This window comes from Acartia tonsa, chromosome 15 (assembly GCF_053477335.1).
Source record: "Acartia tonsa isolate MP-2025a chromosome 15, ASM5347733v1, whole genome shotgun sequence".
Lineage (NCBI taxonomy): Eukaryota > Metazoa > Arthropoda > Copepoda > Calanoida > Acartiidae > Acartia > Acartia tonsa.
Window position 1 is genome coordinate 5,263,449 of NC_137274.1, and position 72,089 is coordinate 5,335,537.

The 72,089-nt window shown below is 33.6% G+C and overlaps 2 protein-coding genes and 2 long non-coding RNA genes across 4 annotated transcripts; all 4 read right to left on the reverse strand.

The window, feature by feature from the left end:
- Positions 1-15,825: 15,825 nt before the first annotated feature.
- LOC145307339 (uncharacterized) lies at positions 15,826-17,841 on the reverse strand. The gene is made up of 3 exons (XR_013875402.1): positions 17,760-17,841; positions 16,321-16,365; positions 15,826-15,916 (listed from the first exon to the last, which is right to left on the reverse strand). It is a non-coding gene; the product is annotated as an uncharacterized LOC145307339 (long non-coding RNA).
- A 592-nt stretch (positions 17,842-18,433) lies between these two features.
- LOC145307566 (uncharacterized) lies at positions 18,434-18,789 on the reverse strand. The gene is made up of 2 exons (XR_013875510.1): positions 18,673-18,789; positions 18,434-18,537 (listed from the first exon to the last, which is right to left on the reverse strand). It is a non-coding gene; the product is annotated as an uncharacterized LOC145307566 (long non-coding RNA).
- A 923-nt stretch (positions 18,790-19,712) lies between these two features.
- LOC145307567 (uncharacterized) lies at positions 19,713-44,907 on the reverse strand. The gene is made up of 22 exons (XM_080150023.1): positions 44,898-44,907; positions 43,983-44,072; positions 43,818-43,910; positions 43,686-43,712; positions 43,245-43,337; positions 42,664-42,762; positions 25,805-25,903; positions 24,164-24,241; positions 23,917-24,015; positions 23,192-23,257; positions 23,014-23,079; positions 22,614-22,712; positions 22,382-22,480; positions 22,115-22,213; positions 21,703-21,801; positions 21,493-21,591; positions 21,226-21,324; positions 20,814-20,912; positions 20,604-20,702; positions 20,329-20,427; positions 19,970-20,068; positions 19,713-19,816 (listed from the first exon to the last, which is right to left on the reverse strand). Exons 1-22 carry the CDS (start codon positions 44,905-44,907, stop codon positions 19,713-19,715), a joined length of 1,914 nt encoding a protein of 637 aa, XP_080006149.1.
- Positions 44,908-47,407: 2,500 nt separating this feature from the next.
- On the reverse strand, positions 47,408-54,556 carry LOC145307568 (uncharacterized). The gene is made up of 15 exons (XM_080150024.1): positions 54,455-54,556; positions 53,467-54,228; positions 53,356-53,390; positions 52,181-52,316; positions 52,018-52,048; positions 51,440-51,514; positions 51,235-51,350; positions 50,790-50,852; positions 50,197-50,459; positions 49,225-49,566; positions 48,779-48,966; positions 48,653-48,695; positions 48,278-48,309; positions 47,940-48,087; positions 47,408-47,537 (listed from the first exon to the last, which is right to left on the reverse strand). The coding sequence occupies exons 1-15, from the start codon at positions 54,530-54,532 to the stop codon at positions 47,408-47,410; spliced, it is 2,442 nt and encodes an 813-aa protein (XP_080006150.1). The 5' UTR covers positions 54,533-54,556.
- Positions 54,557-72,089: the final 17,533 nt, after the last annotated feature.

The following is a 72,089-nucleotide window of genomic DNA, read 5'->3' on the forward strand; positions in this document are numbered from 1 at the left end:
CAACTATCTACACCTACCAGCCTACTCTACAACTCAGGAGTTAGTGACAAGTACTCTAGGTCCACCTAAATTAAATCTTTGTAGTTAAACTACCAACCTAGTGATAAACAGTGTTGGCTGCTAGGCTAGAAAGCCTCAAGTGTAAACCACTTATAGTATTGACTTAAAACTTTGTGTCCCGCCGCTGAACCTTTGACCCGATGGAGCAGCCACAAGCGCAAGGAGGCGACCAGCTCCAAGGATGGCTCCAGCCGAGTACCGCAAGCTGATGCTGAGTAACCTGCCGGAGTACCGAGGACCGCCCAAGCAATCCTGGAATTCCCACATTCGGAGATTAGAAATGTCATGGGCGGCTTACCGTGTGCCCCCCCATGACACACTAAATCGCTGCAACACCCTTTTACTATCCCTGGCGGTGCAAGCGGCGGAGATGGCCTCTCATCTGTTTGGCGAGGCAGGCCAAGCCTTGACATACGAACAAGTCAAGGCCGAGTGTGAAATGTTATTTCGTCCAACTTATGAATCTCAGACCCTGAAGCAAGCCTTCAGAGATTATAGGCAGCACTCGACAGAACCTATACAAGCATACATATCCACAAAGTGTGCATTGTATAGGGAGGCCTATAGCCATGAGGACCTTGAATTATTGATAGAAATCGTGGCATTCGTAACGCTAATGTGAAACGTGAAATGATGGGTCATGAGATCGCCTCGGTACCTGAGTATACGAGGCGAGCCATGTTTACCGTGACCATGATCACCAAGCAGCTGAAGGAGGGTGTGTGCCTAGTGGACGCCACCGACGGGCTCACGGGATCGGCCAGCGTCCAGTTGCCCCAATATGATGAGTTGGAGCCAATGGAGATTGGCGCCTTGGCTCCGGGTCTCCACCAGATGGGGAAGGTCGCCCCAGATGACAAGATTCCAGGCCGCTGCTATCGCTGCCATGGGAAGGGCCACCGAGTCAGAGACTGTCCTACGCCTATGGAGGTCAGCCTAGAAGAGAGACGCACCCAGCCACGCTGTGACCGTCCTGCCAAATGTGAACGTTGCCATTACGCAGGCCATATGGCAGCCGAGTGCAAGGCTGACTGGGACCAGGTAGCCGGCCGGAGACGCGTCGCTGACAAGGGTGCTCCCTCAGGAAAGCCCAGCAGAGTAGCCAACATGGAAGGGAGCGCGCCCCCAGCAACACTCCAGCAAGCAGCCGCCCCCAACGCAACGGGCCGAGCCGAAGGAATGCCGCAGTTTGGAACCATCCCAGCTAGGATCAACGTGCTGGGAGGAGCGGCTGAACCCAATCGGGTTGGCCTGGGCTTCAGCCTCAACCACTTGGGACCGGAGTTCGTGCAGCCCACCAACATTGTAGAGCCAGAAGTCCTGAGGCCTCAACCCTTCAGCCTCAACATGATGGGGCCTGCCAGACCGAGTCTACCCAGCAAGAGTGGAGGGGCGCTACCCAGCGCCACCGAGACAGTGTACGGGGAGGCCCTGGCGGCCGCTGAACGAGAGAGGCAAGAGGCGCTAGCCAGCGCATCGGAGTCGATGTATGGGGCGCCATCCGGCGCCGCCACCTGGGAAGGACAAGAGGTGCGCCCCCGCACCCCCAAGCTGATGTCTGGGGCGGCAACCGCCGCCGCCGCCACCTGCGATGACTGGGGGGTGCTATCCAGCGCCCCCACCCTGGTGCCTGGGGCGACAACCGTCGCCGCCACCGAGATACCTGGATCCTGGAACGAGCCAGCAGCCCCAGAGGGAGGGGTGACATCCGTAACCCTCAGTCAGCCAGCACCACCAGCCAGCAGGGAGGGTCCAGCTATCCATCAGCCAGCGCCACCAGCCAGCAGGGAGAGCCCAGCCATACACCATCCAGCGCCCCCTGCCAGCAGAGGGAACCCAGCTGTCCACCATTCTCAACTGAGCCAGGATAAGTTAAATTTGACAAATGTATTGTATCCAAAGTATTGTAACCCTCCAGCCTTGCCTGTGCCTCCCGCACCAGAGGCTGGGGAGATTGAGATTTGGAATTATAAGGACTTGCCTGTGCCACATGCACCTGAGTTCCTAGGGCAGGGGAGGGATGTAATACAGGGCGAGCCTGTGCCACACGCACTCCAGCCCCATGCCACTGGGCATGCCATGGACAAGGGAAGGGACACCTTGGGGCTAGGGGAGCCGACACCCAGGCAGGCGCCAGTCGCCTGTCAGTCTGTCATTGGGGAGGGTATCGGGATGCCCCGGGCACCCAAAGATAACGCTCAATGGAAATTTATATCTAGCCAGGAGCAGCCTAACAGTGTCCAGCCCCAAGAAGCAGCCGTGGCCCGAGCCGAGGATCCCCAGATGTGTGCACGAGGTCGATGGCTGTCTGGTAGATTCTCACACTGGTGGATGGTCCTGTGGGGCCTACTGCTCGCAGCTGTGTGGCCTACAACTAGCTATGTCCTGGTGGGATGGGACTGTGCCAACCCCACCCATGTCACCGCCTACAACAAGGAGCAGATTTGTAGCAAGGAGCCGCTACACCAGGAGGTGCCCTTGGGCCATGAGATACATGTCCTGCAGCAAGTCAAGATTAGGGAAACCACGGGATATAGCTGTCAGCTCACAGTGTCCCAGTGGACATTTAGGTGTGGAGTCTGGGGCCACCTCAAGGTGACCTCGGTCCCCACCCTCATGCGGCCAACCAAGATTGACCCAGAAACGTGCCGAGACCTGGCCAGGAACCGAGTCTACACTCTGCCAGGCAAGACCCAGCCATTGACGTTTAGCTGAACCATCCCCTGTTCTTCACCCTCGATATGGTGGGCGCCTTGGTCAACAGCCCCGAGGGGGTGGGTTGTGAAGGGGAGGACGTCCATTTCGAGGGCCAGCTGTACCGCAATGAATTAGTGCTCCAGGAGCGACGGCTGCTGGTCAAGGAAGAGACCTATGTAGTCGAGAATGGACGGGTGGAGTCCCAGTCTGACCACCTGACCCTAGAGTGTCCCCATTCCGAGCTGTCCTGCATCACTGGAGAGGCCACCTACGTGTGGGACCACCTGGGGAGAGATTGCCCCTTGAGGCTAATCCGCAGCCTCCAGCCTAGCCTGGTGATGGATGCGTTTCTGGTTGACCATCAAGCCCAATTCTTCATCAACATGACTACCCCCACCTCAATAGTGAACTGCGACTTTGAGGCCCATGCCACCAACCACCCAGCATTGTTCGTGGCAGCCGCCCCCGGCCGCGGCAGCGCTGCCCAGAGTATCGGCCAGGGATGTGGATGTCCCCCTGCAGGCCCAGATACATGCAGGTTACATCGGATTTACCCTGGAAACTCGAATGAGAAGCACCGCAGCAGAGGAAGTAGCGGCCAATTGCTGGAAGCTCCAGCAGCTAGACCCGGCCCATCCGGTGCGTGTCCAGGGGAGCACGTTTTCTGTGTTGAGGGGAGATGTATTGCTCCAGCTTACCTGCCAACGCAATAAATATGTTGTCAGGGAGAGCAATGAATGTTGGGACAAGGTGCCGGTGGAGCCCACAGGATTTGTAGATGCCGTGACAAAGGTGTATAGCGGCCACGCCACCAAAATTCCCTGCTCCTCCACCTACCCCCTAACTGTACACGCTGAGGAAGGATGGATAGAGCAAACCCCCGCACCTAAGAAGAGGCCGCCCCCGCTGGATACACCCAAGCAGCTGCTGACAGAGCCCTTGGATGACTTCAGTTCGGGAGGCTTGTATTCGCAGGCTGAGCTGAACGACTGGCAGCAGCTGCTAGCGTTCCCAGCGTATAAGGCCGCCATGCTGACCGGCCTGTCGTATGGCTCATGCGTCCAGCAAGGTAGCTGTTCAGCCACCGGAGACCATGGGATCGTGTCCTACAATATTGACCGACTGGCAGAGGAAGGAGAAGCAACCCTGGATGTCTGGGCTGGGTTCAGACAGGCTATTCACGAGTGGGGAGATGGCGCAGCCATACTGTGTCTGCTGTTGTTGATCCTCAAGCTGCTGGGAGACTTAACCATCATTTCCCTGGCAGCCGCACAAGGAGGTGTACGAGCCGCCATGAACGCGATGTCACAAGTATTCCTGTACCACCCAACCTTGTATCGCAAGGCCTTGGCCAGAGCCAGGCTCACCCATGCCAAGTCCCGGGACTTTTCAGTAGACTGGGATGCCATTCCTATCGGCCGGGAAGCAGCCGAGGAAATGGTATCCATGCAATCAGCCGATAGTGGGAATGACCGCCCAGGCAGGCCTGGGCCACACTCTGGAAAGCCCCGCGGCCCCTCGGGAGGCCAGGCTGTCGCCCAGACGGTCAACCTGGTAGCCAGTGCCCCAGCCGCTGCCAACAACAACCAGAATGCCCTGTTACTGACCGGCCCCGCAGCGGCTGTGCCCCACGCCAACCTGACACCTGCTGGCGCCGAGCTACGTGTCCAACAAAAGCCAGCCTCTACCTTCTATCCCACGTTAGGAGCCCATCAGCCCTGAAAATCACCACTAGAATTCCATTGAATCGCTATCACTTGTATATAAATTAGCCCTACGGAGCGGGCCGAAGGCCTCAACCACTGTCGGAAGTCTGGCAGGGAAACCCCCTCCCAGCCTTCCGAGGGGAGAGTTGTGGTATTCGGCAACCGTGAGCCATGCCTATGGCAACCCTGACCTGGGTTCGGGGAAGGGCCGAGGGCCCTCCCCCGAGTCCTGGGGAAGGGGTCTGCCGACCCCCTCCCTATACCTAAAATTAATGATAGATTTTGACAGCCTTATTATGGTTAAGCTGTATTGTTAATTCCCCCCACCCTTTCCAGGGATGGGGGATCATTATTGCCCAAACTGACTATTGTAGATGTATTATATTGATTCTGTTTATGATTACTTATTCCTATCTGTGTATTTATTGTTTGTTGTATATAACTTTAGTAAACCTTAGACCCTGAATAAAGGAACAACTGAATAGACTCTGTTTATTATTTAGTGATTGCTAGAGAAGCGTAGCTTCTCTATAGTATAGGTGTCCACGTCTGTTCGCACTGCCGTAGTCATTTGAACTCTGGTGTCTGCCATTTAACCTAGGCGGATACCACACATAAATGGATTGATCCCTCAAAGTCCTGAGTTTTTAAAAAATTGAATTTAAGCTAATTAAAACTCTTGATGATGCTTTTTAAAATTTGCAACTTTCATTTCATTTCAGTAAAGGTTAATTAAGACAGAAGAACCCTACATCGGGAGGTTGCGGGTTCGAATCATTCTAAAGACGTTAATTTTTTTAAAGACTGCTGGTATATCTGGCAAGTGACACTATAATAAGATTAAATTAGTGGAAAGTATTGTCTCGTAGACAGGCACAACTTATTACCATGCACAGAACACAGTAATAGTGTCTGACTGATTATGACGTAACAAAAAAAATTAGCCAATGAGAGGCCGTTATTGACCAATGGTAAAATTTATAGTGGCATCTCATTGGCTAATTTGTTTTGTTACGTCATAATTAGTCAGACACTATTACTGTGTTCCCATGCACAGCTAGCGCTTCAGGACAAAGCCCATGCAATTAAAGGGTTGGGTGTCTGTTGGATGTTACTTAACCTTACTAATACATATCATATCCTATTACAAGTTAATGATGTTATTGGGTTCTCTAGATGATGTCCCAGTACATGTACATTGGTTAATAATAGTTATTTCTCGCATCGTATTATAAACGGCTTTCCGCGGATATAGAATGTACAATTATAAGATTAAAACCATTTTTTTTTGCCCCGAGGTGCCGAAGGCACCGGCTAAAAAACTGGTTTTAATCTTATGATTGTACATTTTTATATTCGTAGAAAGCTGGATATAATACGATGCTAGACATAGTTTTTTCGTATGGATGAGAACCGGTTCCTATCCACCGGATTCGAATGAATACGAGAAACTAATTATATTATCTTGAATACCACATTTCTCTTGATGTCCTCTAGAGCATTCCAGACAGGGTGACGGACATAGTGAGTTACACAGTTTTTGCCAATAGATTTACCCACCGTCTATGAAAACCGGTCCCTAAATCTTTATAACAGACAGAAAGACATCTTAACCAAAGATTAGCTTTGCTACTAACATTGATGACAACATACAAAAAAAGCTTAACAGACAAACGTACATTAACAAATTTTTTTTTTAAATTTAACATTTAAAAAACAAGGATGACAACATCCATAAAAGCGAAGCACTGAAGCGTATAGGACAAACTGACATTAACACTTATATAGTGTCAGAACTGAATAATCAGAATATAAATTTATAAGAATCGGAGCAAAATTGTAAGTAAATTTGTTGAAAAACTGCTTGATACAGGATAATGTTTATGGACATACTTACATTTTCCGGACTTGATTATAGAGTTGCTTCGCTTATACTATTGTTCTTTGTTGTACCTGGAATCAGCATACCAAAAATCAGATCAAACAGATAATTAGATCACGTAAAAATTTGTTGTTAAAAAAGTAGAAAAATCAACATGTTTAAAATGGACGCACGGACATTCTGGTAATGATTATAGAGTTGCTACGCTTTCTAAATCGTACTTAACTAATACAGGAATCATCATGCAAAGTTTGATATCGATAGGACAATTCTAACATGCCTAAATTAACGAATAAAAGCTATCTATCTCGGACGGACCCTAATTATAGAAAAGCTTCGCTTTTAAAAATCATTATACACTTGCTACTTTACTGTACACTTTACTATACACTTTGCCTTTAGAAATGGAGAGAATATTTTACTGTCTGTCTGTGGCTGTTAAGATCTAGCAAATAGTTTAATTTAAACAACTTTTTGTCCAATCCATATGGTAACTTTTTAAAATTGAGTGATAAAGTGAGAGAGAAAGATAGATTGTATATAGATAGAAAAATAGAGAGAAAGATAGAGGGATATATAGATAGACAGAGAGATAGATAGATTGTATATAGATAGATAGAGAGAAAGATAGAGGGATATATAGATAGATAGAGAGAAAGATAGAGGGGTATATAGATAGATAGAGAGAAAGATAGAGGGATATATAGATAGATAGATAGAGAGAAAGATAGAGGGATATATATATAGATAGAGAGAAAGATAGATAAATAGATAGATAGATAGATAGAGAGAAAGATAGAGTGATATATAGATAGATAGATTAGTAGAGAGAGAGAGAGATTGAGAGATGAAGAGAGAGAGAGATATGAAGAGAGAAAGATAGATAGATAGAAATAGAGAGAGAGAGAAAGAGAGAGAGAGAGAGAGAGAGAGAGAGAGAGAGAGAAAGAGAGAAAAAGATAGTTAGAGAGAAAGAGAGAGAAAATAACTTGGGTACAAGTGTAATGAAAAGCCCAAGGTCTTCTCCGTTGAAAACAAGTATGCAATTGCTTCGCTACGTTTAGCCATGATTGTTTTACAAGTTATCAAAATTTTCAAAATGAACTTTAAAAGATGTACCAAAATTAAAGCAAGTTTTTAGAGACAAAAGAACGAATTTAACCTTTTTAATAGAATAGTTATTTATTGTATCGTATCATAGACAGCTTTACATGTATTGTATAATTATAATTTTTGGGAAAAAGCAATAGGACAATAAATACATTATTCTAGCCACTTTCAAAAGAAGTGGGTGATAGCTTATCATTTATTTTTAATTACTTTAGGTCAGGCTGGTTTATATTATATTGGGTACAGGTAGTCCAGAAGGTGTAATGCATTGAAAAACAAGGATGACAACATCGATAAAAGCGAAGCTCTGAAATGGAAGGACAAACAAACATTAACACTTCTAGTGTGTCAGAACTGAATAAACTAAATATTAATGTATTTGTCTATTCAAAATTGTAAGTAAATTTGTTGCAAAGCTAATTAAATACATGTTACTGTTTAAGGACATTTTTAGGACTTGATTATAGAGATGCTTCGCTTGTAACATTGTACCTTGTTGTAATAGGAATCAGTATTCCATAAATCAGATAATTTAAACATTAAAAAATTTGTTGTCAAAAAAGTAAAAAAATCAGCATGTTTTAAATGGACTTACGGACTTTCTGGTAACGATTATAGAGTTGCTGCGCTTTCTAAGTCGTACCTAACTGTTATAGGAATCAGCATGTAAAGTTAGAAATTGATAGGATAATTCTAACATGCCTAAATAAACAAAAACAGCTAACCGTGACGGACCGACGGACGGACGGACGGACCTACCCTAAGTATAGAAAAGCTTCGCTTTTAAAAATAAAAATGATAATGGCGCGGAGGGGGGAGTGAGGAGGGGGTATCAGTTCTTAACTGTTCACATGTGGGGAAAACAAATCAGGGAAAAAAGCAAACAACCAAATTTTACCATAGGGATATTTGATGTCTAAACTAAATATTAATAATTTTAATAATTTTTAATCCTTATACTGAACCTAGTAATAGTGTCTAACTTTTTATCTTTATGACGTAACAAAAATCCATCTCTTTTTAGGGGTTTCCTTTCCCACCTCCCCTCTTATCCTTCGATTTTTGTTACGTCACAAAGATAAAAAGTTAGACACTATTACTAGGTTCCTTATACTAAAGTAACAGGATGTTTGTCTGTTTGTATGTGTATCTGTGTGTCTGTACCAAAGGATCTCACTAACCGCTGAACCGATCGGGTTCTCCTTAACAGGGTAGCTTCTCATAAGTCCCGGCAAGGTTTATAACTATTTTGGGGGAGGGTACCACCACCCTTTCAAGAGAAATCACAAAAAATCCAAATTTTTTTATGTCTCGATTTTAGAAAGAGAGTTCAACATTAACATAAACGTCAAACGCAAAAAGACATATTTTAAATATAAAAAAAAACATTTAAAGTGCCATTAGAGGCCTTTAGGGGCGTAGCCGCTAGTTATTCAATATATAATGTTAATCAATATAGACGGAATTTGAGAAAATAGTATTTTATACAGAAACAAGGATGACAACGTCCATATGTAGCAAAAATGTAGAAAAATAAAATATAGTATGGAGCAATGTCATAGAAAAGCTTAAATTTGATGAAATAAATCCCTGAACCTTTTTAAAATCTTTAATGGTGTTTTGAAGGGAAACATGAAAATATAAGAATCAATCTAGCACACCAACCAATAAGCAATCATATTGAAACTTTATGGAAATATGTAGAAGGTTAAATCATTTAATCTTAATATATTAATATATCTTGAATAGAAGTCAAGAAAATCAAAAAACTTGAAAAGCTAGGAATCGATCTAGCACCCCCAACAAATCTTAACGAAACTTGGTTGAAACATAAAGAATATGAATTTATTTAAATCCTAAAAATTTCAGCTGTCTATCTTGAATAGGAGCGAGACTTGCAGACGGACTTACAAAGTGAATAGAGTAGCTTCACTAATAAAAAAGGGGAAGGGAGGAAAAGGAAGGGGGGGAAACAAAAAGCAGGGGTATTTAGGGATAAGGCAATTGACGATACAATGTTATACTTCTACAGATTAATATTATTAATGACAAAGTTTAGAATATGAAACTCTTGCTACTAGTATAATTTACAGTCCAATGTCTCCTCCCTCCATGACTAAGAAGCAACACAGTGACTAAGCGTTTTTTCAAAACTCACACAGACAGGCACCCACCAACTCACACACACACACACACACACAGACCCACACAATAAGGCCCACTAGTGTCCAAACTTAAGGCCTACACAAATACAAACACACACACATACACACACACACACACACACACATACACACACACACACACACACACATACATAGCAAAAGACAACTCTATAAATAAATAAATAAAGTTTAAACCGTTAGATCTTTTAAGGATAGTTGGTAGGTACATAGATAGATAGATAGACAGATAGATAGATAGATAGATAGATAGATAGATAGATAGATAGATAGATAGATAGATAGATAGATAGATAGATAGATAGATAGATAGATAGATAGATATATAGATAGATAGATAGATAGATAGATAGATAGATAGATAGATAGATAGATAGATAGATAGATAGATAGATAGATAGATAGATATATAGATAGATAGATAGATAGATAGATAGATAGATATATAGATAGATAGATAGATAGATAGATAGATAGATAGATAGATAGATAGATAGATAGATAGATAGATAGATAGATAGATAGATAGATAGATAGATAGATAGATAGATAGATAGATAGATAGATATATAGATAGATAGATAGATAGATAGATAGATAGATAGATAGATAGATAGATAGATAGATAGATAGATAGATAGATAGATAGATAGATAGATAGATAGATAGATAGATAGATAGATAGATAGATAGATAGATAGATAGATAGATAGATAGGCGGATAAATAGATAGATAGATACATAAATAAATAGATATATAGATAGATACTTTTACATAAATTGTCATCAAAAAATCTCCTAAAATATTTTGAAAAATGTCCTAAAATCTTTTGAACTTTTGCAATTCGTATCTTTCTGAAGATTACAATAAGCATGAAACTTTAGGATAAATATTTAAGGACATTTAGAGATTCATATATGTTTTAATTGAAAATTATAATGAAAATTGTGGATCGATATCATCCTGGTAAGTTTGAAATGAAAAGACAAAGAGCTTTATCCATCACGCACGAAGGGACAGACGCACGTACAAACCTAATTATAGAAAATCGTTGCTTTTACTAATTATTATCCTACTGTTGTTGACAAAATGAAACATATGTTACAATAAAAATTTAATTGTTTTTAATCGCAAAAATTTACATTCTACAATTAGGGTAGGTCCGTCTGACCGTAACGGATAGCTATGATCGTTTATTTAGGCATGATATAGTTGTCCTTTTAATTTTGGCATTTTAATAGGCTCAGAGAATTATCTTTTAGGCAACCTATGGCTCCTGTGGCCACAAGGAATAATTGATTTAAAAGAATTTTAAAAAAAGTTGCAAAGTTTAAAATAAGAGTCGCAAAAGGTATTTAACACCTCCTATCTCCCATCGGAATATATAAATATATCCAAATAAAGGATTTTCCAGTATGGCTTAGAAACCGATTTATATCCGCTGGATTAGAAACGGTTTTTAGCCACACTACAAAAATCACGTAAAGCAAAGTAATACAGACAATTTTCTACGAATATTGAATTTTAAAAAATCATAAAATCAATACCAGTTTCGGCCCCTCGTGGCTAAAAAAACTGGCTTTAATCTTATAATTTTTTATTTTAATATCCGCGGAAAGATGTTTTTAATACCATGCGATAAATAACTATCAATTAACTTAGAGACAGATTTACATACCTCAAATGTGGCATACTCCATGTTAACTTGGCTTTTGTTAAGCTTTGATTTTGTGGATGTTGTCATTCTTGTCGTTTTATCCCTACGATAGTGATAAAGACTTCTTTTATTTAGATATAAAACAAGGATGACAACATTCATAAAGGGGTTTGAGGGAGGGGACATATTAAACAAGTTCACAAAGTTTTATAATATCGTTGTCTTTATTGAATTTGAATTGGTTCATTAAGTCGAGTGTCCAAACTTTTTAACCAATAATCATAATTTACAGAAGAGGTAATCTTGTATATCATCATTTGGAATGTACATCAATTTAATCAATTATCGGCCATTGTCTTTTTATTAGATTCCATGGGTTGGAGACAGTGCTCGATTAACCCTTTGTGGGAAGGATATAATTTCGTGGATTTTACAAATTAAATTTCGTTTTACAATTTTAGGGTTAGTTTACAGTTGAGGCTATTTGGTACTAGAGGCTATTTTGTTTTAAGCTATTTTGTCTTAAAGGCTTTTTTGTCCTGAGGCTATTTTGTACTGAGACATTTTTGTCCGAGGCTATAATGTCAGAGGCTTTTTTCCAAGTCCATTAATATGGTGTAACTGACCTGGATAGCCTCTAGAGGACAGGTACACTACAAGGTCTTATTTTAGTGTACCTGAACCTGGATAAGCTCTAGAGGACAGGTACACAACAAGGTCGTATATTAGTGTACCTGAACTTGGATAACCTCTAAAAGACAGGTACACCACAAGGTCTTATTCTAGTGTACCTGAACCTGGATAACCTCTAGAGGACAGGTACAATCAAGGTGTTATTTTGATGTACCTGAACCTGGATAATCTCTAGAGGACAGGTACACCACAAGGTCTTATTTTAGTGTACCTGAACCTGGATAACCTCTAGAGGACAGGTACACCACAAGGTCTTATTTTGGTGTACCTGAACCTAGATAACCTCTAGAGGACAGGTACACCACAAGGTCTTATTTTAGTGTACCTGAACCTGGATAATCTTTAGAGGACAGGTACACCACAAGGTCTTATTTTGGTGTACCTGAACCTGGATAACCTCTAGAGGACAGGTACACCATAAGGTCTTATTTTAGTGTACCTGAACCTGGATAATCTCTAGAGGACAGGTACACCACAAGGTCTTATTTTAGTGTACCTGAACCTGGATAATCTCTAGAGGACAGGTACACCACAAGGTCTTATTTTAGTGTACCTAAACCTGGATAACCTCTAGAGGACAGGTACACCACGAGATGGTATATTAGTGTTCCTGAACCTGGATAATCTCTAGAGGACAGGTACACCACAATGTCTTATTTTGGTGTACCTGAACCTGGATAACCTCTAGAGGACAGGTACACCACAAAGTCTTATTTTGGTGTACCTGAACCTGGATAACCTCTAGAGGACAGGTACACCACAAGGTCTTATTTTGGTGTACCTGAACCTGGATACCTCTAAAGGACAGGTACAATTAAGGTGTTATTTTGATGTACCTGAACCTAGATAATCTCTAGAGGACAGGTACACCACAAGATTGTATATTAGTGTACCTGAACCTGTATAACCTTTAGAGGACAGGTACACAACAAGGTCGTATATTAGTGTACCTGAACCTAGAAAACCTCTAGAGGACAGGTACACCACAAGATTGTATATTAGGTCTAATCAAAAATCTTAAGATTATTTTTAAATACATCCAATACTAAAGAACTAGGCCAAATCTGAATTAATAAAAATATTATTTCATTACTAAATATTTACGGATGGTTGAACTTTTAGATAGATATATATATCAGTTAGTTAAATAGATTGGAAGATACGTATAGATAATTAGACAGATAGATAGACTTATAGACAGATTTGTAGATATATACATTTATAAAAGATAGACAGTTTGATAAATTTAAATGAATTGATAAAAAGATAGACAGATAGATAGATAGATAGAAATAGTTCCAGATGGCTGAACCTAGTAACATATTGAGATAGGTAGATAGATAATAAGACTGATAGATAGATAATTATTTAGTTAGATAATGATAAGTTTAGTTAAAAATTGTTTCTATGTCTGGTCATCACACTCTGATAATGGATTTAGAACACATGGAGTTTGTGACAGGGGAATTTTGTCCTCAATATAAATCCTTATAATAAAGTAACAGGATGTGTGTTTGTGTGTCTGTGTGTTTGTGTGTTTGTTTGTACCGAAGGATCTCGCTAACCGCTGAACCGATCGGGTTCTCCTTAACAGGGTAGCTTCTCATAGGTCCCGGGAAGGTTTATAACTATTTTCTTGGGGGGTGGGACACCCCCAACCCCCCCAAAAAATGAAAAATCTCCCCCCCCCCCCTAAAAAAAAAAATTTTTTAACTAAAATTTAAAATGAGGGGGGGGGGGGCCCGGGGGGGCACCCCCCCCCAAAAAAAATTTTTTTTCGCCCCCCCAAAAAATTTTTTTTTACTTTTTCTTTTAAAATCTAAAATGAGAAGTTGAATTATTAAATTCGACTCTCTCCTCCTCAAGTGCCCCTAGAGGCCTCTAGGGGCGTAGCCGCTAGTTGCTAATATAGTCCTTAGGTATTGGTCAATACTTTCCTCCATGGTCAGTGGATGGGGTAGTATTAAGCAGTATTGTTATAATAGCCAGCTGAGAGAAACATACATCAGAGTATGTGAGAATCTCTCACACTTTCATCGTATTTTATATCCATTAATAATATTACTATGGAGAGGTTTGGAGATTATATTATGTCATATATGTGAATATTTCGAGGCAGCTTATACCAACAACGAAATTAATTCGAAATATAATCACCAAACCTATATGTGATATTCAGCTATTGTTTGAGGGCAACACTTTAGCGAACTTTTTTTTTATTCCACTCACATGTTAATTTAGATTTATTTCAATTGTTGGCTATACCTTATTCCCAATTTCGAGGTTTCGTGATTATAATGTGTCAAAAAGTCAGGAAAAAGGTATAACCAACAAGCGAAATAAATCTAAAATAATATTTGGGGAGCAAATGGAGAGGTCGTCAATTTTACTATGTGTTGCCCCCCCCCCAACAACAGCTGAAAAACACGTATAGGTTTCGTGATTTATTTCCGAATTAATTTCGTTATTGGTAGAAACTGTCAAAAAGTAGAAGAATGTCTCTCTCTGTGAAGATATTGATTTTTCTTTTATGTAAAGCTTCTTACAGGTCTTGGAAAGGTTAGCTGTAGAATATCTTTACCCTTCCCAAGATAAATTGGCCTTTGAAATAATATCTCTAACTCCCCCCTAAACTAAAAAGAATTTTAAAAATTTTTCTTTAATCTTAAAACTTGAAAGTGGATTATTTAACACCCCGGCACCTCCTCTCATTCAAAGGCCTCTAAATAAAGTGCTAAGGTCTTTTTTATACGTAGCTTACAATATCGAAAATTACAAGAGCAGGGTCACTGTCGAAACAATGTCCATAAACATTATCCTGTATCAAGCAGTTTTTCAACAAATTCACTTACAATTTTGCTTCGACTCTCATACATTTATATTCTGATTATTCAGTTCTGACACTATACAAGTGTTAATGTTCGTTTGTCCTACTGTTTCAGTGCTTCGCTTTTATGGATGTTTTCATCCTTGTTTCTAATTAGCTACAATTAGTAACCGAATAACTTTATACATCATCATTTTGTAAACTCAAATTATGAGTAGCTGTACATCAGATTAGAAGATTAGATTTATTATTCTTGGGTGTACATACATAGAAAAAAAAACAACAAAATAATAAATGAATTAAATGAATATTATATACATTTATATATACAGTCAAATTTTATTGATATGGTTAATTTATAAAAAAAATTTCTTCCCAAATGGCAGTTTCTAAAAACTAGGAAGTATGCAATAATGTGTATTCACACATTGTTTTCATACAGGCCATATAAATAAGACAAAAAAATAGAAAAAAGATAATAAGCAATAAATAAAATCATATTGGAGAGGAAAGAATGATAATAGGAAGGATTGATTAGGGCATACAAGTCTCACACCATTATTGCAATAATAGAAATTTAAAAAAAAATTTCAACAAATAGATTTTGATTGATTTATCAGATTTCAAACAATATTGAAAAGAAATATAATTTTATCTACATTCTTGACATAATGGGTTGTTACACACTAAAGTTAAGCTTGATAACAAAGATTCTTTTAGATTTTTTATAATTTTTTTTCTTGATTGATTGTGGGTTAATAAATCATTATTACAATGGTTATTCCATAATTCTTGAAAATGATACTTAGGAAATCTTTCAATAGATTTAAACTTCGGTTTTTTAACATCAAACATATTAGAGTTTCTAAGATTTCTGGTATGTAATTGATTACGTGATATAATCAATATAATACAATAACTAATTTCAACAAATATTATTTGTGAATGATTATATTTCAAATCTAATTCAGCACTTTTAGAACATATAAAGTAAAGAAAAATTAGACTAAAAAAGATTTATTAAATATTCATATTTAATTAAAAATGGTAACATAAAATCATTGTAGGTAATCATTCTGTTCACACAAAGCAATTCTGTTCTGAAATAATATATAAATTCTAATAATGTTAGATATAATCTTAGATACAAGATGGTTTAAACAAATAGCTAGGTGATATAAGCAAAGAATTAAGGATAGATAGACGAGAACTTACAAAATAGTAGCAAATAGATAGATAAAAATAAATATTTTTCATATACCTTTGAGTGCTAAATAAATAGAAAAATAATTTTCTATATATTTTTGTCTTAAGTATAAACTTTTAAAAATTTAACTTCAGTAAGTAAGTAAAATATATTTCTGTATCCAATTTAACATAGGTATTCCCTTCTTATATGTAGGTGTTATTATTTTCACTCTTTTAGACTAATCTTTCCTATAGATATAGCTAATGTTTATGAGTTTCAACCTTTTTTATATTGATTTAATAAAAAAGGTTTTACCTGGTTGTAATTAAGACTACTCAATCTCACTTCCTTTCTTAGCACCTGAATAAATAATTTATTCGTAATTGTATTATATGGATGTGTATTACCCTGTCCCATTAAATTTGGTAAAAATCTTTAAAATTGAGATCACACAATAGCTTTACAAACAGATCTTTTTGCAGATTTTAATAACGTTGCATTGCTTGTGTGATCGCAATTTTGACATTACAGAAAGAAATATTTTGCATGGGTCATTTTTTTTTGCATAAATCAACCACATTCTGGCTGGGGCCAAAATTTTAACAAATTCTTTTATATTTTATTAAGCGGGGCATGGAAGTTGAACCCCCTGTTTCAATTTTCGTTAAAATAACAAAAATTTCAGGAGGAATTTTTTTAGTAGCGTAGCTACTCTATAATTCGAAATGTCCTTCTGTCTGTCCGTCCGTCTGAGACAGAATAGGGGAAACGTGATTTTCACGGCTCCTGTTTAAGATGGAGCATAATTAAGTATAAAACATGAATGCCAGTCGGACCCTTTTTTAGCAGGTTTTAGGCTATTTTATATATTTTTCAAATTTTTCTCCATATCTTTGGTGTTTATAGTCCGATTTTTCAAAATTTTTTCAGTTAAAAATATTAAAATTAAATTTCGAATATAGAAAACAACCATGACGGTCAGACTGCCTTTTGGCAGATTTTAGGCTATTTTTATATTTTTCACATTTTTCTCCATATCTTTGGTGTTTATGGTCCGATTTTCAAAATTTTTTCAGTTATAGATATCAAAATTAAATTTCCTGTCGTTTTAAGAAAACAAACAAGGCAGTCAGGCTGTCTTTTAGCAGGTTTTGGGCTATTTTATATGTTTTACATATTTCTCCATATCTTTGTTGTTTTTGGTCCAATTTTCAAACTTTTTTTGGATATCAGTATCAAAATAATTTTTCCCATTGTTATGAGCATCTTTTATGTCATCATCATACAAAATAAATCTATTCTTGATTTTAAAAAATACACTTTAAGTCTATTTGTACACATTCTCATCCACGATTTTTGTGCTTAGCTACTTATGGATGTTGTCATACTTGTTTTTTCTAGAAGCGATTTTTTAGAGTAGGGTGATTGTAATCTTCGACTGAATAGGTTTAATAAAGCTACACTGTTAAGGGGAACTATATCCGTTCAACAGTTAGCAAAATCCTTTATTACATACAGATATAGATCCTGTTATTATTAATTCAAGACTGCACTTCAATATGATAACTTTATCATATGATTTGTAAAGTCTAGATTAAGGTATAGTTAACAAGCAAAATAAATCTAGAATAATATTTGGGGGTAGATACAAGGTCATTCTTTCTACAAAGCATTACCCCCAAAAATCATGTAACCTTGAATTCCTTGAAACACAAAATATATAACTATGAATATAAAAAGTTAAATAAGCTCACCATATTCTTTCAGTATTTCTACTAATTCTTTTTTTATTTCTTCTTTGTACTTTTGTAGCCGCAGGCCCAGGGTTGCATAACCTATGATATTTGTTGATTAATTAATAAACAGAAAATTAGCATAGCAAAATTTTATGTAGTTATATAGTTATGTAGTTATGATGACATTTACCCCCCACCCACCCCTGATAAAAATTACTACCTCAGACCAGATATTTATCCCCCCCCCCTCAAATAAATGAAAAGCTTTAATGTCATTGCCCCCCAGTCCAATACCAATAGAAAAAAAATGTTTGAATAAAAATACTTTACACATTTAAAAATATGCATACCAGAATCTTCAGAGTATATATATTTTTCATGAAGAGCATAATTTAGCGCTGTATTACCTATAATATTTGTTCAAGAAATAATAAACAGAATATTATCAAATAAAAATTTTGTGTGGTTATATATACTATAGTTATGTGGTCTTAATGCATTTTTCTTGTTGCTAAGAAGTCAGCTATGGCCTACTGTGCTGTATATTTGACATAAACTTACTTAAAATTACATATCAGGTTAGTGCTACTAGTTTTAAAATGTATACATAAGTAAAATAAAAGTATATATTGAAAACCCTTTAATCAGATGTTTAGGTACATAGATATTTAGTTAATTAGAAAATTATGTAACTAACCATCATTATCTTTAGTGTTGAACTCAACTCCATGTTCTGAAAGTATCTTCACTGTATCTGTGCTTCCACTAAATGCTGCATACATAAGACAGGTCTTTCCTAGATATAAATATATTAGATACTTTTAGATTATACAGGCTTATGTTCCATCCAGAATGAAAATCAGCAAGAAAGTAAGTAATATATTCTGATAAAATAATATACTAAAGATACAAATATTGTGGAATAACTAACCATCATTATCTTTAGTGTTGACTTCAGCTCCATGTTCTAGAAGAATATTCACTGTATCTGTGTTTACCCAATATGCTGCCTTCATAAGACTGGTCCTTCCTAGATTGAAATATATTAGATACATTTATTCACTTGTTTAAAGTAGTGTCATAGATAAATAGATATTACATAGATAGATAGATAGATAGATAGATAGATAGATAGATAGATAGATAGATAGATAGATAGATAGATAGATAGATAGATAGATAGATAGATAGATAGATAGATAGATAGATAGATAGATAGATAGATAGATAGATAGATAGATAGATAGATAGATAGATAGATAGATAGATAGATAGATAGATAGATAGATAGATAGATAGATAGATAGATAGATAGATAGATAGATAGATAGATGATAAATATAGATTACAGATTTATAAATAAAAAGGCAGAAAGATAGTTTTATAGAATATACTAAATATACAATTTACAAATCTAATAAATTAATATTATGTAACCAACCATTATTATCTTTAGTGTTGACATGAGCTCCATATTCTAGAAGTATCTTTACTGTTTCTGTGTTTCCATACTTTGCTGCATACATAAGACTGGTCCTTCCTAGATATAAATATACTAAAGATACTTTAAGTATAGTTTTATAGACACACAGAGAGAGGGGTATAGAGGTATATTGACAAATAGGTAGATTGATAGAAACGTTCTATATATATATATTGTGGAGTAAAGACAGATAAAATATATTAAAAATATAAATATTTAATAATATTTTGTAACTAACCAAAATTATCTTTAGTGTTGATTTCAGCTCCATGCTCTATAATTATCTTCACTGTATCTGTGTTTTTGCCCTCTGCTGCATACATAATACTGGTCTTTCCTAGATAAAATACATTTATTTGATAATTTATAGATTCTATAGATCAGGTATAAATAAACAAATAGGTAGATTGATAGAAACATTCTATATATAATGTGGAGTAAAGATAGATAAGATATGTTAAAAATATATATCTAATAATATTTTGTAACTAACCATCTTTATTTTTAGTGTTGACATCAGCTCCATATTCTAGAAGTATCTTCACTGTATCTGTGTTTCCACTCCTTGCTGCATACATAAGACTGGTCATTCCTAAATATAAATAAACTAAATACTTGAAGTATAGTTTTATAGACACATAGAGGTTGACAAATAGGTAGATTGATAGATAAATTCTATAATATTGTGGAGTAAAGATAAAAAATATATTAAAATATAAATATTTAGTAATAATTTGTAACTAACCCTTATTATTTTTAGTGTTGACTTCAGCTCCATGATTTAGAAGTATCTTTACTGTATCTGTGTTTCCACTCCCTGCTGCATACATAAGACTGGTCTTTCCTAGATTTAAATTATTAGATACATTTAATTCAATTGTTCAAAGTAGTGTTGTAGATAGATAGATAGATAGATAGATAGATAGATAGATAGATAGATAGATAGATAGATATTATCTTTAGTTTTATAGACAAATAGAGAGAGGGGTATAGAGGTATATAGACAAATATTTATATTGATAGATAAATTCTATATATATTGTGGAGTAAAGATAGATAAGATATGTTAAAAATATAAATATTTAATAATATTTTATAACTAACCATAATAATCTTTAGTGTTGACATCAGCTCCATGTTCTAGAAGTATCTTTACTGTATCTGTCTTTCCTCTCTTTGCTGCATACATAAGACTGTTTCTTCCTAGATATAAACATATATGATACTTTATATATAGTTTAACAGACACATAGAGAGAAGAGTATAGAGGTATGTTGACAAATAGATAGATTGAACAATAAATTCTATTATATTGTGAAGTAAATAAGTAGATAAGATATATTAAAAATAAAAATATTTCATAATATTTTGTAACTAACCATCATTATCTTTAGTGTTGACTTCAGCTCCATGTTCTAGAAGTATCTTCACTATATCTGTGTTTCCCCAATATGCTGCCTTCATAAGACTGGTCCTTCCTAGAAATAAATATATTAGATAATAATTTATAGATTTACAGGCTTATGTTCCATTCAGAATGTAAAGCAGCAAGAAAGTAAGTAAGATACAAATATTATAGAATAACTAACCAGAATTATCTGTAGAGTTAACATCAGCTCCATGTTTTAGAAGTATCTTTATTGAATCTGTGTGTCCATTCCTTGCTGCCTTCATAAGACTGGTCCCTCCTAGATATATGTATAGATATTAGATACATTTATTCACTTGTTCAAAGTAGTGTCAAAGATAAATAGATATTAGATAGATAGGTAGATAGATAGTAGATAGATAGAAAGATAGATGGATAGATAGATAGATGGATAGATAGATAGATAGATTGATAGATAAGTAGATAGCTATATAGATATATATATAGATAGATAGATAGAGAGATAATAAATATAGATTACAGATATATAAATAAAAGGCAGAAAGATAGTTTTATAGAATATACTAAAGATACAATATACAAATCTAACAAATTAATATTAGGTAACCAACCATGATTATCTTTAATGTTGACATCAGCTTCATGTTCTAGAAGTATCTTTACTGTTTCTGTGTTTCCATACTTGGCTGCATACATAAGACTGGTCCTTCCTAGATATAAATATGTTAGATACTTTAAGTATAGTTTTATAGACAAATAGAGAGAGGGGTATAGAGCAATATAGACAAATAGATTATAGATAAATTCTATATATTGTTGAGCAAAGACAGATAAGATATGTTAAAAATATAAATATTTACTAATATTTTGTAACTAACCATCATTATCTTTAGTGTTGACTTCAGCTCCATGTTCTAGAAGTATCTTCACTATATCTGTGTTTCCCCAATATGCTGCCTTCATAAGACTGGTCCTTCCTAGAAATAAATATATTAGATAATAATTTATAGATTTACAGGCTTATGTTCCATTCAGAATGTAAAGCAGCAAGAAAGTAAGTAAGATACAAATATTATAGAATAACTAACCAGAATTATCTGTAGAGTTAACATCAGCTCCATGTTTTAGAAGTATCTTTATTGAATCTGTGTGTCCATTCCTTGCTGCCTTCATAAGACTGGTCCCTCCTAGATATATGTATAGATATTAGATACATTTATTCACTTGTTCAAAGTAGTGTCAAAGATAAATAGATATTAGATAGATAGGTAGATAGATAGTAGATAGATAGAAAGATAGATGGATAGATAGATAGATGGATAGATAGATAGATAGATTGATAGATAAGTAGATAGCTATATAGATATATATATAGATAGATAGATAGAGAGATAATAAATATAGATTACAGATATATAAATAAAAGGCAGAAAGATAGTTTTATAGAATATACTAAAGATACAATATACAAATCTAACAAATTAATATTAGGTAACCAACCATGATTATCTTTAATGTTGACATCAGCTTCATGTTCTAGAAGTATCTTTACTGTTTCTGTGTTTCCATACTTGGCTGCATACATAAGACTGGTCCTTCCTAGATATAAATATGTTAGATACTTTAAGTATAGTTTTATAGACAAATAGAGAGAGGGGTATAGAGCAATATAGACAAATAGATTATAGATAAATTCTATATATTGTTGAGCAAAGACAGATAAGATATGTTAAAAATATAAATATTTACTAATATTTTGTAACTAACCATCATTATCTTTAGAGTTGACTTCAGCTCCATGTTCTAGAAGTATCTTCACTGTATCTGTGTATCCTCTCTCTGCTGCATACATAAGACATGTCTTTCCTAAATATAAATATTTTAGATACTTTATAGATTCTACAGACTTATATATTCAGTAAGAAGAGCAGCAAGAAAGTAAGTAATATATTTTAATAAAATCATATACTAAAGATACAAATATTGTGGAATAACTAACCAGAATTATCTTTAGTGCTGACATCAGCTCCATACTCTAGAAGTATCTTTATTGTATCTGTATATCCTCTCCCTGCTGCATACATTAGAATGTTCTTTCCTAGATATAAATATGTTATACAGTAAGACCCACGAAAGGAATCTTTTAGGGTTATAGCCTTTGTTTCTTAATGTATCATTAAAAGTAGCATATGCCCTTGTTCTCTATACATTTTCACATAAGAATATACAAAAATCTTATTTTAACCTACATTAGATAGATAGATTGTGATAGATAGATAGATAGATAGATAGATAGATAGATAGATAGATAGTAGATAGATAGAGAGATAATAAATATAGATTACAGATATACAAGATATATTAAAAATATAAATATTTAATAAGAATTTGTAACAAACCATTATTATCTTTAGTGTTAACTTCAGCTCCATGTTCTAGAAGTATCTTCACTGTATCTGAGTTTCCTAGATATAAATATATTAGATAATACTTTATAGATTCTACAGGCTTATGTTCCATCCAGAATGTAAAGCAACAAGAAAGTAAGTAAGATACAAATATTATAGAATAACTAACCATCTTCAGCTCCATGTTCTACAAGAATCGTTTTGCTCTCTGCTGCATGTATAAGACTGGTCTTTCCTAGATATAATCATAGGTACATTATATATTCTATAGTTCATAGTAAAGTTATAAACACAGAAAGAGGAGTATAAATGTAGATAGACAAATAGGTAGATTGATAAAAAAAACATTTTATATTACTTCACAATATATATATATATATTGTGAAGTAAAGAGAGATAAGACATGTTAAAAATAGGGTTGGGCCGGATACTTTTTTGGCCGGATACCGGATACCGGATATCCGGCTGATTTCAAATGCCGGATATCCGGTAACCGGCCGGATATCCGGCCAACGCCGGATATCCGGCAAATATCCGGTTATCCGGCCAAATTACCGGATATCCGGCCGGATAACCGGCCAATTTACCAGATATTAAAGTAGTAAAAAAAAAATTTCTTCAGAAATCTTATATAAATTTACATAAAGTTAAACTTATTCAGAAAAAAATGTTCTTCTAGCTTCAATAATAAGAAAATTGTAGCCATTTAAGATTTTAAAAAGCAGAGATTTTTGGTGCAAAGTATAAAAAATTATAGAGCCGGATATCCGGCCGGATAGTTTCAATATCCGGTATCCGGCCGGATATTGAAAATGGCCGGATATCCGGCCACACCGGATATCCGGCCCAACCCTAGTTAAAAATATAAATATTGAATAATATTTTATAACTAACCATCTTTATCTTGAGTGTTGACTTCAGCTCCATGTTCTAGAAGTATCTTCACTATATCTGTTTTTCTACGTTCTGCTGCATAAATAAGACTGGTCTCTCCTAGATATAAATATAATTAGATACTTTAAGTATAGTTTTATAGACACATAGAGATAAATATTTTGTATCTTGTAAAGCACATATTTAGATACATACATAGTTTGATAAAATAATATACTAAAGATACAAATATTATAGAATAACTAACCAGAATTATCTTGTTTAGCGTTGACATCAGCTCCATGTTCTAGGAGTAACTTCACTATATCTGTGTTTCCACTCCATGCTGCATACATAAGACTGATCATTCCTAGATTCCTAGTCAAGAACTGAGAAATTTTCATGAATTTTCACGGTTTTGTGACGTTTTTTACATCTCAAAATCTGCCCCATTTCACTTTGCTGTAGTACTATGGCCAAGTCATTTTAGATAGAGAGCTTTAGTCTTTTCTAGTGTCTTACTTATGTATCTAACAGTCTCCCCAGCAAGTTGCATAACTCTACCTCACCTACAGATAAGCTGAGGTCAGATTTTGTGGGCCCTAGTTGTGAATCCAGATTAAACCACCAGCGCATTTAGAATCTACCTTGTTGAACATATGCATGGCCAGCTTGTTGTACTCTTCAACCAAAGATTTTTTTGTGCTAAAAGGTCATTACCTAAGCTATTTATAGTGTGGTCTAACGTCCTGATTGGTCAAGTGTTTTGGTGCTATGGCCGTTAATAGTTTGTCCGGTCTTATTTGCCCCACCCTGTATAAGTATGTAGATTCTATAATGTATATAATATGTTTATATCTAGGAAAGACCAGTCTTATGATGGCAGCAGAGAGTGGAAACACAGACACAGTGAATATACTTCTAGAGTACGGAGCTGATGTCAACACTAAAGATAAATTTGGTTAGTTATAAAATTTTATTAAATATTTATATTTTTGATATACATATTTTATCTATCTTTACTCCACAATGTAATAGAATTTATATTTTCTATTTTGGGGTGGGGGGGTTATTTACCCCCCCAAAATTGTTTGGGGGGGGGGTAAATACCCCCTCCTAAATGATTGGAGGTGCCTACAGCACCCCCAGGGTAGGGGTAAATTTTAAATGGGGGGGGGGGTAAAATGAAAAAAAATTTGGGGGTGCCTACGGCACCCTCAAATTCGTTTGGGGGGGTTAATCGCCCCATTACCCCCCCCCCCTTGGAAGCCTATGTCAGGGACCCATATTGAACTTTAAAACTTTTAGACTATGGGTTGCGCTGACAATCCTAGTTGAAACTTCATGCCATTTCCAAAAAGTTAAAGAACGTCGTTCTAGCTCAACTGTGGTCCAAATAAGATCCTTCTTGTATAAGGGTAGCTTGAAAGTTGGGCCTATTTGGATCCTGCGGTTACTTAAGTTCCTAAGGAAATGTGGCCTCCCAGCAGCCCAATCTTAATTCAATGGACTTTTGGGCCTAGGGCTACTTTGAAGCATGCACCAATAGATGTGCCCATACCACAAAGACCTCCCTCATTGCCACTATCAAGGAGAACTACACCAGCTTGGACAGGTACATTTTGACCTAGACCTGCTGGCGGTTGAGAAGACGGGTAGAGGCGGTGATTAAGGCTGGCGGCGATTTTATTGAATAATTTAATAGTCATATACCTATTTTGCTTGCCAGTTTTTAAAATTTAATAAAATCTTTAAAATTGACGATTTTATGTTCATTTGTTTACAAGTTAGAATTTGTCTGGTCTTTGTGCCCCACCCTGTATATCCTGTAAGAAGAGCAGCAAGAAAGTAAGTAATATATTCTGATGAAATTATATAGTAAAGATACAAATATTGTAGAATAACTAACCAGAATTATCAATAGAGTGGACATCAGCTCCATGTTCTAAGAGAATCTTCACAGTGTCTGTGTTCCCCGACCTTGCTGAAGACATAAGACTGGTCTTTCCTATACATAAAAACATATATTTGATACCTTATAGATTTACATAACAGAGTACGGTTTGGCCGGATATCCAGTGTGACCGGATATCTGGTCAGATACTGGATATTAAAACTATCCAGCAAGATATCCAGCAACATCTTTTATATTTTACAAAAAAAAATCTCTGCTATTTTAAATTTTAAATGGCTGTACTTTTCTTATTATTGAAGCTAGAAGAACAATTTTTCAGAATATGTTCAACTTTATGTAAATTATATATTAGAAATCTCAAATAAAAATTTTGGGTGCTGCAGCAGTGCTTGGCAGATGCCAGTCGCAAACCGTCGGTTGGCAGGTAAAGGGAAACGGATTTTATGAAATTGTAATATGTAAAAAAGCCTAAGTTTAAAATTTGAAGTCTCTAAGTCAAATATTGTGGTCACAGGAACCGTTTAACGATTTCTGGAGGTTCAGGACTTGCAGGATTATAACTGGAACCTGAAATCGACTTAAAAACCTATATTTCATATGAGGATGTACAACTATGGGATATTTGATATTTGATAATATGAAATGCTTTGTTTAAGTAAAAAAAAATATTTTTACTTTTTACCTGAATGACCATGCAAGGAAGGAGGTATTAAAAAACCATCAGGGGTTAATATTACAGATTGAGGGTATTAACCCTTAACAGTCGGGCCCCTTGCTGCATCTTAACCGACCTTAAAGGAAGCCTGCAAGAAATACCAAGCTTTAACTGCTGAAATCCAAATTTGAAGCCTTTAGCTTCTATAACAAAAAAGTTCTAGGCATTTTGACATTTATGTACAATGGAAATTTTGAAAGAGTTTCAATGCTAATGTTAGAAATTTTGAAATTAAACTACGTGGCCTAGAAACAAAATTATAAGCTTATTTTTGTTATAAATTGAGGTTGCCTGTAACTAATTATAAATTTACAATAAAAAAACCTAATTTTATAGTCAAAATCCTTTAAAAAAATTAAGTTTAACTTGCATTGTACAAAGTGTACTATAGCCAATCAGAAGGCTGAATTAGCTAAGCAACCAATCACAGGTGAGCTTGTATTAGTTTTCCCCTTTGTTTCTGCTTTGATTTAAATCGAATTTTTTCATAGATTTTGACTATAAAATGTGTTGTTTTTATTGTAAAAATGTAATCAGTTACCGGCAATCTAAGTTTCTGACAAAGATGAGGTTATAATTTTGTGTCTTTTATGAGCATTGGAAATCTTTCAAAATTTTCTTTGTACATAAAATGCAGTTCAGTTCAGCATTCCATCGGTGATGGTCACACATATTTTAGTGTCCACGTAAATCTACTTTCTTCCCCATCACCCCCCCAGTATAGCTGAACGTGAATCACCCCCTTTCTTATCTTTCCGCAAATCATACCGCAAATTGTACTCACCGTACATTTACCTAGCTTGCCTGCCAGCACCACACACCACAAACCAATAGGATAACAGATATAACCACGTGATACATAGAGCTAGAAAACTATTGGTTATAGGTCCAGCCAACCACAGTGAGCATTGAATCACGTGACAACTCCAGCCTGGTGATTGGTCAATTAAACAATAAAGAACGAAAAATTGTGAACACGTGCACCAAGCTGAAGTGCATTAGTTTAAATACTACCGATAAACACACAAGTGAATTTCACAAGCTACAGGCGAATTTTTTGTCTATTTTATTTTTTAATTAAAGTGAAAATAAATTAAATTGACACTTTTTACATAATCTCACTTATCTTTCAGAACCAATCACCGAAATGGCGGAAACGGAGGCAAATGACAAAATCAAGGACATAGTTTTCCAATATGCCAACCGCTCCAATGGCAATATTGGAGCCACAGTGCTCGTTAACATCCTATCTAAGATTATGAAAGGTGAAAACAACTTTAACACCTCAGACCAGCTCGATAGAATCAAGAAGATTGAAGATGATCTGGAATTATTTAAGCAAGGAGGCGGAGACAATCAGGAGAAGATCCAAGCAATCCAGGACAGCATCGACAACCTGAAGAGCTCAATCCAAAAGTCTGATTCAGCACTGAAGACCAAGGTAGATGAAATGATTATCCACTACGACAATAGAGTGGAGAAATTAGAGCAACTCTCCACCCTACAGATCCTACAGATCAACGAACGCGAACGGAGAGACCGATCTTTTTCGATCAAGGTCCACAATTACGCAGACTATTCAACATCTGGCCAGCCGCTAGTGCAACATATTTTCGATAAACTGCTGAAACCTTGCCTTGTGGATGCTAACAAGCACGGAGAACTAGATGAAGTCCCTGATTCCTGGATGCAATGCATAGAATACGGCCACCCATTAGGCAATAACAGGGACACAACAGCTCCACGCAATTTTATAATCCGGCTACGCTCAAGATACTATCTGGACGCAATCTTGAAGCACAAGAGAGCTCATGTGGACGGCCTCAACGAGCAGAATCTCTCCACCAGCAAATCTTACGCAGAATCAGTCCGGTCTGGCAAGCTCTATCCATGCAGGATAGGTATAGATACCACTGCCCTTGACAGGGATGTACTGTCCTGGCTCTGTCGACACAATGAGGTACACCGAGCATACCTGAGAGGTCAACGCATCGTATTTAGCCTCAGAAACAAACAGCAACAATTTTTCACCGTTCAGAACCCATACGGTCGCACACTCAAGGAGCTTATCTCTCCGGTGATCGATGAGAAGAAGTGGATAAGATCCAAGAATAAACAGAGCCCTTTCGCACAACCAGCCTACATTAACGGTCGTTCTAATGAAAGGCACCTGCTTGATATGCTAAACCCAACGAAACAGAACCCCCTGCTAATGGATGAGGAAGACGACCTAACTGAGGAAGTCATCATAGATGGAGTGACAAATATCGAGGATACAGATAACAGCAGGAAAGCACCGGCGGTTAATAAGAAGAGGAAGCATGCTTTCACACCGCTCAAACTGTTCGATGAAAACAACAGAAGCCCAGCCGTGAAGCAGCTGAAATTCAACACTCCCGTTCAGAATAGATTCGGAATACTACCCCCAGAAATTACGCTGGATGCAGAGGACTCAATTTTACGTCAGCTTCCACAGGGTGGACCACTGCAACAAAGAATTAATGAAACGAAGGAGAAGATTAATACGGAAACGGCTAGCTTATCGGACAAGATAGTAGACAATGCTATGGTGAGTGAGATAGCTCTCACCCTCATCGAGAGTGAAATGTCCCACCTAAAGCAGAAAAAGGATTCGAGAACTTCCTCTGCAGAGAATACTAGAAACACCTCCAGGAATGTATCCCCGTCCATCGATACAGCGATCAAGGATACCTCGACAGAGGCCATCGAAGATGACGAACCGAAGAAGCAAAGGAAGCCGCGAACATGCCGCAGCTCACAGCAAACCACTGGTAACTGATTAACCACTCGCGGTTCACTAACAGTTGGAACTGCGACACAATACCTGATTAACCACCCGCGGTTTTACTAACAGGTCACCTATACACCTGACTAACCACCCGCGGTTTATTAACAGGTCATATACATACCTGACTAACCACCCGCGGCTTATTAACAGGTTACTACACAACTGATTAACCACCCGCGGTTAAATACCAGCACCCGGTTATTATCATTATCATGCACTAAGTGCCAAGTTAAAATAAATGCGGGTAAATCTTCAAATCTTCATAACATTAGGCCACCCGCGGCAAGTTTTATCCACCCGCGGATCAGTAATGCGGGTATTATAAACTTAGAACTCTAGGCCACCCGCGGCAAGTTTTGATCATGGCAGCATTATGTCATATGAACAATAGGCCACCTGCGGCGAGTTAGGTCCACCTGCGGCCCATATAATCAAGCAGGTCCAATCGGCAAGTTTTTACTTAAATATAGTTTCTTTAGTAATCATAGTATTTGATAATGTATATCATTTAAATGTAATATAGTAATATTTACCATTTTCTTTTATTACCGGTCGATACTAGTGAATATTAATTAATATCGCATACTTTGTAAAAGTCTAACTAACACAAATGAGCTCTTAATTACATAAAGGGTGTTAATATTTACGTCCATAATATTTAGTTGCATTGGCACTTCTTTTGCCTCTAGCGAATTAAGAGCTAATGATTTACACTGTTTACATACACCCCAGCAAATAAGTAATATTTTTTCACGCTTTTCATTTTTTTTTCCTTTTTACAAACTCGTACAACTTCCTGTTCGACATAATCACTTTATTAAATTGTATTTTACTAAATCATATAGTTGATTTCTTTTCTTTACACAATCGAATAGTTTTGGCCGACATAATTATTTTATTGATTCGCATTTTGTTATTTTGTTAAATCGTATAATGTTTAAGGTTTTAATTGAAATAAAAATATTTATTCGAACATATTTTTGCTCTTAAGCACGTAAATTTTTGAAACTCAGCAATAAATTATATAAATCATAAACGGTAAACTTTTAAGATCCTTATAATCTAAACTGATATACTCTTTTTTGTATTACTGCTATTTGATATGATTTAAATTGACTATGTTTATTTTATCTCCCTTTCATATGATAGTATTAATTATGATTGTATCCAATATATTAGGTACCTAAGCGGAAAATTTAAAACTCAAAAAACCTTTAATAGAAAGAGGGGAACACACTCGGTCAGCTTGGGGGGGGGGGGAGGGTAGAGTCCGAGGAGACTGAGATGCAATTTGACCATTTTACCAGACCCAAAGTGGTTCCCTTGGGGGGGGGACCGGGGGCGGGTGGGAGGGGGAGGGGGTGGACCAACAGGGAAACATGTTTGGTTAGCCACGGTGTCAATAACATAAAGGTGTGTAGTAAATTCGATTTCGAAATAAGATTTAAGACATTACAATCTGATGGAGGATGAAATAGTAGCTAATAATAACAATAATGATGATGATATTAATGTATTGAGAGAAACGGTTCGTGCCGAGGTTAGGGCCATTAATGTCGACGATAATAACGTAGCAAATCTACATCAATTAATTAATAGGAGCATTCTTGAACTTAATGAAGACTTAAGATTAGATTTGAAATGTCAAGTTCTTTACGGCAATAATTTCTTAGAGTTTGTCGAGGATTTCAATTTACCTTCATGCGATTATTATAGTGAAGAAGCTATAAAAGACTTTATGAATTCTACAAACACAAAGTATTTGTCTACTTTTTCTATTAATATTCAGTCCATCTTGAGCAAGTATAACGACATTTCGTTATTCATAGACAACTTAAACTCAGGGAAGTCTAAAGTAAATATCTTAGCAATGCAAGAAATATGGCACTCGGTAGACTTAACATTTAACGGATATCAGTATTTTAAGAAAAATAGGACGTTAGGAAGTGGAGGAGGAGTAGGCTTTTTAATAAGTAAGGGCATAGCTGTTACAGTAATGAGCGATGAAGAATTTTTTAGGGACCGAATATATGAATGCATAACCTTAAACATCACTATAAGTAATCAGAAATTTATATTACTCAATATTTACCGTCCCCCAAATACCCCAGGCATAACTAGGAATGCAGCCATTAACGATTTTTTGGAAATACTTGAAGCACATTTAGATTTTTTGAGTAATCTTAATATACCAATAATTATATTTTCGGATTTTAATATAAACCTTTTTAAATTAAACCAACCCAATTCCGAAGCCAGTTCATTATTTAATAGCTTAATATCAAATGCATTTATCCCAACAATAAGTAAGGCCACTAGGGTAACAAATAATACCTTTTCATTAATTGATAATATAGCCTGCAAAGACATCATAGGAAAAGTAGATTTATGCGGAATAATACCAACCAATATTTCAGATCATTACATGTTAGTAAACCTAATCCAATTAAAAAACCCTCCAAAGAGTTCGCATAAATCTTCTTCTCACTCTAAAAGATCTTTCAATGCTGAAAATCTAGAAAAATTCAGAACAGAGCTAGCGATTACCGACTGGAGAGAAGTGATGAATGAAAAGACAGACGTAGACAGAGCTTACACAATATTTATTGAAAAATTTTTGAATATTATGAATAAAAACATTCCTTTAAAACCAGTTAACAACAGAGAGCGCAACACACCGATAAACCAACATATGGACAAAGAGTTAAGGAAATGTAGGTTGAAAAAAAGACAATTATTTTTAGCAAGTAAAAATTCATTAGAGGACGCAGAAAGATATAGAAGTTATAGGAACAATTTTAACAGGGCTAATAGGAAGGCAAAAAAGTTACACTATAGAGAAAGAATACTCGATGCAGGTGGAAATTCTAAAAAGCTTTGGGACGTATTAAAGGATACAATGGGGACCAGTAAGAAGGATACACGGATTGAGTACATTGAAACCGAGGGTACTAAGATTTATAAGGACATTGAAATAGCAAACAAGTTTAATGAATACCTAGCGAATATTGGTCGTAATCTCACTCCACTGCTACCCAAAATTAATAGTAGCACTTTCCACAACTACCTACCTCCCCCGGCTGAAAATAGTTTTTTTATAAGACCAATAACCGAAAGGTTTTTATTAGAACTAATAGGAAACATGAAGCATAAAAAAAGCTCTGACGACAACGATGTCAGTATATACCTAGTCAACTTTGTAAGAATAACTATAATTAGACCGCTTTTGCATATAATAAATCTTAGCTTTGAAACAGGCAAGATGCCTGATAAGCAAAAGGTCACAAGGACTATATTAATCCATAAGAGCGGACCATTTTTCTTACTCGATAATTATCGAGGTGTCTCATTAATAAATAGTTTTTCAAAAATTCAAGAAAAATGTGTATACATACAATTAATGGACTTTTTACAACAGCAAAGATTCTTTAATAAATTACAGTATGGATTCCGACCAGGCAGGTCAACTTATCATGCCATTTTACACCTAATCAACAAAATTACAGCGTGTCTTGCATCTGGGAGAATCGCCATGGTGGTTCTTCTAGATGTAAGAAAATGTTTTGATATGTTAGATCGTAGTATTCTTTTAAAAAAACTAGAAAATCTGGGGGTTAGAGGACATGCACTAAAATGGTTCGAGAGCTACTTCAAGGACAGACGCCAAAAAGTCTTTTACAAAGGAATAAATTCAAATAACACTGTAACGATTGATTGGGGAGTTTTACAGGGGTCAATATTGGGCGTTTTGCTTTTCTTAATTTATATAAACGATATTAATGCATGCTCGGAAACATTATTAAGTTATTTATTTGCAGATGATAATTGTGCATTTTTAGAAAGCGACAATTTAACGAATCTTATTAATTTAGCGAACACAGAATTACCTAAATTATTAGCTTGGTACAGTAATAATAAACTCCTCCTCCACCCGAAAAAAACTAAGATATTAATCTTTGGACTTCCCAGAAATGATCGTTTTTTAACTAACATAGACCTAGGACTCTTAAATGAATTCCCGGTATATTTCGATATGAATGATGAAGGACAAAATTCCCCTGAGAAAATTACCAAATTAACGTTATCCCCGAATGAAAAGGAAAAATTTTGCAGACACCTTGGAATTTTAATTGATAATAAGCTGACTTATAAATATCATCTTGACAACTTAAGGATAAGGATAAGTAAAATTATATTCTCAATGAAAATGATGAAAAATTTATTACACAAACGCCATTTAATTTTAATATATAACGCATACTTGAAATCTTTATTAGACTATTGTTCCCCATTATTTGTAGGAATTCCAGAAAGTTATATTAAACCTATTATGAATCTACAAAAAAAGGCAGTAAGAATAATATGCAGAAAAGAGAATAGGGCTCATACTAAGGATTTATTTATTGACTTGCAAATACTCCCCTTCAAGAAATTAATACTATATAACACTGCCAGATTCATGTACCTTTATAAAAACAAAAATGTACCAGCAACTTTTGACGATACCTGGAAACTAAATAGAGACATCAGAAATAGAGAGCTAAGGAATGATAACGATTATCATGTTCAATTTACAAACCGTTCCTATTTGAAAGCATTACCGCTCTACCGATTTCCAGTAATCTGGAATAACTTACCAGCTGAAATTAAAGCCGTAGAGAACAAGAACGAATTTAACAGGAAAGTGTTCTTGCACTTATTACTAAGATAGGAAAATAGCTGCGCAATTTTATCTTATATAATGTTTAGTTATAATTGTAAATTATAATTACAAGGTCAAGCAAAACATTGTTATAGCAAATTAACAGACACACTCTCAGTCTTTTAGAGTAGATGCACACGATATAGATATGTGTGTACTTTTTCTTTAAATTAAATTAAAATTCATACAGTGAAAGTTGACGCAATCGCAATTACCTCATATATTACAAAGTTATTTAAATTCTTAGGCAGCAGTTCATAAATTGTTAACGGCAGCGATACCTTTACCAATTAAAACTTAAATAGTTGTATATCTTATCGAACAGATTACGTAACGCCAAATTTTTCTCAGCCGATTTAAATACTTATTAACAGCAAACAAACAGCAATTTTTTCAAACGAACAAAGTTTAATTATAGAGCAGCTTTGGATCTATCTATCCAACAAGTTAAGTTCAACAATTTCATTTAGGCGCAAACGCAAACAATCTATATTTTAATTATTACATCGAATCTTTCATGGTGCCAAAACACTTAATAACAGTGGACTAAGCATAATTATAGAATAGCTTTGGATCTATCTAACCAAAAAAAAAAAAGATAAATATTGTGGAGTGACTAGTTTTTAGCCGAATGAGTCTTTATTAATATCATTGTTCGTTTTATCATTCATATAGGAGTATTCAAATTAGTTTAATCATTCTTGCACATAATAGGATGGTGAATATGTATATTTGTTTGTTTTGTCATAAATGCATAGTTAAGTTAAATCTGATGGCAAATGAATTAAATTGAATTAAAGTAAACTAATCCAGAATTTCGACGCTAGGCTCGCGTCGCTCCTCGTGTTCAGAATCGGAGTCCTCTTCGAAGGTGGGGCCGTCGGAGATCTCGGATTCAGCACGGGGGGCGGCGTCGTCTCCAGCGGCATCGTCTCCAGCTTCGCCTACATCGGACCTAGCTCCGGCGGATCCAGCCTCTGACTCGGAATCCATGGACCAGTCATCATAGACCTGGCCATCAAGGCCGGGCTCGCTGTCACTAATCTCAATGGTCGACTCGAGGTCCAGCACAATATCATACGCAGAGGTAGCCATTAGGACTGCCTCCTTGTATTCATTGCACTGAGCCTCGAGGACCGACAACTCATGTATGTTGTCCTCACGCGAGCGGTCGACAGTGGGCATTGCTTCGCCGAGAAGGCGGTGCAGCCGAATGCCTTCATCGACAAGTCTGAGTGACTCGCGGTTGGGAATCTCTTGCAGACCTGCGCGAAAAGCTAGCCTACACGCATCGCAAAAGCTAGTGCGCAGGCCCTTCCCAAAATAATACCAGTCAGCAATTTCACTCGAATAAACTATCGGCGGAGCTGGCAGAGGATCTGGAACCGCAAAGGGAACGGGGCCGCCAACCTCGGGTTCGGGAGATGGAGCCAGGACCTCCTCTGCAGCGTCGATCAATAGCCGTAGGTTGCTATGATCAGCCATGACAGAAAAAACTTAGTATTTAACTTATCGGAAGATTTAAAAATATACGTAACTTGATGGTAGTCGTATGAGCACCGGAAGAGCAATGATTAGTTAACAATAAAGTCGCAATTAAATAGAATTAATCATGTCACGTGACATGTCCCGGCAAGCCTTTACAAATAGGTATAATTTACCCCTATTTTTCATATTAAATAATAATAAACAAAGACAAAAACCGGCCGGGTCAAAGATCAAAAATTGCGCAAAGGCAGCTTCCTCCCCCAATGTCAGTCTTTTTTCTCCACCCCCTTTTATTACCACCCGGGTCAACCATTTTTCAAGACGACACTTTCGGCTTCTTTGACCTCACTGACACCTCTAGTGAATTCTTAGTATTGCTGTCAAAGGGAATAAAGGGGAAGGGATGCTAGGGACGGATTTCCCGGGAACCTAGCAACAACAACAACGCACGCCTATAACATATGGGTCGTATGCTCGTTAAATACATTGTTGTATGAAAAATGAATGCGTGTGTTTATGTTTATGTGTATGTTTTTGTGTTTGTGTGTAGGCAATAGCCTCACTGGCCACCCAAAGCTTCTTAGCCTCCCCAATTTGCACGTTTCCTGCCCTACTCCAATATTAATATTAATATCATCATACTACTCAAAAATATTCTAAATTCCTGGAAATGTTAAAGGTTAAATTGAAATTCAGCGAATTTTTCTACACATATTTTCCAAATTTTTAAATATCTTTTACAAAAATCTAGCCCAAGGTCAATTTTTTTTTTTTTTTCTTTACTCTTTGTTTTAGTCTCCACAAAAATTTCAATATTTCAATAATCTTAAAAATGTCTTAACGATGCCTTGAATTTAGAGATCGAATCACTACTACACAATTTACAATTTAATTAAATTAATTTTAGTCGACACTGTGGGTCATGACTCGGTCATTTCTACATGACCGAGCCAAATCTAACCAACGATTTCACCTAGGAACCCCACCTCCAAACCCCCCCCCCCCCCCCCCGTCAACCCACCAATGGGAAACCAACGGTCATATGGTCACACCGTGTTCTTTGACGCTTGGATCTGGTGCACGTCGCCTTTTTCAGGATAAGGACAGCACGGTGTGTGGACTAACCAAATGGCATGTCGGTCCTATGGACCATAATCACAGCAGTGATTGGTGTGATATTGTTATATTATCACAACCACGACATCCCCTATAGGCAACCAGTAGATACATGATATATGGATGCAATTATACTTTAAATATAACTTATAAACTTTATTGTAAATTGTAATAGTATTTTTGTAAACGGATAGACTAACAGCACGTACAGTGTTTTTACTCGATCCGTATAGCCACATGGCTATTTTCCATTGTAATCATTGTATTCTTCTGTTTTTCCGAAATAAATTATTATTATATTATTATTATTATATATTTTGAAATGCCTAGAACTTTTTGTTATTGAAGCTGAAGGCTTTAAATTTGGGGTATTGGGTCTACTTGTGGCAGTCTTTCAGCAATTAAAGCATGGTATTTCTTGCAGGCGTCCTTAAAGTAAGTCAAAGTCAATTTTTGATTCCTTCACCCTTTTATTTAACAACCTTTGTTTTTAGGTCCTATTTTTACTTAAAAATTTCAAACGGCTGTAATTTTCTTATTTTTGAAGGTAGAAGAACAATTTTTTTGCAGAAAATATTTATCTTTATGTAAATTTTATATTAGAAATATCAAAATATAAATTTCAGCGGGTGCAGCTGTACTTGGCAGCTGCCAACCACAGCAGGCGACGGGAAAACGGTGACGGATCTTTATGAAATTTTAATACGTTATGTAGACACATAAGAAAAGCTTGATATTAATATTTGACATCTATAAGTAAAAAAATACGGCCACAGGAGCATTTTAAAGATTTCTGAATATCTGGAGGATCAGGTCCTGCAGGATTATACCTGGAACCTGAAATTGACATGAACACCTGTATTTCATATGAGAATGTACTACTAGAGGATATTTTAGTGTTTTGGTAAGATAAAATGCTTTGTTCAAGTCTAAAAAATATTTTTGCTCTTTACCTGAATGACCCTGCCAGGTTTGCTGGCATCCTGTGCCCGCCAGGATGGAGATATTAAAAAAATTTCAACTCTCATATGTGTCATTCCCATACTTAAAAAGTCACACAGTTTGGGCTATTTATCTTTTACACACAGAAAATGAGATTGAAAAACCGGAGGGGGGGCATTCAACCCCTCCCCCCCCCCCCTGACCGTTAAGGGTTAATAATTATTTTTACTTAATACCTGAATGACATTGCAAGGAAGAAGGTATTAAAAACCGTCATGGGTTAATATTAGAGATTAAGAGTATTAATAGTTCAGTTGATTATTTATTTGCATAGAAGAAAGATCAATTAATAGTTACTAAATATTTAAGTTTTGACCTTAATTTTAAATAATTAAGCCCCAGTTTATAAAGATTTTTTGGCTACTTTAATATCTGGTAAATTTTCCTGTTATCCGGCCCAACCCTAGTTCAGAGTAAAGTTATAAACACAGAGAGAGGGGTATAGATGTAGATAGGCAAATAGGTAGATTGCACTGTGTTCCAGAAATCCCGAAAAATGACAAAAAATCATAGAGAGTGTATAATTGAAAATTTGATGAAATTTTCTTTAAATAGCAATTAGTATCCATATATCTTTTTTAAAAAGTTGGTGAAAAATACTTATAATAGGGGTTTTACACAAGGGGCGTCAACGGGGGGTGTAAAGATAGTCTAATAAGTACATTTCAGAAGCTGTAACTTCCTTTTTTTTTGAGCTACATTGACGGGAATTATATCAAAAGATATTGTACAACCCAAATAACAATGTTTGTAAACCCTTAATAGTCGGGGTGGGGGGGAGGGTCGCCCCCCCCCCTTTCCTTCTGGTATTTTCTGTTTATTTTCTGTGTGTGAAAGATAGAGAGCTATAACTGAGTGACTTGTTTTAAATGGGTATGACACATAACTGAAAGTTGAATATCTCTATCCTGGCGGGCACAGGATGCCAGGATACCTTGCATATCATACAGGTAAAGAACAAAAATATTTTTTTTATGACTTAAACTTAGCATTTCCTCTTACCAAACTACTAAAATATACTATATTACTACATCCGAATATGAAATATAGGTGTTTATTTAAGCAGGGAGGGAGGGATCAATGGGCTGTTTATAATACTAGTCCACAAAGTTTTATAATAGTGTTTTCGGCTCAATACCAGCTGAGTATCCACAAATTCCCCAATAGTAGCTGAGTATCCACGCATATTTCCCAAGAGTAGTTGAATATCCACACTTTTCCCCTATGGTAGTTGAATATCCACAATAGTTTCATATTGGTATTTGCATTATATCTTTTCATAATGCTGATTCCCATGACAATAAAGAACATAAATGCAAACAATTCACACCTGTCATTTAACTTTAATACAGATTTAGGAACCAATATTGAAACATCTATAAACGCAAAGCTCTGAAATTAAAGGACAAACTAACATTAACTGATAATAATGCATAAGTCTATATAAAATTATTGTAATAGTAAATTTGTTACAAAACTGCTAAAGTATATGCTACTGTTTAAGGACATACTGACATTTTTATAACTTGATTATTGAAATGCTTCGCTTATAACATTGTACCTTATTGTAATAAGAATCAGTATCAGATATAAACCAATCTACTTAAGTTTTTGTCTTGAATTTAAGTTGTACAAAGAAGCCGAAAAATCTCCACCCACTTATTGCACCTTGCATTTTAAAACAAGGATGACAAAATCATGAAAAGCGTAGTTGGGCATACAATAATCAATTTGATTTGTTGGTAATTACGTTCTTTAGAATGTGCTTTACAGGAATCATAACGCCAAGTTTGAAATCGACGGACGGACAGACGCACAGACCCTTATTAAAGAAAAGCTTCGCTTTTGAAAATGATCAATCTACAGGACCGGGCTAAAAATCCAGAATTTTTTGGACCAAAAAACCCGAAAGCTACAATTTTATAGAGTTGATATAATTTCCTAGAAATGTTAAAAAACTTTGCTATCATTTATTATATTATATGAAAAATTTTTGTTAAAAAGGTTAAAAATCATCATGTTTAAAATGGACGTATGGACTTTCTATTATAGAGTTGCTACGTTTCCTAAATCGTACCTTTTGTATTCTAACATGTATAAATTAACAAAAAAGCTAACCATTCCAGACAGACCAACAGACGAACTTTAACTTTAAGTATAGAAGAGCTTAACTTTTAAAAAGATTTAAGTAATGTGTCCGGATTAAAATGTAAACAATTCCGCGAAATACCACCCTCCTTTATTTAATCACTAGCGGCTTCGCCCCTAGCCTCTAGGGGCTTTGCCCCAAGAGGTGATCAAAAAAATGGGTCATCTCAAAAAACGCCTATCTCAGAAAACGCCTATCTCAAAAAACGCCCATCTCAGAAAACGCCTATCTCAAAAAACGCCCATCTCAAAAAACGCCCATCTCAAAAACGCCTATCTCAAAAAATGCCTTTTACATAAAATGCCCATTACATTCTTGAAAAATAAAGCCTAATTTATAAATAGTATTCAATAGAATAATACAATTCTTGTCATTCATGATTTCTTACTTAAAACACAAATAAACAGTTACCAAATCAAATTGTTAAATAGAAAATGTTAAGTTGCTTTATAATTTATAATAATGATTATTCTAAACTATTTTGTTTATTTTGAGGAACAGCTATATAATTCTGATAAGTTTAAAGCATATCATATTCAATAAATATTTTGTATATTATTTGTGTATGTTAATAATAATATAACATGAATCTAAAATTTCTTTTAAGCATAATAAAAACTAGAACAAAATTTTGTGTTTTCCAAACTATTTATCCCTTCCTTACACCCTACCCAAATTTCACAACCCTATTCTGTTAATTCAAGATATTAGGTCAAATAATAAAGAAAATAAATAAGAAGTATATTTTAATAGAGCTCATAGTTGGTTATCTTATTGTAATAACTGAAAAGTAAACTGGGTTGTTTACAGTAGATATATGAAATAAAGAAACTTATTATGTTGTTGCTTAAAATGCTTAAAAAAATAAAATCATACTTTAGGGAAAGATATTTCAATAAGAAGAGTCATAATGTACATATTGTACAATATTCACAAAACCTTCCTAGACTGACATATTTCACTACAAGATAATTTTTAAGAATGTAACAGGCATTTTATGAAAAAGGCGTTTTTTGAGATAGGCGTTTTTTGAGATGGGCGTTTTTTGAGATAGGCGTTTTCTGAGATGGGTGTTTTCTGAGATAGGCGTTTTTTGAGTATAGCCAAAAAAATTAAGGTGAAATTCGTGAAAGGAACAAAAAAAAAAAAAATTTGGGGGGGGATTTTTTTTTGGTGGGGGGGGGGGGTTGGGGGTGTCCCACCCCCCAAGAAAATATCTTAAAACCACCACAGGACCAGTAGGTATATTCCCTGAAGAGTAGAGCCCATTCGGTTCAGCGGTTACCGAGATCTTAAGCTTCAGACGGACAGACGGACAGACATCGTTCTACTTTGTATTATAATATCATTATTATAATTATAGATATCACACAATTATTGAATGATACGCTCCTCCCACACAGTTTAATATAGGCGCAGCTGCTAATCCATTAGAGTATATCCGTTAGTCTGTATGATTTATAGTGATTGCAACTCACTTTTTTTTAATTAGGTATTTTAAATAAATTATTTAAAGAAAACACTTATTTGATATTTAGTTATTTAGGGATAAAAAAATATTTATTGACATTACCTGCTAAATTATTTTTACTTTTATTTATATAAATGCTGCGCTACTAGTATAAGTTAATTCTATAAGATTTCATATCAAAACCTTTGTCACAAAATCCAAAATAATTGTTTAAAAACTTTTTTTTCCCCCAAAGGTAGTTGAATATCCACACATTTTCCCAATGGTAGCTGAATATCCAAAAATGACCCCAATAGTAGCTGAATATCCACGTGGATACTCAGCTGGTATTGAGCCGTGTTTTATTATTTGTAGGCACAACAACTTTTGGGACTTTTATTGAATCTGATTGGTTGGTTTATTAGTTGAGTGTCCAAACATTTCAACAACTAAATGTAATTTATAGAATACACAATGGGCAATATCTGTATTAGCATTGGGGATGTACATTAATTTATCTGCCATTGTCTTATCCCTTTAGATCATAGATTTTTATTTTCATTTTACTTTAAAGGAAACAGTTTCTATCTTAATCAACATAAATTCTCCTCTGTTCTTCTTTGTTAATGATAGTTCAGATAAGAGCTAAGACATTAGTAGATAATCTTTTATTTTATTTTAAAACTTTTCTTTACTTTAAGTTTAATTGAATATGTGTTTTAAATAATAAGAAAGATATATTACTTTTATGCCCTAAAAATTGTTGTTTTTTTGGTTGACCCTACTTAAGAGCATAAAAAAACAAACTTCGCAATATTTCGGAAGATTAGGCTGAAGTTCTATGATATTGTACATAGTTCTAATTTACTCATACGAGAGGATTTTATTGCCATCCTTTGCCATTTTTAGTTCTGGAACCAAACGTAAAATTTTCATTTTAAGAAAATTGTTTATTTTACAAGAAACGGGTATGTCTAGAAAAGTACCTACAATTACAACAAAAATGGAGATTTGACTTTTTTTAAAGGCTAAACGTTTAAAGCATTGCATATCGAATCCAAAAATGTATAATACTTAACGACAGCTTTAAAAATAAACCGTCCACACGGATTTGAAATGTAGTTTAGTTGACCGAAAAAAACAGTTGTCTACTATGATGAAAAGGAACTTAATTTGAAACCTCTGGTATAATTACACATACAATTCTTATTTTTCATAGTTAAGAGTTAATTCTTTCGGTTAATTAATCTATATATATTACTAAATAATTGTTTAAAAGTGTATTTTCCAAAATGTAAAAATCGATTTTTTGTCACTGTCAGGAACATAGTGGATTGATAGAAACATTCTATATATATTGTAGAGTAAAGATATAAAAATTAAATTAAAAATATAAGTATTGAATAATATTTTATAACTAACCATTATTATCTTTAGTGTTGACATCAGCTCCATGTTCTAGAAGAATCTTCACTGTATCTGTGTTTCCACTCTCTACTGCATACATAAGACTTGTTCTGCCTTATAAATAATATAAATATATTATATTTTCTGCAGTTCAGAGTACAGTTAAAGAAACACATAGATAAAAATAGAAATACAGTGTTTTTTATGAAATAAAAAGTTCTATAGTTCAAAGTAGAGTTATAGATACACAGAGAATAGAATAGATGGAGAGATTAATACATAATTTAAACCAAGGCCCCCCTTCATCAAGGAGGTATTAGGCCTCATGGACAAAAACATTTTAAGAAGATTATGCATCCGGTTTTGAGGCGATTTTATTGATCAAACATATAACATTCACATGTACACTAGTCCCAGTTTTGATTTTCAATAAGAATGTTAAAAATGTATGATTTGTGTGGGTTTTTATAAAAATAAAGTTTAGCAACTATTTGTCCACTTCACCCTGTATAATCGCCATTTCTAATTTAAATAATTTGTATAGTGAAAATATGAACAGATTTTGTACTGCAATATTTTGACTCTGAAATTATTACCTTCAGAGTCAGTTGCATCAGCAGAAAATGATCCATTTTTAAAAATATTTCTTACTTCTACATTGTCTCCTAGTTTTGAAGCAGCAATCAAAGCTATCAAAAAAATATTGTGAATCTGATGAATAAAAATTATAGGAATAAAGAATATGTTTGATCATCTTTTTAGAAGAGCAGAAATTTTTTACTAGAAAAAAATCTACTTAAAAAGTACAAAATAGTAGACAAAAAAGACCTCTCACACACTTTTTGGAGTCTTTATCAACTATTAACTTAAAAACTCCTTTTATAAGTTGATGAATATTTTTACAGAGAAAAAGGACCTATAAATGTTTTTTTGAATTCCTTCTGAATGTGTCAGAAAACCGGAATGCACAGTTTGATTTGAATCACCTTGAACATTTCCAAAAAAATCAAATTATCCAAGGTACAAATTATGTTTACCTGTGCTCTTGTAATTTATATCTGATGCTGAAAGATATAATTTCATTATTTCATTTTGCTTTAACATTTAATATTGGTATACATTGTTTTGAGAACACAACTTATTTATCTTGAAAAAAAACATAGTCAAACCTCCACATTGGCTTTGTCCAAAATCTCCACCAGCCTCTTTGATTTTTGACACAAAAAGAGGATCACCACCAGCCTTTACAAGAGGTGTTCTTCCTGATCGTACAAACATACATGAAAAACTAGGTCTTGTCCAGGTAAATTTTAATATTTATTTATAAATTTTACCTTCTTCATCTTGGATATTTATATCTTCTCTGTAAATTATTGCCACAGTACCAAATAAGTTGATACATTTAGAAAGTTTTGTACTATCATCTGAAATATAGTGTAAAAGTTTAAATGAATTTCAAATATTTTTAGAAATATTTTTCAACAATAAGCTGAAATATATCAGCATGCTTTAATAAACATGACCACAATGGGTCATACAAGAGACATGACAAATGTAATATACTACTGCTTTGTCAAGTGCATGACATCAATAGCAAAAAAAGGGTTGATTGTCTATTTGGTGATAAATATCATTTTACTATCCAAGGATTTCTACTTGAATTTTACAACTTACAGCTTGTCTATCTATGTAGAATGATGTCTCCCTGTCTGTCCATCCGTCCCTTAAGATCTTGGTAACCACTGAACTTATTGGATTCTACTCTTTAGGGAATATACCACTGAACTGATTGGATTCTAATCTTTAGGGAATATACCTACTGGTCCTGTGATGGTTTTAGGCTATTTTCTTGGGGGGTGGGACACCCCAACCCCCCCCGAAAAAACAAAAAAATACCCCCCCAATTTTGCATAAATTTTGTGAATTTACAATGGCAACTCATTCACAATTTTTTGGCTGGGTAGGTAATAGAAGATGTAATAATTCCCATACTCACATAACTTTTAAAAAATTTTCCCTTAGGGAAAAACCCCTAGAGTCTAGAAGCGAAGCTGCTAGTAAGTATTTTTCAATAATGTTTTCATTAACCCAAAAAATTGCCTAACAACAAAGTTTCTTTAAAAAAGGGGTGATGTATGCAAAATATAACTCAGACTAAAAAAAAATAAAACTAAAAAAGGTTATGGATTATACTACACTTTGTTTGCCCTCTAGCTCTAATAGATGCTGTTATAAAAGAGGTGTCAAACATCTTAGCATTCAGGCCCCTTATGAAACTTTATTGGTCAGGTTGGGAAATTGTAGAACCTCTAACCCCCCCCCCCCAAACTTTTATATCAGCTAATGTTACAGCTAGAGGGCCAAAATATGTGTAATTTTTAATTATAAGTCAGTCTAAGTCATATTTAGCTTCCTTTGCCCCCTTTATTAGGGACCTTTTTTTAGTTTGTTAGGTTTCCCGCCAAAAGTAGGATTCCCTAACGTAGAAGTGAAAAAACAATGAAGTGGGGAAACAAAGAAGTGGGACAAACATCGGAGTGGACAAACACAGGAGTCCCAAAATTTTTTTTCTTCAATTTTTAATTTTTTATTCAACCAACCCCCTCCTCTCTCGGTCACTTTATTTTTCTTAGTTAGGTCAGGTTAGGTTAAAGGCAAGGGGGCCAAGCGCTGCGGCTATGCAGGCTATGGGGCCGAGCTCTGCGGCAATAGTCATTACTTTGTAGACAGGAATATAAAAAAATTTCAAAATTGTCATATTATTAAATAGCGGACACTCCTAGGTTTTACTTAAGCATTGTCCACTCTGACGTTTGTCCCACTCCTACGTTTGCCCACTGTGACGTTTGGGACTCCTGCGTTTGACCGTTTGTTAGTTTAAAACTTTTTAACTTTTTGTGACTTTTTAAAAAAAATGTCAGCTAGAACAAATTTTAAAGAAAACAGGTTAATCAGTTTTAATTGATAATTTTGCATACTATGCAAATATCAATATCAAGTATTAAATAGTATAGAATAAATATTGTAATTGACTATTACCTACAAATGGTTGAAGTGTGCTAATACAATCTTGAATTTTTTTACATGCATGTATTGTTGTATGATAGGCTGTCCAAATCTTCACATTGTCCCTAGATAATTTTAGAAGATAAAAGATTATCACTTTTATTAACATTCATAATCTAAAGCTGAATAAATAAATTTACAAAAAATGTAATCTTACTCTGTTTTTGACCACATTTTATGTTTAGGCTTGCAGGTTTTTACAATTGTTTCAGCAATTTCATAATTGGTAACTGCTAGTTCATAATGTAGTAAAGAAGGACATTTGAAGCTGTTGATAATTTCATGAAGAGCAGACACAACTGATAATATGTGTATTTTTTTAAAAATTATGTGAAGAAAAAGTTGACAACACCATAAGGGTGTCATGGTCCAAGATTTCTTTAAAAGGGGTATAAATTCCTGGACAAGATTTTTTTTACACTCCTTAAAATTAAATAGCGGGTAAAATTTGCTTGAAAAGGGTAATTACCCATATGCAATCTGTTATTTACCCACCCTAAAAATCGGTTGAGGGGGGTACATTCCTCCTCATAAACCCTTTTTAGATATATTGTCCCCTAGAAAAAAAAGCCCTGTCCCCCCAAAAAAATTACAACTTTTTTTTGAGCTAAAATGAAAAGAGGAGTAGGGGGAAACTTCCAAAAATATGTTAGGGGGAGGAAATACCCCATTCAGAATTGTTAAGGGTTTAAATATAAAATAATTTTTAAAATTGTTTTTAACCTATTTTTAAAACGTATATAAAAAATTTACTATGACACCAGTAAAATCAGACTACAGAGCCTAAATTTGAATTAAGTCCCCAATAAACTTTTTTGGGGGGATTTAAATACTAATTTTTACTGTTGCCGTGGTCATTTTGACCAAAGCAAAAGGTCTTTTTTTTTATTTGGGTAAAATTCGTAGCTTTTAAAGTTTTTTGCTTCATAAATATTGTATTCTGGTATAGAGTAAAATTAGGCCTTATGATTTTACTATAAAAATTCACTAAAAAGTTAAATCTTTACAATATACCAATGAATTAACATTAACATGTTTGTGTTTGTTCACCTATTTTAAACACATAAAAATTGGCTGTAAAGGGTTAAATTTGATGACAAGATGACATGATGTCAACAAGTGTGTATGCAATACAACAAAATTATTTTTGACACATATACAAATATGATATAAAATAAGATTATTCAAACTTATTTTTTTTTAATATTTTTAAAAAGTATGTATCTTTTACGTGTATAGTTTTCATTCTTTTCATTTTAATTAAATAAAAATAATTTAACTACATTGTAAATAAGTCACTTTGTGAAAACACTCTTTCGAAAATTATAAATAATTGAAATGAAACAAGAAATCTTATTGGTTTAACTTTAGCATTAAGTGTTTTATTGTATCAAGTTAAATTTTTTACTGAAACTGATTGTTTTATAAAAAAAATTATTACCATCGAACAGAGTAGAGTTTTTTTTATTATTGTATTGATATAAACTGAATCATATAAAATTGTTCTGTAAGAAACAATTTAACCCCAAACTAAAAGTTGCTTTTGCTCCCGTCAAAATGATCACAGCAACATATAAAATTAATTTTTAAATCCCCCCAAAAAAGTTTATTGGGGACTTAATTCAAATTTGGGCTCTGCAGTCTGATTCTACTGGAGTCATAGTATATTTTTGATATATGATTAAAAAATAGGTTAAAAACAGTTTAAAGAGAATAATTTCAAAATGAAAATTTCAGATTGCATATAAATATTTATTATTAAATAATAATACATTCCTAGTGATTCGTTTGAGTTTTTCAGTAGATCACATGCACTCTCATTTCTAAATATTTCAATTGAAGCAGCTTAAAGTGCCTATAATGACGTCATACAATACAAATGATCAATATACATTTTACCATTGGTCAATTAAAATGTATACTGGCATAGCATTGCTCATATTAGTGCCTTTTTTAGGCACTTATAAGCTGCTTCATTTCAATTGATAAAGTTTTATTTTAATGTATGCCTTAAAAGATTCTGTAACTAGCTAGAATAATTGTTTAACAATTTTCTATCTTAAAGTTTAAGAAATTACCAATGACAAAAAATTCTTCAACCAAAAAATTCTTCTTAATATTTTTATGTCAAGAAACTTTTCAAAAAAATAAAATTCTGTCAATATTCCAAGGGAAATTTTGTTTTGGCAGCACTAGAAATACTAGTTTATTTTTACAACAAATACCTTTGAATTAATTTTTCAATGTTTTCAATGAGAAGGGACACCTCTGTTCTATTCATGTTTTCTTGAACTTGAACAAATCCTGTTTGTTTAGAAGTTTCAACCATTGACAATACAAAAGACGTGATGATAAAACCAAGAAGAAGAAAACCTAAAAATTGAAATATGTTGCATTGCCACTTGAGAAGGTTAAATTTAATTTTAGGACAATGTCTACAAAGTTGAATTTAAATCTAAAACTTTAACATATGTTGACAATATCAACATTCTTTGTTTAAACTGTTTTACAAACATTTTCCAGAACCACTGGAATATCTTTTGTTTTCTAATTTAAATCCTACCTGCAGCGAAATCAATAATACTTAAAGGCATTCTGAAATATAAATAAAGTAAAATTCTAAAAGTGAGGATAATAAACCCTGGACCACTTTATTATGCAATCTACATTTTCCTGGATATTTTGTCTATGGTAGTCCAGTTTGATCTAGGTTGCAATTTATGCTGTGTATAAGCATTTTACTCTAAAAAGAATCTTTTCTTTTATCAGATATGTTAAACACAGCATAAATTGCTACCTAGATCAAACTGCTAGCAACGCTTGATTAAAAACAACTTTAAAATTTTTCTGGTGAGGGAGTTGTTGTTACAGTCTAAAATGTTAAATTCAAAGAGTTTTAGTGTTGAATTTTAATGAGTTACTTAAAATGAATGATTACCTTTTCAACTTTTTTATTCCAAAAGTGTCACCAGCATTTCCATCTAAAAATTAATGTTATTTAATTGTTTTTTGATAGAGTAAAAAGTTTGGTTACACTTTTTATATTTAAAAAATCATGACTAACCTGCAGTGTTTCCTACTAGCTCAAGACTGATCTCATTTTTTTCAAGAAACAAGAAATTGACCCAACATGTCTTAAATATCAAATATTGAAAAAATTCAATATTTGATATCATAAGACATGTGATAATTGTCATCCACAGAATCTCCTGAAGAGTCTGTAACTTCTTAGCTCTTACTGCACAGTTCCACCTATCAATATAAACTTTTCATACCAAACTGAGAAGAACAAACAAAGAAGTACATTTCTTGTTTGTTTAAAAAATTCATAGTGTAAGAAACTAAAATTTCTTTCGGGAATAATAATTTTATTGTTAGGTTGATTATTATAGTCAATTGTAAATAAAATTTAACCAGAAAGCCCAATAAGAAAACACCTCTTTGGACAATATACAATAAGAGGTGAACCAAAATCAAATTTATGGATGGAAATCAATATTAAAATCTTACCACAATTCTGGAGGAAGAAATGGGATGACGTTTTTAGAAATTAGATATTGCAGTGAAACAACCAATACAATCAGAATGCAAGCAATTGCTTTGTTTTTAATTCTTGACATCTGGCAATTTTTTACAAAATTTGTTTCAGGAAACTTATTTTGATAAAATGAAGGTACAGGTATAAACAGAAAAGAGCGGTCAGCAAGATTGTGATTACGTTCTTGTTTTCCATTGTACAGTGTGGCAAGTGTAGGAATGATGAACACAATCAAGCACAAAGAAGAAGTTACAACGAAAACTCCAAATTTCCAGCTAAGGCTGAAAACTATGAGGCTCACCATGGTAGCTAACCTATAACAATAAAAATTATTAATTATATTAAAATTGCTACTATTTTAAATTTTATTCCTAGAATTTAATTACTCACAAGTTAAAGCTAACTAAAATCAACTAAACTCAATCTCAATAAATAATTTAAAACTATTTTTTAGTTACATCTGAAAGTAAAAAAAATCATGAGCATATTCAATTTTAAGCAAATGATTCAGTATCATTCTATATAATTCTATTCCATTTAATTTCTTTCTTCACATAATTTGTTTCAAATAATAAACTTTCTATATGGTACATTTCCTTTTCCTTATTTATCATCTAGTTTTAGGGTTATAAAGGTCTAAAAACAGTGTCTTTTATTTTAAATAAGGTGATGAACTAAATCAATTGAAATGATCAAACCCTTTAGGGTCAATTGGGTTGATTGAGAAGTAACTGAAACATTTTCTAAGCACCCCTTTTTTAATAAAAGATCTGTATTTTTGAAATGTGTTATATTAACTGATGGTTATTTATGCTTTTTATCTTATACACAGACAATGGGATAAAAACACCCTAACTTCTGTGTTGGAAGTTTGTCAATAATTTGCTTATCCCCCTCCCCCCCCCCACCCCTCCCTCTCAGGGTTTGGAGTTACATAACCTTACCTTGCAATAATATCCACAGAACTTCTAACCATCAGAACAAACTTGTCAATAATCTTTTGCTCTATCTGGGTCACATTTATTTTGTAACTGCTGAGCCCCCAGATTATTGTAAATGTGGATGTTGTGATACTGGTAATGTCCAGATAATAACTGCTGTCATCCATGAATTCATAAGTGCCTGGAGTTGTCAGGAATATCTTGAAGAGAATGATTCCAGATTGAAGGAAAAGTTGCAATGTGGATTCAACACATACCTCATACAACTAAAATACAAATTTCAATTGATGAGATTCAAAACAGAAAAATTAAACACCCCACTCAAAGATAGCATAAGGTGAACAAAACCCTTCAAAAAATGGTGGGTACCTAGTTTTTTGCATATGGAGCCTATTATTACATTTCTTGTGAAAGGGAATGAGAAGAAAATTTATATTTTATTATCAAAACTAAGACATAGTTGAATTTTTTTTCTAACAGAAAGATAACTGTGTATTTAGTCCTCAACTCATTCAACACCTTCACTACTTATGGATGTTGACATTTTTATTTGCATACTTTGGAGATTTTTTTATATTTATGCTGAATATTGTTACTTTTTCTCTTTGATATTCTTTCTTCTTCTTGTCATCATGTGGATTCAGAAAACATTGTAATCCCTTAATGATTATATAGAGGGTTTTATTTGTAAATTATGTTTTTAGATAATTGCTACATTTAAATAATGGTTGTTTAATTGATGATCCAATTTGTAAAATTAGTTTGGAAAAAATGAATGGTTTTTAGTTGATTTAAAATGAGGATGGTCATTTGTTTGCTTTAAATTAAGCCAAGGTAAAAAAAAGTCCTTTTTCTTTTTCACAATTTAACTTGTTTCTGCACATAAAAATTAAAAAGCAATTTAAAAAGCAGCAAAATTAAGAAAAAAATAAATTGATTTTGTTTGTAAAAGGAAAAAAGTTTAGTTTTAATACAAGTGATGACCTCAATATTTAATTTGGATGATTAACTTACGATATATAAAAATAAAGATTTGAATACCTTGTACACCATTACAGGCTGATAACAAAATGCCAACAAAATTTTTTTCCAATTCCATTTTTTCTTTGCTAAAAGATCCAGCATCAGTGAAATACTTGGCATGACTAATATGAAAACTAAAAAGTAAAAAATACATTAGTAAGTCAAACAAATAATGGCAAAGTTTGAAATGAATTGAATAATCTTTGTAAAAAAAAGTGTGAACCTGAAGCAATAAATCCAACAGAATTTGTCTGTTCTTTTCCAAATTTTGTATACTTGTATGTGTAGTTGGCAACTTCTGCATGTTAATTAAACAAATAATATTTAAAATTTTAAATCAGATTTTTATTGGATTTTTTTTGGCACTAGGAAAATTTCATGACTAATCCATTGTCATAAGAAATTAAGGTCATCAAATAATGAAAAAGAAAGGTCATTTTTCCAGTACATAGAGCTTTTTATGAGGTAACAAATGAGGTAAAAGATTATTTTTGTAAGCAGATCCCTTCATTTCAAAAGAATAAAAGTTTTTTTCAAATGATTTACTTTTTGTATTTCCCTTTTAGGATACTCTATAATCTATTTTAGTAAATTGATGTGTAAGATGAAAGAAGGTAGATCAAGAGAGCTATCTAGGTCTATTCTATTCCTCATAATACGAATTAATTAAAGATTAAGGTAAGTTTACAGAAAATTATACAGAGTTGTTTTAAGTTATCATTTTTTTCAATTGGGGCAAAAACTTCAAAAAATTAGTCAAAGAATAAACTGATTAAATAGATATATTTATTTGATTGTTTCCTGTTTGCTGAGAATACTCTACATATTCATTCTAAAACAAAGAAAAAGATGATATCTAAATATTGCAATATAAAGCTGAATATTATATCTTTCAAACTTTAGCATTACAACCTTTAATACATTGATTACTTAATAATTATAAATTCTATTAAAATTTCCTTACCCAATTAAAACTAGAATTGATCCAGTAGTTTGTGGTAACAAAGATGTCACTGGTAAAATCCCAGGCAGGCAAACAAACATCAAGAACCAAGAACACAAAATTTGCCAAAGTTAACAATTTCCTTATCTTTACCAAACTAAAAATACATTATATAAAAATATTACTTTTTCTGTTTAATTTCAATAAAATTGGAAAATATAATAAATAGAATGGCTTAGTTTAATCAAATCAGTATTAAATAGGACATTAAAATTGTTGTAAAAAAAGGTGAAACTCAACATTCAAATTCTATTTAGTAAAAATTGTAGAGTTTTTATTTTTTTTATAAATCTTAATTAACTAAAATATCTAAATCAACAATAAGAGCTATCCATTGTGGATAGACTTACCATAATTAGAGAAAAGCTTTGCTTTTAAAAATTTTAGCCAATGTTTGAGTATATTTGAGAGAAGAAATAAGATAGGGACACTAGTCCCCAAAGTTTTATAATAACATTTTCTTATTTGTTGGCTTACAAACGTTAAGCCTTTAGTGAATTTTGATTAGTTGATTCATAAAGTTGATTGTTTATACATTCCAACTACTAATTTTAATCTACAGAAGGGGTAATTTTGTGTATTATCATTGGGGATGTACATCAATTTATTGGTGATTGTCTTATCCCTTTAGAACCCTGGAAAAATCCTTATTAATCTTTCTATAAATTTATTTACAGACAAAGTTTCTTTGAATGTGTTTTGTAGAGTGAAAGAAAGGAACAGAAAATTATAAAAAAAAAGTAAATAAAGAGGAAAAGCAAAGAGGGAATAAATGGGAATGTAAAGAATTAAGAAAAACAAAGATATAGATAGAAATAAAAAGATTTCTTCTGTAAGCCTTTGCACTATCACTGTGTGCCCTCATACCATGACTGCTGGCTCTCATGAGTAATTCTTATTAATAAGTTAATAATTTTTTTATCAAAGATATTTTACTAAAATCTACTATTTTGAGATTGTACAAATAAACATTTTAAAAAGTCTATTTGAATCTTTATTGCATAGTACAGCAAAGTTTAGAAATATATTCATCCAAAAGTTTATTGTAGTGAGAAAGACAGCTCACATAAAAGAACTAAAGCATAGACAAGTTAAAAGTACATCTTAAGACATTTTCATTATTAAAGAATGTATACCTTGGATATCTTTTTGTGAAGTATCCTTCCTTCATCTAAAATGATTTTAAATCATAAAGATATATTTTGGTAATAAAATGCAATATAAAAATTATTACATGGAAGGTGTACCTGTACAGTTACACTTTCAACTTGATTTTCTTCTGGGTTTGATAGTTCAAATTGATGTGGTGAGTCTTCTCCTTTGATTGATAATACCAACTGATGTGGTGAGTCTTCTCCTTGGTTTGATAATACCAACTTATGTGGTGAGTCTTCTCCTTTGATTGATAATACCAACTGATGTGGTGAGTCTTCTCCTTGGTTTGATAATACCAACTGATTTTGTGAGTCTTCTCCTTGGTTTGATAATACCAACAGATGTGGTGAGTCTTCTACTTGGTTTGATAATACCATTTGATGTGGTGAGTCTTTCCCTCGGCTTGATAATGCTACCTGATGTGGTGAGTCTTCTCCTTGGTTTGATATTACCAACTGATGTGGTGAGTCTTCTCCTTGGTTTGATATTACCAACTGATGTGGTGAGTCTTCTCCTTGGTTTGATAATACCAACTTATGTGGTGAGTCTTCTCCTTGGTTTGATAATACCAACTTATGTGGTGAGTCTTCTCCTTTGTTTGATAATACTAACAGATGTGGTGAGTCTTCTCCTTGGTTTGATAATACCAACTTATGTGGTGAGTCTTCTCCTTGGTTTGATAATACCAACTGATATGGTGAGTCTTCTGCTGGGCTCGATAATACCAACTTATGTGGTGAGTCTTCTCCTGGGATTGATAATACCAACTTATTAAGTGAATCTACTACTGGGATTATTAACACTAACTTATGAGGTGATTCATCTGTAACATCATGTTTCTCTGAGAAAATTTTCTAAATAAAAAAACAACAATGACAATTTCTAATAATTAAGTTTCTAGAATAAGTTTGAATGTCAAATTAACACCAAGCTTCAATGGTTTAATTAATAATTCTAAAAAAAAACTTCATTACTTCATCCCCTTTATTTAAAGAACTTTAAGATTTGACTGAAAAAAAATGTAAAATACTCTTGCATGCTAAAGTTTTCAATATGTGCATCACATTTTTTAGAGTGTACCTGTAAAGATTTCTCATCCAATAATTCATTTAACTCCATTGTCAATTCCCCAATAGCAGCACTCATTTTTAAATTCATTTGGATCCTTCACCTTGTCCTTCTGAAAAATATAAGATTAAAAAATTTTAATTCCTATTTTAATTAAAATTTTTATGTTTTAAGTTTTTATTTTTTATGACAGATAATGTGTCCATAAAAAATGCCTTTATTTGTTCTGGAAAACAATCAGAAGGTGTATAAAAAATTACAGAGTTCCTAATTCTCTGTAAAAATATGCATGACAATTATAATAAATGTTTTTTCTTTAAGAATTTTGTGATTCTTAGTTTTGAAAAAATCACTCATGACTGTTCCTCCCTTCCTCTTCACCCTTTATTTTCTTAATACCTTTGCATTGATTAACAGCTTCACAGATTAACTCATAAGTCAAAAGTAATTAATAAGAAATTACTTTTAGAGCAAATTTAAAATCAAGTTAAATTTTTATAATATTAAAGTGAAATAAAGAGTGACTTGTTTTAATCATCAATGTATACAGTTTAAATAGAAACTTTACCAAAAATCACTATTTGATCTATATTTTTACAGGAAAATGAGCCTTAAACTAAAGAAATAGGGAACTATGTAAAAAACAAAAATAACCCAAAAACCTGCTAAATGGCATTCTGACCGGTAATGGACGTTTTCTATAAGCAACGGGAAAGTTAATTTTTACCTTATCTAATAAAATTTTAGAAAACAGACAACAAACACCAAAGATATGGGGAAAAATATAAAAATATCTAAAACTTCTGTTAAAAGCAGTCCTACTGCCAGGGCTGTTTTTATAAGTGATTGTGCCCTAATGATAAGAATGTTGTCATAAAGTTTCAGGACATGAAGATCAATGGATGTTTATATAGTAGCTTTGCTAATAAAGATGGAAATAATTTTGAAAATTGACAGAAAGTGGCATAAAGCTTTATATATTAACTAGATAGATAGATAGATAAGTCTAAAGAGAAAAGACAATGGTCTAAAAACATGGACCTATAAAAAGCTTCACTGTAAAGAAGAACAATATTGGGTTCAGTGATTAGCGAGACCCTCTGCTACAGACAAAAAAGCTTCCTACTAAACAGATAGTAGAAGCTACGCCCCTGGAGGCCTCTAAAAAGGGGGTTTGGGGGTGACCCTCCCATTCTTTCAATTTTAATTTAAAAAAGAAAAAGTAAAAAAATATTATTTGGGGGGTTGGCGGGCCTTTTTCAAGAGGCGATTTCTCTTGTGAGGGTGGTAAGGTAACAATCCAAATATAGTTAATATCTCCCAGGACCAATAAGAAGCTACCCTGTAAAGGAGAACCATTTTGGTTCAGCGGTTAACAAGATCCTTCGGTACACACAGACAAAGACAGACATTATGTTATTTATATACATACCTGTACTTGTATATTGTACTTATCTATAATACAAGGTAGAATGATGTCTGACTGTCCGTCTGTCTGTCCGTCTGTCTGTCCGTCTGTCTGTCCGTCTGTCTGTCCATCTGTTTGTCCGTCTGAAGCTTAAGATCTCGGTAACCACTGAACCGATCGGATTCTACTCTTCAGGGTATATACCTATTGGTCCTGTGTTGGTTTTAATCTATTTTCTTGGGAGGTTGGACACCCCCCCCCCAAAAAAAAAAAAATTGTTTTTAGGCCTTTGCTTCACAAACAATGGTAGCATCAGAAATTTTTAAAATCTTTTTTTAAATTGCCTCTTGGGGCAAAGCTCCTGGAGGCTGGGGGCGAATAATGAGTATATGAAGTATTATATAAAGAAATAAGCTTTTTTTCTCTGTAATCTACAATACAAAGTAGTACGATGTCTGTCTGTCTGTCTGTCTGTCTGAAGCTTAAGATCTCACTGAACCGATTGGGCTCTACTCTTCAGGGAATATACCTACTGGTCCTGGGATGGTTTTAAGCTATTTTGTTGGGGGTACACCAACAACCCCCCAAAAAATTTAAAATCCCCCCCAATTTTTTTTTAAAAACTAAAATCAAAAAAGGGGATGTTCGACTACTCCCCCCCCCCCCAAAAAAAAAAATTCCCCTTAAATTTTTTTTACCTTTTAAATCTAAACAAGGATGACAACATCCATAACACAGATAAGAAATCTCGACCATAAAGATTTTTTATCCAATCTTGACAAGTGAGGTATTTTTGGAAAGAGGAATATACATAGAAAACGCCTATGTAAATTAGAAAATCCGCAGAAATCATATTTGCAAGTTATTTGCAAAAATCTGCAATGTTAATTTGCAAAATTAATTTCATGCCCTAAATGACTGATTTAGAAAAAAATCTTTTTATGAAATGTGTTTATCTATAAGTTTAGAACATAATTAAGGCAAAAAAAAATTTTCTTTATTGTTACTTTTTTCACCTTATATATGATAAAAGCAGTTTCTCACAATTTATGATAAAAAAAGGCATAGGAACAAAAAATATTTTTTTTCTTGATGTAAACACAATAATTGGCATAAAATCTATCATCCTAAATGTAAAAATCAGATATAGACTCCTTTTTAGAGCAAATATAGTGCAAAAAGTAATCAAGACATTTTTGCAAAGTATGATAATCTAAAGAAAATAGTTCTTTTTGATTTTGATATACATATCAGATAAATGTATATAAAATTAGTGATCAAAAACTATAAAACAAGTTATAACTTTTTTCAACCCTATCATTGATTAAAATGCACTTTTAGGTTTGCTCATTACCAAAGTTGCACATAAAAACTCTTTTTATTAAGTTATTAAAGAAAATAAATTCAAATCAACAATTAGGCGTTTTTTATAATGCAGTAGACCATTTTGTAGTTGTTTTTTTTTGGCATTTATTTTGTTTAATTACTACATAAAAAGAGTTTTTATGCACTGCTTCAGTAATTCTTAAACCTAAAAGTGCAATTTAATCAATGACAGTGTTGAAAAAACTTATAACATGTTTTATAGTTTTTGATCACTAATTTTATATACATTTATCTGATATGTATATCAAAATCAAAAAGAACTATTTTCTTTAGATTTTCATACTTTGCAAAAATGTCTTGATTACTTTTTGCACTATATTTGCTCTAAAAAGGATTCTATATCTGATTTTTACATTTAGGATGATAGATTTTATGCTAATTATTGTGTTTACATCAAGAAAAAACATATTTTTTGTTCCTATACCTTTTTTTATCATAAAATGTGATAAACTACTTTTTTCATATATAAGGTGAAAAAAGTAACACTAAAGAATTTTTTTTGCCTTAATCATGTTCTAAACTTATAGATAAACACATTTCATAAAAAGATTTTTTTCTAAATCAGTCATTTAGGGCATGAAATTAATTTTGCAAATTAACATTGCAGATTTTTGCAAATAACTTGCAAATATGATTTCTGCGGATTTTCTAATTTACATAGGCGTTTTCTATGTATATTCCTCTTTCCAAAAATACCTCACTTGTCAAGATTGGATAAAAATTTCTTTGTGGTCGAGATTCCATAACTGTGATAAGTAGCGAAGCTAAAAAATTATTAATGGATATCGGAAAAAATTACCTACTATAAAGGAGTTTCATACAATAAACATTAATCTGGATAAAATAGGGAAATCAGTTAACCTTAAGAATCACGCAACCTTAAAAATCAAGAAAATTTGAAAATCTAGGAATTGATCAAGCATCGACTTTATAGACAAATCTTAATGAAAATATGTAAAACATGAGCATATACAATTCCTTATAATTTCAGCCGCAAATTTTGAATAGGAATCGAGAAAACCATAGAAAACATTAAAAATCTAGGAATCGATCTAGCACCCCAACTAATAGAAAAACCGTAATAAAACTTAAGGAAATTATGTAAAATAAGATATATAAGTTTTCCGGAATTTTAAAGTTAGGGGGAGATTTGAAATCTGCATCAAATTTTAAGGATTTTTTATAAAATTCGTTTTTACTATAATTCTTTATCTAAAAGCGGAAATGCATTTTAAGTTAATTAATTTTGGCATCTGTGATTGGTGGATTTAAAAAATCTGCGCTCTGATTGGATGTCGTACATAATTCAACCAATTAGAGCGCAGGTAGTTTAAAATCCACCTATTCTATTGGTCAAAATTAATTAACTTAAAATGCATTTCCGCTTTTAGATAAAGAATTATAGAAAAAACGAATTTTATAAAAAAAATCCTTAAAATTTTATGCAGATTTCAAATCTCCCCCTAACTTTAAAATTCCGGAAAACTTATATATCTTAATGTAGAATGTAAATTTAAGCAATCCCTGAAAATTTCAGCCCATTATCTTAAGAAGGAGTAGAGAAAATCATAAAAACACGAAAATCTAGGAATCGATCTAGCACCCCAAAATAGACAGATGTAAAGATTAGATGGGCATATGTTATAAGAATCTTCATTAAAAATTTCAGCTGTTTTTTTTCTAGGAGCCGAGAAAATCACGTTTCCCCCACTTTGTCTCAGACGGACGGACAGACGGACAGACGGACGGACGGACAGACGGACGGACGGACATTTCGAATTATAGAGTAGCTTCGCTACCAAAAACACAAAAATATGTTGATTAAACCTCTTGGGACAAAGTAGTACGATGTATGTCTGTCTGTCTGTCAGAAGCTTAAGATCTCAGTAACCACTGAACCGATTGGGCTCTACTCTTCAGGGAATATACCTTTGGTCCCGTGATGGTTTTAATCTATTTTATTGGAGGATGGAAAACCCCCAATCCAACAAAAAAGAACCCCCCCCCAAAAAAAAAAAAAAAATCTTTTGTTTTCCTTTAAAAATCTAAATAACACAAAAATAGGTTCATTAAACCTCTTGGGGCAAAGCTCCTACCGCTAGTATTAAATAAAGTAATAAGCTTTTTAAAAGCGAAGATTTTCTAAAATTACGGTCGGTTCGTCCGTATGTGCATCACATTTAGCTCTTTTCGTTAAATTAGGCAGGTTACAATTGTCTTATAGATTTCAAACTTTGCAAAGTTAGGTAGGATTTAGAAAGCGTAGCAACTCTATAATCATTACCAGAATGTCCAAACGTCCATTTTAAACATGTTGATTGTAAACTTTTTAACGACAAATTTTTATATGATAAAATTATCCGATTGATTTGACAACAAAGTACAATTTTATAAGCGAAGCATCTCTATAATCAAGTCCTAAAAATATAAGTATGTCCTTAAACAATATCCTGTATTTACGAAGTTTTTAAAGAAATTTACTTTACATTTTTACACATTTATATTCTGATTATTCAGTTCTGACACTAGTGTTAATGTTTGTTTGTCCTAACGTTTCAGAGCATCACTTTTATGGATGTTGTCATCTTTGTTTTCTATGTAACGAAGGATCTCACTAACTGCTGAACCGATTAAGTTCTCCGTCTGTCTGTTTGTTTTTCCAGGGAAGGCTTATAACTATTTTAGGGGAGGGTACCACCACCCTCCGAAGAGCAATCACAAAAAAAATGAAAATATTGTTAATATTCTATAGAGTTAAAAGAAAAATATACACAAAATTTTTTGAATATTCAAGAGACTTGAACGCAACATAGAAACAAAATAAAAAAAAACACTTAAAGTGCCCCCTAGAGGCCTCTAAGGGCACTTTTTTAATTTAAGGTTAAAAATTTTTTTTAATGGGGGTGGTATTTTTCAATTTTTGGGGGGTTAAGGGTATCCCATTCTCAAGAAAATAGCTTCAAACCATCCCAGGACCAGTAGGTATATTCTCTGAAGAGTAGAGCCCAATCGGTTCAGTGGTTACCTAGATCTTAAGCTTCAAACAGACAGACAGAGATATTATGATATCTATTATCACTTTCCATTAGAATGTTTAAAGTTTTTTTAAAATTACAGCTTTGATTTTTAATGACTTTTAGCTTTTAGTAACTTTTTATTGTCTTTAAAAGCGAAGCTTTTCTATAATTAGGGTCGGTCGGTCCGTCCGTCAGTCCGTCCGTACGTCTGAGACGGATAGCTTTTTTCATTAATTTAGGTATGTTAGAGTTGTCCTATAGATTTCAAACTTTGCATGGTGATTCCTGTAGTAGTTAGGTACGATTTAGAAAGCGTAGCAACTCTATAATCATTACCAGAATGTCCGTTCGTCCATTTTAAACATTTTTAACAACTAAATTTTATGTTATCAAATTATCCGATTGTTCTGATTTTTGGTATGCTGATTCCTAGGACAACAAAGTACAATATTATAAGCATAGCAACTCTATATACTCAAGTCCTAAAAATGTAAGTATGTCCATAAACATTATCCTGTATCAAGAAGTTTTTCAACAAATTTACTCACAATTTTGCTTTGACTTTTATTCATTTATATTCTGATTTTTCAGTTTCGCTTTTATGGATGTTGTCATCCTTGTTTTTTTTATAAATTAACAACAAAGAATCCTAAACACGTCTGAAGATGAACTGAACTCCTAAACTAGTATCTCAACCGGGCACCAAAAGACCAGATCAGCTGAAATAAATTTCCTATTCGAGCCCTAGTTTCCTAAAGTGTACAGCAAATAACCCAATTATTGCAGACCCTATTTTCAGCGACTTCGGTCAAATGGAAAAGCGATTTAATGTATAAACGGTTTATACATTATACATTCAAAAATTTTAATTTTTCAAATTTAGATTTTTTTGAAGTTTGAAGCTTTTTTAGCTAGTAGCAAATATTGAGATAGGACGCGGAAGCTACGCACACTTTCGGAAACTAAATTCAGTTCATCAAAGACCAACCCCATAAATTATGATTCCTAAATTGAAACAATCACAAAATCACAGTAGAATCCAACCCATGCTCTGCATCATAATTCTACTGTGTTTATGTGTAGATAGTAGTTTCTTTGAACCAAAGGATTTTTTTTCTTTTGTAAGTTACGGACCTTTCTGAAATCAGGAATCTAAAGGGATAAGACAATAGCCGATTGTAAAATTATGAACACCCAAAATGATGATACACAAAACTACCCCTTATATAGATTACAATTTGTAGTTGAAATTTTTAGACACTTAATTTAATGAACCAATAAATCAAAATTAAAAATAGTCCCCTAAGTTATTGGGCCAACGAATGAGAAAATGTCATTATATAAGTTTGGGGACAAGTGTAATAAACTGCCCAATGTCCCCTCCCTCCCTGTTTTGAAATACCTTATTTAAAACTATCCAACCATCTACCTATCTGTATGTATATCTCAACTGGTCAGTTAAATTTGAATTACCGAATGTGTACACAGTTTACTTGGTGTTTCCTCATCCTATCTCAATATTTACTACTAGCTAAAAAACTTCAAACTTCAAAAAATCTAAATTTGGATGTATTAACGATTTATACATTATACATTCAAAATTTTAATTTTTCAAATTTGATTTTTAAAAGCGAAGCTTTTCTATAATTAGGGTCGGTCCGTCCGTACGTCCGTCCGTACGTCCGTCCGTCCGAGATAGTTAGCTTTTATTCGTTAATTTAGGCATGTTAGAATTGTCCTATTGCTCTCAAACTTTGCATGGTGATTCCTGTAGTAGTTAGGTACGATTTAGAAAGCGTATCAACTCTTTAATCGTTACCAGAATGTCCGTACGTCCATTTTAAACATGTTGATTTTTTTACTTTTTCAATAACAATTTTTTATGTAATAAAAACATCCAATTGGTCTGATTTTATTATTACTGATTCCTATTACAATAAGGTACAATATTATGAGCAAAGCATCTCTATAATCAAGTATTAAAAATGCCAGTATGTCCTTAAACAGTTTAGCAACAAATTTAAGTATAATTTTGTCAAACCTTATATTTTTATATTTTGTATATTTACTTCTGACACTCAACAAAAGGTAATGTTCGTCTGTCATATCGTTTCAGAGCTTCGCTTTTATGGATGTTGGCATCCTTGTTTTTGTGAAAGTTTGAAGCTTTTTTAGCTCGTAGTAAATATTGAGATAGGATGAGGAAACAATGAGGAAACTGTGTACACATTCGGCAATTCAAATTCAAACGACCTCTCAAATATATTATACTCTAAAGAAGCGAAGCATATCTATAGTTAGGGAGATAATTCTGTTTTATAAAAAATCGTTTGACTATTAAGGTCCAATAACAAGGATGAAAACATCCACTAGTAAAATTATCTTAAATGTAAAAGTAAGAAAAGTAAAACAAATGAAAGGAAATTGGCACATAAAAGACAAACGGACATAGTAAATCTTCACACAAATTTCATAAGTTTAGCTGAGAAAAATGTTTTGTATAGACCAATTGACAAAATGATTTATAAAGTAGACGTGCATTAGTTAGCAAAAGATTATCCAAAAATATCAGCCTTCTATCTTAAACATCAGAGGAGAAAAACATATTTCCCCTATAGAAATTTGATGTCTTCTAGAGCATTGCCTATAGTCTGAATTATGCTTCTCCTTAAGTGGACAGACGGACAGTTTGAGTAATAGAGAAGCTTCGCTACTAAATACTTTGGCAAAAAGATTTAGAGTTGAGATAAAAACTGGACAAAATACAAGGATGAAAACATACATAAGTAGCGAATCACATAAAATCAGACGGACAATATAACATTGAAAAATATACAGAGAGAGAGAAGGGACAATGGGCTGTTTATTTTATTATTATACAAGCTCCCAAAGTTTTATAATAAATTTTTCTTATTTGTTGGCTGAATAACTATGAGGACTGTCGTGAATATTGATTTGTTGATTCATTAAGTTGAGTGTTTAAACGTATTAACGACTAATTTTAATCTACAGAAGGTGTAATTTTCTGTATCATCATTAGGGATGTACAGTAATTTATCGCGGCCATTGTCTTATCCCTTTAGATCCCTGAAAATACAGCATGTTTCCATATAAACTAGCGACTACGCCCTTAGAAGTGCACTTGAAAAGAGGGTGGGGGGGGGGGGGCAGACCTCTCACTTTTAATTTCTTTAAGTTTCTTCAAAAGCAAAAGTAATTTTTTAGGGGCTTTCCTCTGGGCAGGGTGTCAGTTATAAACCTTTCCAGGACGTATGAGTAGCGTCACTGTAAAGGAGAACCATTTCTATTCAGTGGTTAGCGAGGTCACATAGGCAAACAGAAACACATCTTGTTACTTTAATATAAACTAGCGGCTTCGCCCCTAGCCTCTAGGGGCTTTGCCCTAAGAGGTTTGATCTATCTATTTTTGTGTCATTCAAATTTTAAAAGAAAAATAAGAATGGGGGGAATTTTTTTTTATTTTAGTTTTAAAAAAAAACTTTAGGGCAGGGGGTATTTTTCATTTTTTGGGGTGGTTCACCCCCAAGAAAATAGCTTAAAACCATCACAGTTGGTATATTCCCTGAAGAGTAGAGCCCAATCGGTTCAGTGGAACTGAGATCTTAAGCTTCAGACAGACAGACAGACGTACTACTTTGTATCATAGATATAATTCATTTTTTCTAATCTGACAAAAAATTATTTAAATTTTAAATTTGTCATTAAATAGGTTTAAAGAATTATAAAATGGAGATACAGACTTTTTTTCAGCAAGGATTAAAAATTCATTTAAAACTACACTTTTTGCATTGTACCTAACTCTTTCAGGAATCATCATGTCACGTTTGAAATCGATAGGACATTTTTAACATGCTAAAAAAGAGCTTTCCAATGTGGATTTACGGATCGACTTATATTTTTTAAAAGCTTCGCTTTTAACGAAGAGAAATTGAAATGGTCAAAAAGATAAAAATACCTAACTTAAAAAAGGACAACATGCATAAGAAGCGAAGCACAAAAAAAATCATGGACGGGAATTTAGAAAGTAGATTTAAAGAAAGTTTGTTTAAATCCAGAATAATAACATATAGGAGGGTGAAAATTACAAACCCTTTCTCCTTATTTTTATATCTATAATACAAAGTAGAATGATATTTGTCCGTCTGTCCCTTAAGATCTCAGTAACCACTGAACCGATCGGATTCTACTCTTCAGGGAATATACCTACTGGTCCTGTGGTGGTTTTAGGCTATTTTCTTGTGGGGTGGGACACCTCCAACCCCCCAAAACAAAAAATCCCCCCGCCATGTTTTTTTTTAAATTATTTAAAATAGTGATGGAGTGGGGGATCTCCTGGTATTAAAAGATGCAATTATACCTCCTGGGGCAAAGCCCCTAGAGGCTAGGGGCGAAACCGCTAGTATATTTATATTTTGTAGCGTGACAGACAAAGTAAATTATATACCTGATGATCATTAGTCCACATCTTCACAAAAAGAATGAAGCCGTCTATCCTGAATAGCAGCTAAGAAAATCATATTTCCCCTAGAGCATTAAGGACTGACTGACAAAGTAGATTTTATAGTAGCTTCGCTGCTAAAAGTCTGCTTTGTAAAATATAATTTTTTTAGAATATATTGTACTTACTTAACTAACATTAGAGTAAAACACTAGAGGAAGAAAGCGTTAAAGAACTACATATCTCTCCAACGCAACGACCTTATATAACCTTTCTATTGGGTCATTGAAAATCAACCAATTGTGTCGCTTATATTAACACAGCCAAGTAGCAGAAAATAATTTAGAAGCAGACGAAAAAGGTCTTTGAAAAAGAAAGGGAGGTAGTTGTCTGTATATACATCTATACTATAGATCTGTTTACCCAACTTAAATGATAACAAGATAGAAAAAATGCAGAAGGAGAGAAGCATAAAAATTGTTATAAATAGGAAATAAAGAAAATATACAAAAATCTTTAAACTTTTATGTCTTTTGAAGCATAAACGACAGTCAGACGGATAAAACTTTGTATAGAATAGATGCTCACAAATAATAGAAATCTTTAGCTTTCTATATTAAATGGCAATCGAGAAAATCACATTTCCCACATTTTATCATTAAGTTAGAATTGTCCTATCGATTTCAAACTTTGCATGATGATTTCTGCAGTAGTTAGGTACGATTCAGAAAGCTTAGCAACTTTATAATCGTTACCAGAATGTCCGTACGTCCATTTTAAAATGTATATTTTTTTTTACTTTTATAAAGCGTAGCAATGTTGATTTTTAACTTTAACAGCAAATTTTTATGTAATATAATCATCCGATTGATCTGATATATTAGTACTGATTCTATTTCAATAAGTCACAAGATTACAAGCGAAGCATGTCTATAATCAAGTCCTAAAAATGTCAGTATGTCCTTAAACAGAATTCTGTATTTCGAGAAGTTTTGCAAAAAATATACGTATAATGTATAATTTTGTCAAAACTTGCTTAACAGCATCATAACTAAAGACGTTAGAAATAGTTCTCTCTGCATCTATGTCAGGTGCGCGACATTAGTTAGAGTGGAGAGAATGCCTTGGCCCAAAAAAGGCAAAACTCATTACCAAACAAAGTTGTGATTTTCCAGACAAACCCCAATCTGTCCTACTTTGAGAAATACGATTCCAGTGACGTCATATAGGTTTAGGGAAGGGGGGAAGAAACTCTCTTCCCTTTTTCTCCCATCTCTTTTGAAGGGATTTTCTTCCCCTCTTCACTTTTTCTTTTCCGAAACGTATATGACGTCACTGGAATCGTCTTTCTCAAAGTAGGACAGATTGGTGTTTGTCATTTTCCAGCTTATTCCAACAACGAAATAAAATCACAAAACCGATTTGCAATTTCAGCTGTCACTAGTAAAATATAGGTTTTTTAGTCAAAAAGAAGAATACTCTGGAAATTCGACCTGATATCAATTATCTATACCTATATAGAGGGCCCCACGTCTTTGTTTAAATCATAAGTGCATAGCCTAAAAAATAAACTGCATTCGAACTTGAGTATATTTTTTTCTTGGAAAAAAGTATAAATTCATGTTTTTAACATAAGTAATTTATAAAAAAAAATCCACAAGTCAAAAAATGAAAAAATCCGGGAAGCTTATTAGTAATAAAATTCATACTTAGTGTGATTGATTCATTAATATCAAACTACCATATTTTGCAATAGATCATTTAAAAGCTCGAAAAATAATTTGTGAAGCTTGTGGAAGAAGACAAGAATTGCCAAGATATAGTGAAAATTAAGCTTGTAAAATCTGGTGCAAAGGAAGGCTTAGATTTTATAAATCTGAAGGAACCAACCTGTCTTTGTAATTATTGTAAAACATATTTGTAATTATGAATTATGAATTTAAAGTGATGTGTTTATTAAAAGTGAAACTTTTCTATAATTAGGGTCGGTCCGTCCAGAGCTTTTTCCCGTTAATTTAGACATGTTAGAATTGTCTTATCGATTTCAAACTTTCCATGGTGATTCCTGTAGTAGTTTAGCTTTTGTAGGTATAATTTAGAAAACGTAGCAACTGTAATGTTGCTACCAGAATGTCCTTACGTCAAGATTTTCAACAAATTTACTCAATTTTGTTTCAACTTTTAGACATTTATATATATTATGATTATTCTGTAAGTGTTAATGTTTGTTTGTCCTAGTGACCTATTCCAGTATGAGAATCTGAATTGCTATTATAATTTAGTTGAAATCTTCATATACTTTGAAATTTTTTTAAAATTTTGAATGCCATCTTAGTTTATTAAATGTATTTCTATACAAAACAAATATTATTGTGGATTTAAAAGAACTTCATATAAAATAAATGAATAAAACTTGTTGTAATGATGTTAGATTTTTGGAAAATAGAGGGTTTTATTAGGTATAAATTATAAAATATATGAAAAAAATTAGGCTATGCACTTATGATTTAAATAAAGACGTGGGGCTCACTATTTAGGTATAAATAAATGATAACAGGTCGAATTTCCTGAGTATTCATCTTTTTGGCTAAAAAACCTACATTTTACTAGTGCTGTCGTAGGGGGGGGGGGGGGTGTCAATACTTTAGAATTGACGATCTTTTATCTGCCACCCAAATATTATTTCAGATTTATTTCGCTTGTTGGCTATAACCTATTCCTGAAGATTTCCAGACAAAGGCCATGCAATCAGATGGTAGATGTGTGTTACCTAATCTATACCCCGGGTGTTTAGACAGAAAACAAGGATTACAACATCCATAAGAAGTGATTCACAAAAAAATCGTGGATAAAAATACGGACAAGCATATTTAAAAATCATATTTTGATATTAATAATAGATTTTTGGGGGAAAATATGTATAATTTAAAAAAAGAGAGAGTTATAACTAACCAACAAAAAACTGTAGAGAAGCTTTGCTATACAAAAAATTATGCTTACCCCAAGGACGTCCAAGGGGGGGGGGTAAAGTTGTGATTACCTCCCCCCCCAAGCAAATTTTTTTTTGGAGGGGAACAAAATTTGCCTCGCGCTTCGCGCGCCATTTTACCCCCCCCCCACACACAAAAAAAAAAAATTACCAGCACCCCTATAAAAAAATTTTACCCCCACCAAATAAAAAATCTTGGACGCCCCTGGCTTACCTTTTTGGAACATATAAACTTCAACCTATATATTCAAGTATGTTAGTATTCATAATAGCATGATTACAATAAAAAACTAATAGCTTAATAGTTTTAGTATCTAAATTTTGAATACTGGCTGACAGCCTGGTGGTAAAAGTAAATTACATATGGAACGGGAAATTTAATTTTGATATTATTACCCACAAAAATTTTGAAAATTGGACCAAAAACAGATATAAAAATTCTTTAGAACAATAAGAAAAGTAGTTTTGATAATGTGAAAAATATAAAATAAAATAAAAATATTAAAAAAGCAAAAATAGTGAACATTTAGTTACCAACGTACATTGGAATTATAGAGTGGATTTGACCTAGCTTTTTAAAAAGCAAAGCTTTTCCATAATTTGGATCGGTCAGTCCGTCTGTTCGTCCATCCGTCAGTCCGTAACGGATAGCTTTTATCGTTGATTTAGGCATGTTAGAATTGTCCTATCGATTTCAAACTTTGCTTGGTGATTCATGTAGTTGTTATGTACGATTTAGAAAGTGTAGCAACTCTACAATCGTTACCAAATGTCCGTACGTCCATTTTAAACAACATGATTTTTTAACTTTTTTAACAACAAGTTTTTATGTGATAAAATAATCCGATTGATCTGATTTTTGGATTACTGATTCTTATTACAATAAGGTACAATATTTTGAGTGAAGCATCTCTATAATCAAGTCCTAAAAATGCAATTATGTCCTTAAACAGAATACTGTATTTAAAAATAATTTTGTCAACTTATATATTCATACTTTGTATATTCAGTTCTGACACTCTACAAGAGTTAATGTTCGTCTGTCATACTGTTTCAGAGCTTCGCTTTTATAAATGTTGTCATTCTTGTTTTATTTTGAAGAAAGATTCATAATTTATTTGTGTTTCCCCTTTGTTATAATGTGTGTATGTATGTGTGTGTGTGTGTGTGTGTGTACTGTGTGTGTGTGTGTGTGTGTGTTTGTGTGTGTACTGTGTGTGTGTGTGTGTGTGTTTGTGTGTGTACTGTGTGTGTGTGTGTGTGTGTGTGTGTGTGTGTGTATGTGTTGATTGACGTCATATCAACTTGTCCCCTGTGAAAATTATGCTGCGTGTGTTTTTGAATAGGTTGTTCTCATATTCACTAATTTATAAATTTTCTAGGCACTCTTTCAAACAATACTAGAGTTAACTCCCCTAGAGGCCCCTAAGGGGCATTGGGGAAGGACAATGGGGTGAGGGTAGGGTTGTCAAAAATTCACATTCAATTTAAGATTAGAAAGGTAAGGTACAAAAAGTTTTTTCACCACTTTCCCCTCCCTCCCAGATTTGGCCGTAATAATTAAAGTTTTTTAAGCATTTTCTTTCTTTGTAAACTTTTGATAATATTGATTGGTTTGTAAAAACTTCAGTATCCTAACTTCTCCAAGGGATAGTAAAATAAATAATCTAAACAGTTAAAGCATTACATTGCCAATCTGTCTATGATTAATAAATAAATGGTTATAAATGATTAAAACCAGTTATTTATTTGTGACGTCAATCCTTTGAGACAGACCATAATATAGATTATAATGTTTGTAAACATTTTTGTCTCATAATTTGTTTCCGCCAGGCCTACTCGCATAAAACAAGGATGACAACATCCATAAAAGCGAAGCCCTGAAACGTTAGGACTTGTAAGTAAATCTGCTAAAAAAACTTCTTAAATACAGCATTCTGTTTTAGGACATACTGACATTTATAGAACTTGATTATGGAGATGCTTCGCTTATAATCTTGTACCTTATTGTAAAAGGAAGCAGTACTCCAAAAATTAGATCAATCGGAAGATTATATCACATAAAAAAATTAGTTAAAAAAGTTAAAAATCAACATGTTTAAAATGGACGTACGGACATTCTGGTAATTATTATAGTTGCTACTCTTTCTAAATCGCACCTAACTACTGTAGGAATCATCATGCAAAGTTTGAAATCGATAGGACAACTCTAACATGCCTAAATTAACGAAAAAAGCTGCTATCTGTTATGGCCAGACGGACGGACGTACGGACCCACCCTAATTATGGAAAAGCTTCGCTTTTAAAAGTTGTACTAAATTATTTCTGATTTGGTTGAAATTTAAACAAGGATGACAAAACCATTGAGTTTTGAAGAATACTAAAATAACAGACAGACAAATAGACCAAGTTGAATATAGAGCAGAAAAGACCAGGGGCCGAAAGGGATAAAATAATGACCAATAAATTGATGCACAATCCCCAATGTTAATATAAAAAATTAACCCTTCTGCAGATTACAATTAGTGGTTGAAACGTTTCGACACTAAACTAAATGAAGCAACCAGTAAAAAATCATTAAAAGCCCCAAAATTGTTAATCCAACAAATAAGAAAATGTTATTATAAAACTTTGGGAACTAGGTAATAAAAAGAACAATGTCCCCTCACTCTCTGAGAAAAGACCCATAGTAAATTAGTTATTTGGACGTACGGACATTCAGGTAACGATTATAGAGTTGATACGCTTTCTTCTACAGGAATCATCATCCAAAGGTTGGATAATTCTAACATGCCTAAATTAACGAAAAAAGCTTTCCGTTACGTACAGTCCGACCCTAATTATAGAAAAGCTTCGCTCTTATCATAGTAACATTGCATGGTGCACACTAACCACAGACAATAAAAACAGGGAGGGAGGGAACACTGGGCTGTTTATTACACTAGTCCCTAAAGTTTTATAATAACGATTCTCATTCGTAGTCTCAACAACTTTGGGGACTTTTACTTTGTTTTGATTGGTTGGTTAAATAAATTGAGTGTCCAAACGTTTCAGCCACTAATTGTTATCTACAGAAAGGTTAATTTTGTATACATCAATTTATCGACCATTGCCTTTTACTTTAGATCCCTGATTTAAACATCAATCATTTTTGTTTCACCAAAATTTTATACTTTTAATAAAAGCTGACTTTAGAAATAAAGGTTTATATATATTCATTTACATAATTGTTTCTTTTTTCAATTCGAATAAAGTTCGGACTATTTATGAAATTTAGGCATTTAGATTTGCAGCTAGCTTAAGCGTAAAAATGCATGACAAAAAATTTAGTAACTTTGATAAGATCGGGGAAATCCCTTTTTACAGATCTATATATATAATAGCTAGACCTTACTCACGCTTATATAAAGCAGGCGTACTTTATACTTTATACTCTCATACAGGCAGTGTTACACCTTATGCTCCCAATTCATTCAAAACATAAATTTGTATCTCTACATTAAATCATAAATTTAATTGTTGAATACCATCAAGATTTTAACTCAAAATCTTTGGTTTTTAAAAAGCGAAGCTTTTATATAATATAAATACATTATCCTGTATCTAGGCAGTTTTTCAACAAATTTACATAAATTTTGATTCAACATTTATATATTTATGTTCAGTATATTTATAAAAAGGACGCGCACCAACTATTCTATTCCCCAACAAGGAAAAAATCAACACATCAGCTACCGAATATTTTCGTTTATTGCATAAACATCATCAGGGTCTAAAAAATATTAATTTTTTTTATAAAAAAAAGTATAAGAAATGTTATATACACAATAACATAACAAATCATTTTAGCAAAATGGTCAAAATTTAAAGAAACAAGGACAATTATATCAACAAAAAGCGTAGTGACAACAGGACTATGTAAATTTAAAATATGTAATAAAAAATTTTTATATAAAATAAAACAACTTACATGGTTATTTATATACATTTTTTCACATAAAATTTAGCAGTATCTTCGTGCCTTGTCAAGAAATGAATGAGTTTTTTGGGGAAAATTAGTTTGATAACAATACAGGCGGTCAAAATGGTCAAAATTTGAGTGGTTGTTGAAAATCATCTGTCTAAAGGGTTAAATAACTATTACAAAAATGTTATATATAATAAAGACAAAAAAAGTACAAGAAAAAAAATTTATTTATGTTCAGATTTTCAGTTCTGACACTCTTCATGTGTTAATGTTCGTTTGTCCTACTGTTTCAGAGCTTGGAAACGTTTAACATATCCAAACACAATGCTGGATTTTTTCAAAAACCTCTTCAAACCTTTAATTGACCCCCCCCCCCCCCCAAAAAAAAAATCTTAAACGTCCTTGCATCCATTAGTAACAA

Excerpts from the sequence above, each read along its gene's own strand:
- LOC145307567 (XM_080150023.1), bottom strand. Across the intron at positions 22,713-23,013 it reads TAACACTAAAGATAATAATG|GAAAGAACATTCTAATGTAT; the intron begins GTTTGTTACAAA and ends ATTTATATCTAG. Across the intron at positions 20,913-21,225 it reads CAACATTAAAGATAATCATG|GAGGGACCAGTCTTATGAAG; the intron begins GTTGGTTACCTA and ends ACATATATCTAG.
- LOC145307568 (XM_080150024.1), bottom strand. The coding sequence starts at position 54,532 with ATGAATTTAAAAATGAGTGCTGCTATTGGGGAATTGACAATGGAGTTA. Across the intron at positions 52,049-52,180 it reads TCAATTCTAGTTTTAATTGG|AATGAATATGTAGAGTATTC; the intron begins GTAAGGAAATTT and ends TCTTTGTTTTAG. Across the intron at positions 50,460-50,789 it reads AAGAATATCAAAGAGAAAAA|TTGTATGAGGTATGTGTTGA; the intron begins GTAACAATATTC and ends TTTGTATTTTAG.